The sequence below is a fragment of the Peromyscus californicus genome, unplaced genomic scaffold (genome assembly GCF_007827085.1).
Source record: "Peromyscus californicus insignis strain IS unplaced genomic scaffold, ASM782708v3 Scaffold_20__1_contigs__length_68692818, whole genome shotgun sequence".
NCBI lineage: Eukaryota > Metazoa > Chordata > Mammalia > Rodentia > Cricetidae > Peromyscus > Peromyscus californicus.
The window spans coordinates 6,084,360-6,156,448 of NW_026294503.1; the positions used below are offsets into that span (position 1 = coordinate 6,084,360).

Sequence of the window (72,089 nt, forward strand, 5' to 3'; positions counted from 1 at the left end):
ACCACTACTCGATGCAGGCCTACTGCCCCCAGGAAAGCCAAAACCAAAACCTGTGTGTGTGGTAGCAGGGGGTGGTGGTAGTGGTGGTGGTGGTGTGTGTGTGAATGTGTATGCCTACATGCTCCAGCTCTCCTGTGGAGACCAGAGGACATCTTGCCTCTCTGCTTCCACCATGTATGTCCTGGGTATGAAACTCCGGTCATCAGACTTGGTGGCACTGATCTTGTCCCTCCCTCCTCTGGTGTCTCCAGTCCCTGATTCATGGGAATCTCACTCCGGGATAATCGTGTGTCTGTAATGGCTTGTGTATTAGTTACTTTCTGTTGCTGTGAAGAAACACTGTGACCAAGGCAAGTTCAAGGAGTTTATTTGGGGGTCCACAGACACGGAGGCTGGAGCAGGAGCTGAGAGCTGGAAGCACAAAGCAGAGTGAACTGGAAGTGGTGTGAGCCCACCCCCAGTGACACACTTCCTCCAGCAAGGACACACCTTCTGAACCTCCCCAAACACTACCAACTGGGGCTACCTGTTCAAATGCCTCAGCCTTGGGGGTGGGGGCATCTCATCCAAACCTCCATTTCCCTCAGATTGCCTCAGTTTACACAGCCTTCAATAGTTCTTAGTTTCTTCACTTCCACAGTGCTCACACGGGTCCCAGCCACTCGCCTGTCCTTCAGCCTTACAAGCCAGGCTGGGAGAGGCTCTTTCATTTGTCTGTCCTTCCTGCTGGGTCAAATCGAGCAGTTCAGAGACAGTGTGTACCCCTGGTTGTCACAGACTCCTAAACTGGGTCTGTCGTCTAGTCCTGTCTGCACACTGACTCATGCATTTCCTTTCCTCCCTGTGAAAGGCTGACCTGAGTGTCATCTATTCGACCATGTTCTCTTCTCACTGTCCAGTTTCTTCCATGGGTTCCAAGATTTTGGATATCAGGAAGGACCACTTTTAGCACAGTTTTGATTTGTATCTCCGCACTGCCCCTCCATAGAAAACAGCAAACTGACCCCTCCATCTCCTCTTCCTGTGTTCCATTTTCCCTGCCAATGCAGAGGCTAGTGCTGAGAACAGCATCTGCATGGCTCCTCTTGCGTTCCTCCCATAGGCAAGGTCTTCAGCCTCAGCGGCATGTCTGATCTCCCACAGTAAAAGCCACAACACTGATGCCACACCTGCTTATAATCTGCTCCCATACGTATAACTGAGAGATATTGCAATATGTTCTCTAGTACACTAGCCACATGGGGGCATGTTGTGCTCATGTGGCAAGAGCATCACTCTGCAGCACACAGAGGATGGTGGTCACTCTGGACCCCTCCTCCTCCGCAGACAGCCCCATCCTTGGATTGCTGCGCTTCAGTTGCGTGCTTTATGGCTGGATCCCCAAAGCATCTTTGGTTCCATTATGTTCTTGTTTGGGTGCCAGCTGTTGCACGGTTTTTCCTGGGGACACATCACCAGCTATCTATTCACTCCAGGTACAGCACTCACAACAGATCAAAGAATCCTACCCAGCTAGCTTGGGACCCAGTGAGTTTCCTTGGGTTACACAGGCACACAGGTGAGTGGTTACTCATAGGAAATGGGTAATTTACAAGTAGCACCTCTTTCTAAGCCAGCCACTGCTAGCCACTACTATATTCTTGAGGAGGGGGGTGCCAAGTCCTGGCGTGGCTTGGGTCCTAGAACCCTAAGAGCAAGGAGGGAATGAAGAACTGACACATGGACACACAGGTAAGCTAGGATTGGTAGACTGGGTTCTCTGATGGAGAGGCCACAGGATTCTGGAAGCTCAGTGTCTTAGTTAGGGTTTCTATTGCTGTGAAGAGACACCATGACCATGGCAACTCTTATAAAGGAAAACATTTAATTGGGGCTGGCTTACAGTTTCAGAGCTTTAGTCCATTATCATCATAGCAGAACACGTGGCATGCAGGCAGACATGGTACTGGAGAAGGAGCTGAGAGTTCTACATTTTGGTTGTGAGCCTAGCCTTTAACGGCTGAGCCATCTCTCCAGCCCAAGTTCTACATTTTGATCCACAGGCAGCAGACTGTACCACACTGGGTGTAGCCTGTATATAAGAGATCGCAAAGCCCTCCCCCAACAAGGCCATACCTCTTAGTAGTGCTATTACTTATGGGCCAAACATTCAAACACATGAGTCTATGGGGGCTATTCTTATGCAAATCCCCACACTCAGCACGCTTATTACATGCAGCAGTTATTTTATACCAATAAACAAGGAGGCAGGTTTAGCTAATCTGGAGAACAGTTCTTAAGGATGTAAACATGGCAGGGAGTGGGATGGGAGGGTGGAGGCTACAGTGGCTAGCTTCTACACAAAGTCAACGTTTACACTTGGAGCAGAGGAAGATTTTGCCATGCCCCGAGCCTCACTTGGGGAAGGCTTTGCCATTCCCATGGGGCTGAGGCATTGGTCCTTGACATGGCAGAGCCATGCCAAACATTCTGCATCCCCTCAAGACTTCATGAACTCCCTACAGGGAAAGTCCCACACACCCCTTCCTATGCCCCATTCTTCCGTTTTCATGGGAGAACATTTATGTGCCTGGCCTTGTGAGGGCCCGTGCAGACAGGCACAGCTGCTCTGATTTCAAGAGGCCAAAAGCCATGCGGTATAAAAGATTTCTACAGCAAGCATGCCTCCCCCTACATGGGGCACTTCGGTGGCCAAAAGGCTGTAATTTCTCAAATAAAGCATGAGAAGCAAACAAGTCTGTGACGCCCCGGCCCATCTCCAGACTGGATCTTTCATCTAGCGTCTCTACTTGATTTCAGTGACTGTCACTTCACACATGCCGAAGGCCATACATCTCCCCTGCAAACCTGTCCTCTTATGTCACAGTGATTGAGGCCATCAGGCACCCATCCAGCTACACACACTAGAAACTCCGCCCTCTTTGACCTCCTCCACCTTTCACATTTACCCCTGAAGCAGTCCTTTCTCTCTCTACAATTCCCATAAGATCCCAACCGGAGAGCCTAGGCTCCCCACTGCCAATGCTGGCCCTGCTGTGGCCCATTCTGTCTTCTATGATGAAGCTGGACGTATCTCTGTGAAATATGTGGTTGAGTTACACAGAGGCTCAGTCTGCAGTATCACTAGGCAGCTCTGAAACATACCACATCCCCAAGCTAACAAAACAATAATGTAACCCCTTTTCTCTTAAAACTAGATGTCCATGAAGACTTTGGGATGGTTTGAGAGCTCCGTAGGCTCCTGTATTTAAATGCTTGCTTCCCTGTTAGTGGAATTGTTTGGGAAGGATTAGGTGTGACCTTGTTGAAGGTGTGTCACCGGGGGTGGGCTTTGAGGTTTGAAAAAGACCATACCTTTCCCAGTTAGCTTTCTCTTTCTGCCTCATGTTTGTGGATCAAGATGTGAGCTCTCAGCTACTGCTCCAATGCCATCCTGCCTGTCTGTTGCCATGCTCCCTGCTATGATGGAAATGGACTCTCACCCTCTGGAATGGTGAGTTCCAAATTAAATGCTTTTCTAAATTGCCTTGGTCATGGTGTTTTGTCCCAGCAACAGAACAGTATCTAAGACAGGCTTGAGAGCCCGAAATGCGTGCATAATGCTTGTGATCTCTACACACCATGGTGTGACTTTCTCTGGCTCTTGAATTCTCACCCTAGGGCTTTAGCACATACAGTACTCTCTCAGTGAACTCTCCTCTACCTTGCCACTTAGTCAACTCTGGTTATTCATTCACATCTCAGTGCAACTGCCAATTCCCTAGGAAAAGCTCCTGACTGGGTCAACAGGTCCAGCATCCCTCCCTCCCCCAAAGACAGTATCACATAGCTAAGGCTGGCCTTATCTGTGTAGTGGAGAATGCCCTTGAATGTCTGACCCTCCTGCCTCCACCTCTCAGGGTTCCAAGTGTGCATCACACCACATGATTTATGAGGCACTGGAGGTTGAGCACAAGGCCTTGCACATGCTGAGTACTCTTCCATGGAGCATACCTCTAGTCCCACTTTGACAGGTTCTCCATTGCCTAGGTTGGCCCTGAACCAGCAGATAGAGAAAAAGCAGGACCACCTCAGCCTCAAAATGGGTTGGGCACGTGGTTCAGTGGTAGAGTACTTGGCCCAGCATGCATGACTCCTATAATATTAAAAAGCTGCAGTCTGTGTCCTCAAGAACTCTAGAAAGATGGCCCAAGCCTCAGAGTTCAAGTCCAGCCTGGGCAACACGGAAAGAGCTTTCCCCTCTCTCTCTTGGTTTTTTGAGACAGGGTTTCTGTTTAGTCCTGACTGTCCTGGAACTCTGTGGAATAGGCTGGCCTCAAACTCAGATCTGCCTGTCTCTGCCTCCAGAGTGCTGGGATTAAAGGTGCGCACCACCATGCCCAGCTCCAGAGGCCTGTCTTAAAACAATGGCAGATCACCCTAAGGGGTGAAGTACAATGGGAAAGGTCACTTTAAAACAGAAGGCCAATGTGGACCACCAAAAGAGCAAGGCGCCTGGAAGGTGGACAGCAGGCGGCAATGCCCCACCTTGGTGAGCCTGTGTTTAGATGTGAGAAGCACAGACTAGCTTTGTCAGACCTATATGCCCTGTTGACTTGCCTGTTTCTACCAGTCAAGACTGTCCCCCACAGACACACAGAAACCGTCTCCCTGAATCAATCAGCCAGATCCTCCCTTTCCCCAACCAACCAATGCCAGTCACTCTTTGCTTTGCAAGCCCCTCAACCATAGACCTCACAAAAAAAACTTTAACCCCATGACTGACTGGAGAAAAAAGGGGTCCTGGGTTCCAACTTGGCCTTGTATGCCCATGTTCTTGGTAGGCTTGAAGGACCTGAAGATGAACGTGAGATTGTAATCCATCTTCCTCCTGGCTTCCTGACACTTCACAACAGAGCCATACAAAGGATGGGAGATAGCCAGGCAGTGGTGGCACCTGACTTTAACCTCAGCACTTGGGAGGCAGAGGCACTGTGACATGCTAAGAGAACTTTAGGAACTAGACTACACAGTCCAGGCATGGTACCAAAACATGGTCTGCGAGCGCCACCTAGTGGGATTATCGGCTGCTATAGCACAGGATCTTTGTGCCCCAAGGGCAGCCTGGACACACACATTTAGCAGGGCCTTAGAAATGATCTCTGCAGGTAAAACTCGCTTTTCCGTAACCCTATGTTACTAAGTAATTTGCTACTCGAATCCCCCTCCTTTTTGCTGAGTCTATGTATTTAAACTGGCTATAGCCCAGGCTGGTCTCCAGGGGCTGAGACCCTTACTTACTCAGTTTCACGCTTACATGACTTAAAAGCTTCAATTATACATTAGTTACTTCAGTTCAGTGTGATGAGCCCCTTCCTTCCACACAGGTTAACTCACCACCCACCACACAGCAATAATTTAACCCTTCCCTGCTTCCTTTTTATGGTAAGCTGCTACAACTGAGTATTTCTGTATTTAGAAAACCTCGTGTGTACATGCCTGTGGAGCCAGACATTTGCTCTCACCAAACCTGGACCCTGCTGTTTTAGCTGGGTTGGCCAGGCAAGCAGTCTATATCCCCAGCCTAGATACTTGAGCTGGCCTTCTGTGGCCCACATGGTGTTGTCCTGAGCCCCACAGGCAGGCCACACCACATGTACAGACACATATTAAAGCATCAATTTTAGAAACTGCAGCAACTGCAGCAGCCTGACTGTAAAGGCAGCACACACTGCCCAGCTGGCACTGCCCTGCCATCTAGCAAGCCCGTCTGTGGAGTGGGAAGTGTGCTTTCATCCAGGGGCACTCCACTGACAGTGACAAGCCTTCCGCCCAACCAACCCTCCTACCCTGCGCCCAACCAACCCTCCTACCCTGCGGGGCTTCATCAATGCTGCCAGATGGTCCATTATTCTTCGGGCAGGCACAATAGAAGGATGGCTGACAATCAGCAGACTTCACAATGATGACACATTGTTCACCAATTAATTTGCCAGGGCAGATTTTTTTTTTCAGTTGACAAATTATACTTAAGCCTTTCTAATACTTTAAAACCCACTCAGACACAGACACAAGGGTTACGAGATATTTGAGAAACACCTCCTAACATGAAAGGTACCAATTACTTTAAAAGCAGACAACTATGGAAGATATATCAGATTACCCAGGGTGATAGGGACTGCAAAGAAATACTCAAATCTGCCATTCTTAGTTCCAAGAGTTCAAGGTCAGCCTGTGCAACTAACTTACTAAGACCCAAGGTGTTTTTTGTTTGGTTGTTTTTATCCTTTAAAAAAACAAAAACCAAAAAGCTTGAAATTTAGAGCTGAGAAAATATGCCGGAAGCTGGGAAAGAATACCACCCCTTGTGTTGGCTGAACATCCTGCCCCTAAAGGGACATCAACTGTATGCATCTACTGCTTTCTTTGTGGCGAGGGAATTAGTGCAAAGCACTTTATACTCCAGCAGTCACATCACACATAGGCATTGTCTTCTTGTAAAAAGGTAGTTTGGTTATACCGCAGGCAGGATGACTTCTAGCCTAGTTTTTTCAGTAATTTCTTCAAGGAAAACTAGTTCAATCAGAGGAAAACAGCCATAGTTAAAGCTACTTAAGCTTAGACTTTTAAAACAAACAAAACCACATCGGCCTCCAGCAAATTCAATTTCCCCGTGGTATGGCAGCACACACTTCTGTCATCCCGTCACTCAGGAGGCGAAGACAGAACTGTGAAGTTTGAAGCTGCCCTTGTGCTACATAGTGCTTTTTAGGCCAGGCTGGGCTACAATGTCAAACAAATAACAACAAAACCCCAAATCTAACCAATAGCTTTTAATTCCTGGACAGGTTCATCCTCACTCTGAAAGCTGCATTGCACAAACTCATGCAATACTCTCTAACTGGCTGTCAGGCAATTCACAGCTAAATGACTATTTTTAGATAACACTGCAAGTTAATGTTAATTCATCGAATTTAAATACAAGGCAGCAATGTACAGTAGGCCGAGGCAGAGAGGAAGAGTATATGATGACTTCTGTCATTTGCAACCATTTGGCAGACAAAGCAACTATAATCCCCAGTGACCTGGTACCTTAGCAACCACTAGATCCATTAGTTCCTACGTATAGTACTATCAGTTTAGCAAGGTTTGCTGGAATAGCAAGTGCCAGAAGCAGGCAGGATGAAACCAGTTTACCTCTTTTAATGACCAGCCTACAAACTACTCTATTACCTAAACAATACTGTTTAAACCTAATGTATCCTCCTGGGGAAACACACTAAGAATGAATTTCCTATCAGGTTACCCAGTTACAAGAAACTGAAGTGTTGATTTTCATTTCAGCAGGTCAAGACAGTATAGTAATTACCGTTTTTTTTGTTTTTTTTTTTTTTTTTAGAATCTATACTGATTAATTTATACTGAATAGTGAGTGATACACTTCACCCAAGTTTAAAAAGGTGGTCCCATGAATATCCACTCATCAAAACCTTCATTGTGCTAGGCAATTCCCAGATCACTTTACTTTTAATAGATTCTGAAAGAACGTGGGCAATATACACACAATCAATTCATAAAATTTCACGTCTATTTCATGATAGAAGCCATCAAAGTAAAGCATGAGGAATAAAAACATTTTATCTGTGTATTCAGAATCACACACAAGTTACCTTTACAGTTCAATTTACTATATATAGAAATCATTTGGGTTTTATAATTTCAATTAAGTTTTGAACTGAGATTACAATATCATATAAAAAGATTTTACATTAATTATTCTTAAGCATTCCAAATTGAAATACATAGGTTACCTTTAGATTTATAGCAAACAGTCTTCAAATACAATACACTCTACGCTTACCTATCATTCACAGGTGAGATTTGCGACTCTGGACTGTTTTACACACAACCACTCTCCTATGCAGATGGCAGAATTGACAGGCTACAAAGCCCAAGCCCGTACAGTCACACCAAGGACTCAAGTTGTATCATCCTTTTAAAGTTTTGGCATTTCTGGACCACAACAACGCATAATACAAAGGAGGTAAGGAACACTTCCTCCTCCTTGTTAGTTCAAAGTTACATGGTAGCTTGGAATTTTGACTAAAACCCCTTATTACACCTTGGAAAAAAGTCCAAGGGCAACTAGATGACAATGGACTGGGGTTCTTAGTTCTTTTTCTAATTAATATAACCCATGATATTCAAGTGGGCAATAGTCAAATCAAAAATATTAAGCACCTACTGGTTTGAGATTGAAATTAGAGATTCATGATCAATTGCTTTCCACCTTGAAATCAAGGTGGAAACCCAGCTATTGAAGTGCATCCCAAACAATCCTATGTAGCACAGGTAGAATGTTCTGTCCATTGGCACCAAAGTGAAGTCACATTTCCTCTTGGGGACAGAACTTCCACTTGTGAACATAGAGTGAGGAAAAGTGACCCCTGTGAGTTGTCTCATTCCTACTGTGATTCTGAGACCTAGGATTAACACACTAGCAGTGAACAAAGCAAATTCCTGGCCAGAGTGTCAGGTTAGTGACGCTGACTCCCTCCCCACCACCAAGCTTTAGCTGCGAAAGAACTACTAAGCTGAACAAAAGGGAAATAACAGGAAACTAAAGGACCAGGTTCGAGGCAGTAAGGAAACCCCTCTGATTGGATGCCATTACAAGTGAGCAACTGAAGAAAGTGTGCTTCACCTCCCAAAGGCCTCTGCATGTCAACGTCTGTGCGAAGGGGCCTCGGGACTCTGGAAATAGACATAGCCCTTCTTTAAGGTCGGGGTTCTGCAGTCCTCTGCAGCCTCATTCCCCTCCCCACCAAGTTTTCAGTGTTTAATAAAATCTTCTCTATCGGCCAAAAGATTTGTGACTCAAAGGTTTACTAAAGTACTCTATGCATCCTATCTATACAGAAACACCTACCATTATTACAATTGCTTTATGCAGGATTAACATTTTTGGTGTTTTGTTTTGTTTTTTTGTTTTTGTTTTTTCGAGACAGGGTTTCTCTGTGTAGCTTTGCGCCTTTTCCTGGAACTCACTTGGTAGCCCAGGCTGGCCTCGAACTCACAGAGATCCGCCTGGCTCTGCCTCCCGAGTGCTGGGATTAAAGGCGTGCGCCACCACCGCCCGGCAACATTTTTGGTGTTAAAATTGTTAAACATCATGCTTACTGCACATCAACTCTCCATAATAAATCTCAACTTCACAATGATTTACCAAACACCTTTACTTAAATTACTAATTAAATAACTAAAAGTGTATTGAGCCAAACCGAACTTAAATGGGCTATAAAGAAAACTAACCCTCAGACCATACACACAACTACTTCAAAACTCCCTTTGCTAGCTAGCCCCTTTCCCAAAGTTTTAGCCTGAAAAAACAGTGAAATCTACACAAAGTTTTATTGCAATCATACAAGGGTTACATTAGGTCAAATACAACAAATACTATGATGCAATTTTACATTTATTAAACTACAGTTCAAAGCACAAATTTACACATTCTAAATACACTAAACGTATCTAATGAAGTCACACTGGTCTTCCACTCACATGTGATATATCTGGGTGAAAGCCATCAACTTTACAGGACTTTTAACAGGAACCCTTATTATAAAAACTGTGTACTTGTATGTAAACGATTGGATGGGGAACCCAATCAATGGGCTTCCATCTCCACCAAGTCATCCATTGTGTTGCATATTTTATTTTAAACGCTTAAGGGGTGGGTCAAACTGGTTTGTTTAAATCTGATACATTATCTAAATCCCCCATTATCCCGATGAATTATAGATGAAAGCTGATTTTGTCTGGTCCCCAAATAGCTATTACTATGAATTTGTTTCCAAGATAATTAACAGAGTAAAAGATTGATTGAATTTTTTTCCCCACACTGGAATGTAGACCAGACAAGCTTAACCTGCGACTTCAGATCTAAAGAAGCGTTAATGCCTGTTTAAGCTTCAGTGGAAAAGCTGTCTTCTTGGCTCAGCTGAATGCAAGAGGGTGCAAAGAAGAAGTTTTTCATCATTACGTCTGAAGTAATTCCAGCATCTTGCATCTCATACCTGTATTTAAGAAGAAAAAGGCAGAAGTTGGGATTTAAATATTACAAAACCACACAACGGAAACAGGTAACAACTAGTCTTCCACAGTCCCCCCCTAAAAGGTTATCTGTTTCTGGGACAGGGAGATGGCTGGTAAAGTGCTTGCCATGTAAACCTGATAATTAAGTTTAATCTCTGAAACCCCTGTTAGAAGGGGGGTCTGGGTGTCTGGAGGAGTAAGGTTAAGAGAACATTGGTTAAGAGTCCACACAGCTCTTGTGGACACTGGGGTCTGACTTCCTACACTTGTGCTCTTTCTTTCTTTCTTTCTCTCTTCCTTCCTCTCCTCCCTCTCTCCCTCTCTCCCTCCTCTCTCTCCTCTCTCTCTCTCTTTCTGAGACAAGGTCTCTTATACTGAGCCTAAAACTCAACAATTGGCTTAGAGTGGCCGTCCAGCCAGCTCCACAATCTACGCATTTCTGCCTCTTTCTTCTTACCCCTCCATTTCCCAACTCAGTTCTTCGAGCCCATGTGGCAGTCATCTCCTTAGCCCCAAGATTCATCTACCTTTAATGCAAAGGCTGAATACACATTAAGAAGGAACTATCAATGGGCATAATGGCACATGCCTTTAATTCCAGATGATCTTTAAACCTGACAGAGGCAGCTGTACCTCTGAATTCAAGGCCAGCCTTGTGTGAATAAATACTGAGTTCTAGGACAGCCAGGATTATGTAAGAGACCCTGTCTCAAACAAAACAAAAACAAGAAAAAGGAAACTATCACTTTTATCTGTAACAGTGTGAAATTTACATGAAATGTTCTTTTCAAATGATTCTTCTTTGTATTACTTCAAGTTTTGCATCTGTTTGTTACATAAGGTATTAGCAAATCCAAAACGTCACTTCCAATACCCTATCTGCTTTTTTTTTTTTTTTTTGGTTTTTCGAGACAGGGTTTCTCTGTGTAGCCTTGTGCCTTTCCTGGAACTCACTCTGTAGACCAGGCTGGCCTCGAACTCACAGAGATCCGCCTGGCTCTGCCTCCCGAGTGCTGGGATTAAAGGCGGGCGCCACCACCACCCGGCCCTATCTGCTTTTAAATAAAATAAAATCACCTTACCAATCACTGAATGACATCATGTAATAAATAGCTGGCCTCTGAAAATCATTAAAAGCAGATGGTTCATGGAAAGAATCTGCTCCCATGTTATCAAAGATAAGCCAATCTCCCACATTCAGCTCAGGAAGAAGGCAGCTTTCTACAATTTGATCAAGCTCATCACAGGATGGACCCCAAAGGCTGCTTGTAAACAGAGGCTCATCTTCCTTGTATTTCTGTAGAAAAAGAAAATTTATCAAATTCTTTCAGGTACTGAATCTGCAGGTGAATAAAAAGCAATTTCAGTTTCTCAGATCTCATACATCTATGGGAGATTAAGGGTCAGGTATACGTCTCAATTGTTACTATGAACTTCACAATAAGGAAATAAACTGAAGAGAACAGAATGTGAATCCTACAAAAACACTCCAAACATGGTAAACAGGCGAGGTTTAAGGAGGCGGGATTCCTGGTGACTGAATCTAGGATAGGCAAATGGCCTGAGCTGGACTGATGCACTGCATTAAAAACTTGTTTAAAAAAATTACAATTTATTCCTTCGTGTATGGTGTCTGTGTGCGCGTGCGTGCTTGTGCGTGTGCACTCAGGAGTGAGTGTAAGGCTGAAGGACAGAGGACAAACTGCACCCATCAGGCCACGGGCCCCATGGCCTAGCGCCTTTACCCACTAAGCCATCTCAGCTGCTCATTTTTGTTTTTTTGCACTATCAAAGACGTTTTGGAAAAACAAATGAACAAACTTGCCTTGTGAACCTCTGGAATGGTATTTAAGTCCTCAGAAAGTTTACTCGCAAAAGAACCATAAACACCATCATTCACGTAATACACGAAGGCTGGCTCACCACTCCCGTTTTTGTCTACTGAAATCAAACAGTGAAGAGGGACATGAGAACGACAACGACACATGAGCACACCTCACTCACCACACAGCACCCTACTCACTAACCCGAGTGCACGAGGCCCACCGTCGTGCACACCTCACTCACCACACAGCACCCTACTCACTAACCCGAGTGCACGAGGCCCACCGTCGTGCACACCTCACTCACCACACAGCACCCTACTCACTAACCCGAGTGCACGAGGCCCACCGTCGTGCACACCTCACTCACCACACAGCATCCTACTCACTAAGCCCGAGTGCACGAGGCCCACCGTCGTGGTCCGTGTCAGCAATCCCAGCATCCCCCACAGAGAATACTTAGCTACACAGACTTCCTGGTCAGCCTGAGCTTCCAGAGAGTAAGTTCTGGTTTCCAAATAAATTAAAAAAAGTCAAACCCAGAGGGCTGGCGAGATGGTGCAGCAGCTGAGAGCATATGCTGCTGCTTGGTTTTCCAGAGGACCCCAAGTTCAACTTCTATTACCCTTGAAAAGCCACCACAACTGGCTATCACTCCAGCTCCAGGGGATCCCACACCTCTGGCATCTTAGGCACCTATGCTCACTTTAGCAAACACACACACAAACCACACATGCACACACAGGCGGGTAAAAATCTTAACAAAAACCATTCAAAACAAAAACTAGTCAAGTACCCATCCATCAAGTCCAAATCTGACACCACCAATATTAGAACAGACCATGAGAATACTCCAAAACCCTGGCGTGAACCCAACCAAACCAAACAAACCTACCCTTCAAAAATGTCAGGAAAAAATACAAAAGAGCCAGGCAGTGGTGGCGCACGCCTTTAATCCCAGCACTCAGGAGACAGAGGCAGGCGAATCTCTGAGTTCAGACCAGCCTGGTCTACAAAGTTGAGTTCCAGGATAGGCTCCAAAAGCTACACAAAGAAACCCTATCTCAAACAAACAAACAAACAAACAAAACAAACCCTGAAATCTAACAAAGACAAAAGAAAAAACAGTAAAGAATAGCAGTCAGGAAGTCAATTTTTCCCTAGTGGAAAAAACAAAATAAAACAGGTCTTATGAATGTAAACTGTATTTCTACAATGACTCAGGGCAGTTCTGTTGGTTTGACATGAGGGCGGGTTTAAAGAACACTCAGATTCCCCATCGGAGACATGATGGTGGCAACAGGCGTTTAGGGTAAGAATCACACGGTCAAAGTTGCATCTGAAACATGAGATAAAAACTTTGTAACTTACCTCCAGAGGAAAATTTATTATTTTCAACAACTTTCTTAGCAATAATATTAACTGCAAGTGTAAACGCAGAAGATACATAGTAGCTTCCAGGTTCTGAAATTATCTGAATGCCAGATCCTTCAGGGAAGTAAATATCCAACAGAGGACTGATAACATGATTAACCTGTGGGTTTTAAATTACAGATTGAAGTTTCAATACTGGATCATGGAAGTCTAGGTTGACTAGCTATTAACTAAAGTTACCAAAGACAACCAAACAATTCCAATTACAGAACAACAAACCCAGCTACTTAGCAGGTGTCTTCGATTAGGCAAGCTTTTACATCAGCTTTTGTAGTAATAATCACAATAGCAATAATTTAAAAAAGCCACATCAATTCTAATTCTGTGTCTGACTGGTGGTAAAGGAGTAAAATTTCAATTCACAGCTTCTAGACACTGCAGAATGAAGGCAGGAGTGATGTGCATCTTGCTATTACAGCCATGAAGTTGGGAGTTCACGTGACATCTAATATATAAAACACAACTCAAACAATACTTCTTGTGGGCTATGGGGGTAGCTCAGTGGTAGAACACTTGTGTAGCTTGTGTGAGACTGAATTTGATGCTTAGCATATCAATAAATCAGTAAGCAAAGGGAGTGCCTACTCTGTGATATGATAGGGCCCTTATTATTTGAAATGTTAAAGTAATTTAAGTTAGGTCTAATTTCCTGTTTGTTTTCTTATAAATTATAAGACAAGTGTTACAACAGGATTTAGTTTGTGTTAGCATAAAAATTCTGGTCTATGTACCTACCAATTATGTAGCAAAGAAAGACTATCATCCCAATTTGGCCACCCCTGAAAAAACTTACCTCTTCCAACTGAATTTCAGTTCCTGTGAAGCCTCCACCGATGTCTAACATGTTCATTGTAAAGCCAAATTCTCCCTAAGGAAAAAAAAAAACAACTTCATGCTTCAAAATTGTAATACATACAAATATAAAATTAATCCCAGCATACAAATATAAAATTAGTAAACAAAAAACCCTTCTTCCTAGGTAGGTAAATATTTCTGAACTTCAGTGATACCAATAATTACTTCTGTTTCCTTAACTTTTCAAAACTTTGTTTTGTTTTTCAGACGAGCTAACCCTAACCCTAACTTTATGTAGACTGGCCTCAAACTGATCCTCTTGCTCCGGCCTCCTGAGTACAGGTTACTAGCAGATTTCTGCTACCAAACTCAGCTTCATTGGTTCTTACTAACAGGAACAGAGTAAATGTTACATACATTTTTTTTTGCCTCCTCATCCTTGTTTGTTTTCTCTCTTAAGACATTCATTAAATTTCTACTTCAATCTCTTGTCCACTTAAAATACAACATTATTGTGTGTCACCCTCAAGCTTCCTAGTAATAAAATCAGGAAGCCAAGTGTGGTGGTACATGCATTTAATCCGAGAGGCACAGGCAGGCAGATATGAGGCCAGTCTGGTCAACAGAGCAAGTTGGTCCACAGAGGACAGCCAGGATTACACAGAGAAACCCTGTCTCAATAATAATAATAATAACAACAACAACAATAATAAAAAGTATGAAGGACTGGAGAAATGGATCAATGGTTAAGAGAGAGCATCTGCTATTCTTATGGAGGACCTGGGTTCAGTTCCCAGCTTAAAGCATCCTTAGCATTAGTTCCAGGGGCTCCAACAACACCACATTCTCATCTCCATGGGCACCACGCATAAGCATGGTGCATGTATATATATACACACACACACACACACACACACAAGCAAAACACATACATAAAGCCTAAAAATTTTTAAAAGTTGTGTGTGTTGTACTAACTTTAAACAGTAATTCATACTAGTTGAAAATGATTCTGAAATAACACCCTAGTTTAAAGTAAAAGAATTAGAGAACTTACAGCCATGTCAAACACACACCGAGCATCAGATAGAGCATGCACATATACTTGATATTCTTTGCAAGCACTTGAAACATGAAATCTGAAAGAAATAAAATAGTAATAATTTAAAGCAGCGTGGCTTTGTGGCACTTTCTGTAGTTCCTTTCAATTATCTATCACTCAGTATAATGACACTATTGAGTGCATTTCTTAATTTTATCAAATATTTGATGCAAGGCTATAGAATCTACCCAATATAATGATGCAATTTTTGGACAATACTGTAAGTCTATAAGCAAAAGTCAGGTGTCCGTGACTGTGCTGGCTAGTTTTGTTTTTGTTTGCTTTAACTTGACACAAACTAGTTACCTAGGAATGGGGAAACTCAAGTGAGGAATCGCCTCCATCAGATTGGCAATGTGTGTACGTTGTCTGTGGGGCACAGGGGCACATTCTAAGCCCACTATGAATAATGCCACTTATATGGATAGTATAAGAAGACAAGCAGAGTGAGCCAGGAAGCATTCCTCTGTGGTCTCTGCTTCAGTTCCTGCATCTAGGCTCCCGTCTTAAGTTCCTACCTTGGCTTTCCCTGATTGACCAGTAAGGCAAATAAACCTTTCCTCCCCAGCTGCTTATCATAGCACAGAAAGCTAACACAGAACAATCATACTTTGCTATGGAATAATCCTGTTGTGTACTTTGGTGATGTATTGTGTTCTCAATATATTGTGTATGCTAATAAAGTTTAATCTGAGGATCAGAGGAAAAAGCCAGCCACCATAATAAACAGAGCTTAGGCAATGGTAGCACACGCCATTAATCCTATCACTCGGGAGGCAGAGATCCAAGTGGATCTCTGTGAGTTCAAGGCCACATTGAGAACAGACCTAGGTGTGGTGGTACATACCTTTAATCCCAGCACTAATCATAAAGGACAGACAAATAGGAAGTGACAGAGCTGGGCAGGAAGAGGAAGTGATGCAGCTGGATGGAGAGAGGAAATGAGATGGCAGAGCAGAAAGGCACATAGGCGTGGGTATACAGGAAGTAGGTCTCTTTGGAGACTGAGGTGTTGGTGAGGTGAGGTTGTCTGTGGCTTGTCCTATTCCTCTGATCTCTCAGTTTTTCACCCCAATGTCTGGCTCTGGGTTTTTATTAATAAGATCGTTTATCAATTCACCTTACAGTGTACTGTAAAGATGTGTTGCTCTCATTAGTCTAATAAAGAACTAACTGGCCAAGAGCTAGGCAGGAAGAGGTTAGGTGGAAGAAGAACCAGACTAAGAGAACACTGGGATGAAGAAGGGGCAGATCACCAGGAGGTGCAGAGATAGATAAGAAATATGGGTTAATTTAAGATATCAGAGTTAGGTAGTAACAAGCCTAAGCGATTGGCTGAGCATTTATAATTAGTAAGTCTCTGTGTAGTTATTTGGGAGCCATGGATATGTATATGGAAAGTAACAAGCACCAATCGAATGACATTAAACTCCTTCATTTGAATACTGAATCACCTGACTTAGTTTTAGACTAGCTGGGCTAGAGAGTGAGACTCTGTCCTAAACAAACTACCTACCTGAATCTTGGTCTCCTCATATTAAACAAAAAACAACAACAAAAAGATGAAGCCCATAGTTTTGTTTTTTAGAGACAAGGTCTTTTGTAGATGCTGGGATTGTAGGCACCACCATACCTGGCTTCAAAGTCTGACTTATTGCAGTGCCAATGAAGGATTGAGAGAAAAAAAAAAATCATTAGAAATAGAAACAAAATGAAACCTACAACTTATAGGCTGAATGCCATTTTAACAAGTATTAGAATTGGGAGCAAATTCCTCCCATTTAAATTAAAAGGTGATTTAGCTGGTGGTACATTCATCAACAGTTCCAGCATTTGGGAAATTAAAGCAGAATCTCAGGCTCAGTCCAAACAGAGCTACATTGTAAGACTGCTTCAAAACACTGAAAGAAAATCAGTAAGAGAAGATGGTGTAGAGATGGGATGTGGTGCAGTAATGAAGCAAAGGCTTGAGTCCAACGCCTCACATAGCAAAACCCAAGCCAACAGGTTTCATCACCCTGTGCTAGCATGTCGCTTTACTAGGAGGAAGGAGATAGATAACCTCACTGAACAGTATAGAAAAGACATGTTTAGCCGGGCAGTGTGGTGCACACCTTTAATCCCAGCACTCATGGGGCAGAGGCAGGCAGAGCTTGCCGAGTTTGAGGACAGCCCAGTCTACATAGCTGCATTAGCTAGCTAGCTCCAAGACGACATAGAAAGATTCTGTCTAAAAAAGCAAAAAAAAAAACAAAAAAACCCAGACATCTTTATTCTTTTCTGTACTAAAAAAAATATTATAAATACTCACTTCACCCCAATTATTTGGACATCAAGTTCCTTGGCACATTCCAAAAGATGCCTACAGTTCTTCAGTGTAGTGCCGAACTTCATGTTACCATCTTCACCTCCAATATTATCCTCTGTTGCAATATGTAGTAAGACCCTAAGAGAAGGGGAAGATGATTGGGGCAGAGTTGGTTTACATCATCATCAGCATATGTGAAGCCTGAAGATTGTAGGAAGTATGTTGATTATGTTGCCAGTGTTCGCAAATCCAGCGATGGATGAATCAAGTGAACCTAATGAAAAACAATCCTGTATAGAGAAAAAACTAGCAATTAGGGCCTAAGGCATGACGCTTGCACGGATGGGATTTTGGAAAATGCAGCAAAGTTAAAACTCTGTTGTAGCAGCAAGATTGTCAGTTGGGCTCTGTAATAAAAGATGACATTACTTCCAAATGAAGTCCATCAGTCCATGAATCCACCAAAAAGACTAAATTGAACAGCAATGCCATCAATGCCTTTCAATAAAAATAGTAGGGTTTTTTTTTTAATTACTAAAATTCCCAGATTGTTCTAGCTAGGTAATCTTTACCAAATCTCTCAAATCCTAAGTTTCTAATGGGAAAAACTAACGTTTTGGTCATTGCATGCATATCAACACCATCCCTGACTCATGTCTAGTGATTTTTTTTTTTTTTTTTTTTGGTTTTTCGAGACAGGGTTTCTCTGTGTAGCTTTGCGCCTTTCCTGGAACTCACTTGGTAGTCCAGGCTGGCCTCGAACTCACAGAGATCCGCCTGGCTCTGCCTCCCGAGTGCTGGGATTAAAGGCATGCGCCACCACCGCCCGGCTGATTTCTTTTTAAACTACTAACAACTAAGATAAGATGATTTATACTGACTAAACAGTATCAGGAGTTAAGTAATGATCAGCTGCTAAAAAGCTACAAATGCATAAATGCTGTTTAAAACTCCTTATAGTTAGACTCAATTATCAAATAATGCCCACTAAGCCAAAGCTTGTCTTCTGGAGATCACAGGGCATATCTTTTTTCAGAAAATAACTGTTTCTCTATAACTTTTCTCCAAAGGTTTTCAAGGTAATAAATGCCTGAACACCACTAAAGTCACCAAGTTAGACCAGTGGTTCTCAGCCTTCTTCATGTTATAGTGACCCCCAACTATAAAATTAATTTCATTGCTTCTTCATAACTGTAACTTTACTACTGTTATGAACCATACGCAAATATCTGTGTCTTCCAATAGTCTTAGGTGACATCTGTGAAAGGGCTGTGTGACACCCTCCAAAGGGGTTGAGACTCGAAGATTGAGAATCTAAGCTTTTAGGAGCACACATGCTATGACCTTAATTTGATGATCATACCAAATTTTCTTCCATGAGCTAATAAGACAAATCTCAGAACGCTTTATGTATCTCGTCCATAAAAAGGATCAAAAGTAGGCAGAAAAGAAAATGCTGTTAGCATTTTTCATAAATTCTAATAAGGTTATTCTACAATACAGATCACTGGCTCTGCCATTAAAGCTCCCCCCTTCTCTAGGGGGACAAACTCTAATACTAATTAGCAACAGTATTTTCAAGTTGGGTATATACTTACTTGGCATTTGGGTGATTCCTTGCAATTTTCTTTAATTCAATTTCATTGTCACATGTCATGATATTTACTCCAACTTTCGCTGCATACTTTATCTGAGACACCTGCTTACAAGGACTTGTGTAAATGATGTTTTCTGGAGATACACCCAATTCTTGGACTAGGGCCATTTCATTCTGTAACAGATTTAACACTGTCATTTAACAGTAAAGTTTTAATTGCTTTTGAGTACCTTATCCTCTTTCCCTGCAAATGCTGAGGACTGAAATCAGAACCACTTACATTCTAGACAGTTCCATATATTAGTTATTTTTGGTTAAACCAATATAATGTCACAGAATTCTCATTTTGGTAATGCTTCCCTACCCTGTGTTTAAAAAAAACAAACAGGATCAGTGAGATAGCTCAGCACGTCACCCAAGTTTGATTACCCAAGTTCAATCCCCTGAACCCACATGGTAGAACAAAAGAACAAATCCCCCATGAGTTGTCCTGGCTCCACAGGTGCACCATGGGACTTGCAAACTCCCACATGCAAATTTAAATTTAAAAACAAAATTATTTAAAGTGTGCGTGTGCTCATGGAGAGTAGAAGTGTCCACAGAAGACAGATACACTGGATCCCCTGGAAAAAGGTAGTTGTGGGCTGCTGGGTATAGGTATTAGGAATCAAATTCAGGTCTCTTCTGCAAAAGCAGTATGTACTATTAACCGTCATCCCCAGTCCCACAAAAAGCTTTTTAACAAGAGCAATCTCATAGTTTACGAACATTTACTGTAGTCAGAACAGGACTGGGGATGTAGTTCAGTTGCTACAAAGTGTTTGCTTAATTAACATGTTTGAAGTCCTGAATCTGATCCACAGAACCATATAAATTGGGTGTGGTGGCCCATACCTGTCCCTAGCATCTGGGAGGTAGAGGCAAGAGGAGCAGAAATTCAAAGCCATCTTCAGCTACATAGGGAATTTTAAGATGAGCTTGAACTACAGATCCTGTTTCAAAAGAAAAGTACCAAGAGAGAAAAGAGAAGAAGACAAGCTAAGAACGAAGACATTTTGTTTTGAGACAGGGTTCCACACACCCCAGGTTGGCTCAGACTCACTGTGCCACTCAGATTAGCCTTGAAAATGCATCTCTCTAAACAATGCTGGGATTAAAGGACTCAAACATCACAGCCAGCTATAAAGAACACTGCTACTCTTGCAGAAAACCTAGGTTTGATTCCCAGCATTCACTATTTACATGGAAGCTTACACCTTCCACAGCTCTAGTTCTAGGGGGATCTAACACCCACTCTGGTCTCTGTGGATACCAGGCAAGCAATGTGACACATACATACATACAGGTTAAAAAAAAAAAAAAAAAATCACATAAAATAAAAAAAATAAATCTTTCTTAAAAATTTCTTGATTAAGAACGAAGTTTCTCCAAAGTCATCACAGTGTAACATCCCTTTCATCAATACACCTGAAAAATAACTATTGTCTAATGTCCATGGTGGATTTGGTGGTTTGAAAGAAAATGGCCCCCAAAGGGAGTAGATTGGGAGGTGTGGCCTTGTTGAAGGAAGTGTGTCGCTGTATAGGCAAGCTTTGAGGTCTCATATATGCTCGAGCCATGCCCAGTCAGACAATCTGCTTCCTGTTGCCTTCTGATCAAGATATAGCCAGCACCATGTCTGCCTGCATGATGTCATGTCATGTGCCGTCATGGTGATAATGGACGGAACCTCTGAAGCTATAAGTTGCCACCACAACTAAATGTTTTCCTTATAAGAGTTGCCGTGGTCATGGTGTCTCTTCACAGCAATAGAAACCCTAAGACACTGGATTACATTTAAATAGTTATTTAAAAACCCACACAAACTTTTTGCATTTGTTCTACTGGTGAGTGTAGCGAGGAGTTAGTATTTTAAATCCTGCTGTTAGTAGAAGAGAAATACTTACTTTGCTGGAACAAGCAAACCCAGTTCCGAGAGCCGCCAGGATCTCGAGCACAGCTGGGGTGGAGTTGCACTTCACTGTGTAAAAGGGCTTTATCTGAGCCACCAGACTCTGCCACTGGCTGTGCTTCTTCACGATCTTCCCAAGGTCCCCCACAAAGAAAGCATTTTTTCCTGTCTGTTAATGATAATGAAAAAGAAAAAGGGTTTAAAAAAGAAAACCATTGAAAAGATACATGGGAAAGATACATGCGCTTAATTAAGTAGTCATGGGTGGAATTTCCACTAAATACTCCATGACTATAACGGTCAAATAGAATGGATGGAAGTTGTATTTCTATCTGACCTGAGAAAAGCAAGTAACTAACGTCATCAGGATTGAACTAAGAGTTTTCTAACAATATGGTGTCAACAGCTTTTGTTTTCAGGAGTTTCTAGCATCATCCAGTGCTACTTCCTCTCAAGAACCTGATGACAAGGTAGAGAAAAAAGTGAATTTTGGTAGGAGACTTGGTCATATTTGTGAGGGCACTTTTTTTGGTCTCTTGGTTTTTCAAGACAGGGTTTCTCTATGTTAACAGCCCTGGCTGTCCTGGAACTCACTCTGTGGCCCAGGCTGTCCTTGAACTAACTCAGAGATCCGCCAGGCTCTGCCTCCTGAGTGCAGGGATTAAAGGCGTGCACCACCACCACCCCGCCCAGCCAGTACTTTTACTGAAAACTAGAGTAACGTTAGAACTCTTCAAACTTGGAGAACACAAGAAATCAATCTTTCACAAAGAAACAAAAACTTTGCCATACTATTCACATAAATAAATGGAAACAATCACACAACAAAATGAAAACAAATGACTTAAAGTATTAATACAGAGGGTTCTGGGGCAGTTTCCTTGGAGAGTAGACAGTAAACGAGAACAAGTGATCAAATATGAAAATAAAGCTGCAAACGTTAACTGGACCAAGTCATTTTATTAGATCAATGCCTGAGAAACATAACCAACAACCTGCTTTCAAGTTTGGAAAGATGTCTGCACACTTACCAGGGTATGTTCATAAACATAGTTATCAATAACATTTCCAAGGTTTGTTCCTTCATCCAACAGGCCAACGGAGTAGTTTGCATCGTCAATAAATCCTTTCATCTCAGCCGTATTCCACAAAGCCGAAAGTCATAAACCAGGAAAAACAAGAGACGGGCCACCAAGCCTATGTCTGGGTCCTTAGAATATGCAACAAACTGTCAAAATAGAAGTTAGATCAAAGTCTGCATTTATTTCAATACGTAAAACATGATGCATTGAGTCATTAAACACTTCCAGAAACACTGGACTTTTAACACTGTTTCACAAGTAAATTCAATGAAGTTAGGGAGATGGTTTAGTCAGTAATGTTCCCTCTATGTAAGCACTAGGACCTGAATTCCTATCTCCAGCACCCACATTGAACTGTCAGGTGTGATTAGATGCAAGTAATCCTAAATCTGGGGAGCCAGTCAATCTAGCTAATGGATGAGCTTGGTAAGAAAGCTTATCTCAGAGTAAAATGGAGCCAGGTGGAGGTGACACACACCTTTAATCCCAGCACTAGGGAGACAGAGGTAGGTAGTTCTCTGTGAGTTTGAGGACAGCCTTGTCTACAGAGTGAGTTCCAGGACAGGCTCTAAAGCTACAAACAGAGAGAGAGAAAAAGAGAGAGAGGAGAGAGAGAGAGAGAGAGAGAGAGAGAGAGAGAGAATGGGCAGTGCCTAAGATACCCAGTGTTGATATCTGATCTACATAGTCACACATGTCTACACGCACAAAAAGGCCAGGTATACAGGCATATAATCCCAGCACTTGTGAGGTGGAGACAGGAGGGATCAAGAGTTCAAGGATAGCCTTGGCCACTTAAATAAATCCCTATCTCCCACATTACCACATAATTAGATGCAGATAAAAAATTAAAAGTTCGCCGGGCGGTGGTGGCGCACGCCTTTAATCCCAGCACTCGGGAGGCAGTGCCAGGCGGATCTCTGTGAGTTCGAGGCCAGCCTGGTCTCCAAAGCGAGTTCCAGGAAAGGCGCAAAGCTACACAGAGAAACCCTGTCTCGAAAAACCAAAAAAAAAAAAAAAAAAAAAATTAAAAAAATTAAAAAATTAAAAGTTCAATATAACTTATTAAAAAGGCAATCCCATACATGTCCTATGACTTAACACTGTAAACTAAGTATAGATACTTGTAGCCATACTGAGTTCCAATACAGCCAAAGCTGACCCTGTCTCAAATAAACAAACAAAAAAATAAGTACAGATGCTTATATTCTTTTTTTTTGGGGGGGAGGGGTTCAAGACAGGGTTTCTCTGTGTAGCTTTGCGCCTTTCCTGGGACTCACTTGGTAGCCCAGGCCAGATACTTATATTCTAATAAAATTCTAGACAGTTGGGCTTGGTAGCTCATGCTAGTAATCCCAGCACTGGGGCACTTGGAAAGCCAAGGCAAGAAAGATTACCGTGTTTTAGGCTATCCAAAACTGTACAAAATGAGACTCTGCTTCACACAAACTTGTAAAACACACACACACACACACACACACTCTCTCTCTCTCTCTCTCTCACTCACAGGGTAGGTAAAATGGTACTCTTACAGCAATGTAGGTCACTTACAAGGTTGTGACTTGGTGAAATGATTTGAATAGGCACCAACCCCGCTGGCTTCGAGTGATGTCATTTAGTAACTTCTCAAACAGTAGTTGTAACATGCCCCAGCATTTGAGAGGTGACAGCAGCAGGATCCTAAGTTCAAGTTCTTCCTCAACCACATAAGGAGTGAAGCCAGCCTAGGAGACCCTTGTCTAAATAAAACAGACAACACACACAACTGTGTGTGTATGCACATGCATGCATGCACAAGTAAGTGCTCTCTAAAACTGAACTGTCCAAAATGCAAAACTAAGTCATAGATGGCTGTGTGGTGGTACACCCCTATACTATCAGCTCTTGGGAACCCGAGGCAGGGAGCATTCCTGCTAGTCTGAGGCCAGGTATGAGCTAGCTAGCCCGAGATACATAGCAAGATGCTTTTTATTTTCATAAAACAAAACAGGCAATTGATATAGGCCAGGTACTGTAAATGAACTTTGTTTTATTTATAGTCTAGCTGGCCCCAATTTTCAAAGGGTCTTCAGGACAAATCCTCTTCTGACTCAATCAATCAAATAAACCTTCACTCTTCCTCTGGGTTCAGGAAAATACTTCTCTGGGGTTGCATACCCTGACATAATAGCTGGAACTTCCTTGCTGAATTTCACGGTCCTTGGGTTACCTCAGGAAACGACAGCATCAACATGGTAGACTACTAATGGACACAGAGCAGCTGCCTCACCGAAACTGCCTTGCTTCCTTCCCACTGCTCCAGCTCCCTGCCTACCTTCTCATAGTGGCACTCCCATCCACATAGCCCTTTGCACAGAGAAGGAATCTAAGTGCCTGCTGTCTAGACTCTCCACTCCACTTTGCTGATGTAAGGGCGATGGCCTGCTTCCTGCTGGCACTGACAACCATATCCAGATAAGAATTCAACAGGAAGTGGTCTGAAGACCACTGTCCAAGGCATCACTAACCACAATTAACTAATGACAGTGTTTAAGAAATCTGCCTACCCAAGAATACGGAGAACTCAGCTAATGACCTATGCAACAACCCTTGCCAACTCCTAAGAGACTGGCCTAGCTATGACAGATCGGCAGCGGAAGGTTCATGGGTTTGAAGTCTCTATGGCTCTGAATGAAGCTGAAGTGAAGATTTTCATGCAATGGATAGAATTTCCTTTGTCTTTTGTTACAAATTTAAAAGCATCATGCCTTGCATAATATAACCATTTGGTGAGCATTTGGGATCCGTTTTAGTCCTTCATACAACAGACATTAAAACCCGAGACAAAACAACACAGACATGGACAGCCTTTCTCAGGTGCTCGGTTCCTTCTGCCACTCCCCGACCCCATCGCCCTGTTTTAGATATCACCTTGGGTGACAGCCTGAACATAGACTCCATTCAACGGCTCTTAAGCAGTGTCCGCTTTTTTGACTACATCAAAACCAACACAATATCAATAAGCTGTAGAATTAGTGAAATTTCATGAAACACAATAACATCCAGTTTAAACCTGGAAGGCACTAGCATTCATTTCCAAGACAACTACATTTGGTTCAATAAATAAGTCTCTTGCTATGATAGAGACTAAAAACTAAGGATGGCTTTCTTTTATTAAGAGTTTAGTTTAAATGTATAGGACGCAGTGGAGAGAAATCACTGCCTAGACATTCTCCAAGTGACGCTACACTAGAGCCGAAATAAACCTCCCTTGAGACTGGACAGTTCAGGCTAAGGATGAACATTGTTTGAAGCAGTATAACTCCAGCTAGAACATCAATTTTAGGGATATGATCAACCAGGCACTACGAGCAATAGAATGAAAGTTACTCCATCAAAAAGATGAATGTTAAGGTAAACATTAGAAAGAGTAAGGGCAAGGAACTTCCAATTAAATTTTCACCACCTGATTGTCAAACAGTCAGCTTTATTTAATAGCCTCTCCCAAACACACACATGTTCAGGCGAGGGCTGTCTGCCTAAGACTGTTAGAAAGATGGTGTGTTTGCACACACCCTTAATCCTGGCACTCAGGAGGCAGAGGCAACCTGATCTTGTGAGTTCAAGGGCAGCATAATCTACCCAGGGAGACCCTGTCTCTATAAAGTAAAAAAAAAATTCTGATTACCATATACCCAAAACCACAAAAACAAATGTAAATGTGGTACTGATGTTATTTGATTTCCTTACACTGAGAACCACAATAAAATAACTAAGATCAATACTATAAAGAAGCTTTCATGTATTTATCTTCATTTCTGAGATTCCCACAAACTACGAGTCCAGAGAGTCCAGACCAGAGTCTCAGGGACATGTGGACAATGAACTCCATATTAGAAGAGTTCTAGCGGGGGTGGGGTGGGGTGTGTGTGCACACCTTTAATCCCAGCACTTGGGAGGCAGGGGCAGGCAGATCTCTGGGTTCAAGGTCTACAGAGCAAGTTCTACGACAGCCAAGGTTATACAGAGAAACCATGTCTCCAAAAACAAAAATGAAAAATAAATAAAAAGTTCTGATTTTTTGTTTTTGCAGTCTGGGCTCAAACTCTGCCTTCCATATCCCTAGCCATATTGGAAGGTCTTAAACTAAGTGCATGGCAACACAACCAAGTCTCTGTGTAATTATGAAGTCCACCTCCCAGAGCTTGCAGTGTAGCTCAGTTTCTAAAGTCCAGCCTAGTAAGCACCAAACTTTGGTTTGATTCCCCAGCACAACACAAAGCAGGTATGCTGACTCGCCTATAAGCCTAGCACTGGTGGGGCCAAGGCTGGGGGACCAGAAGCTTAAGCTCTTCCTCAGTTTACGTGAGTTCAAGACCAGACTTGGCTGCATGAAACCAGTCACAACAAAAAACTAACAAAAGCAAATCTATCTTCTCCAATCTTAAAAGACTGTTAGAAGGCCGACTCTGCAGCCTTATCACACAAGTAAGTGACAAACTCAGCTACCAATTACTATTAAATTACATGCTAGGTCCAGAAAAACTGGAAGAATATGCCACAGGAGACCAACTTTCTAAAATACTCTTGAATCAACAAACTCAAAATGTCCTTGAGCTGGGGGGAGGGGGTAGGTGGGTATAGGACCAGCTCAGTTGGTACAGTGCTTGCCTAGCATGCCTGAGGCTCAGATTCAATCCCTGGACCAGCATAAACAGGGCATGGCAGCACACACCCACAGTCCAGTACTAAGCAGAGGCAGGATTGGGAGTTTCCAGTAATTGCTGGCTACATAGTAAGTTGGAGGATAGTCTGAGCAGCACAAGACAGCATCCCAAAGTCATCTGGCAGCTCAGTATTTTAAACAATTGAAAAGGGATTAAGTAGAGTCTTGGTGCCCTGAACTCTCATCTTTTCTACCTCCACTACACCATATTTCACTGAAGGAGCCAGAAAATGCAGTATAAACACTCAGGAATGCTTTCAACTTTGAGTTTTAAAAAACATCTGCTTACTTGTGTGTGTGTACACCTTGCAGGAGTCAGTTCTCTTTCTACCATATGGGTTCTGGGAATTTAACTCAGGTTGTAAGGCTTGGCTGCAGCAAGCAACTTCAGTTGCTAAGCAATTTTCTTCATTTTAACAAAAGTAACTTTTTAACTCCACTCTCATAAAAGACAATTTTTTTTTGCTTTAACACAAAGTACTTGGGAGGCAGAGGCAGGAAGATCTATAAGTTCAAGGCCAGCCTGAGCTATGTGGAGACCCTGTCTCAAAAACAAAACAAACAAACAAACAAACAAAAAAAACCAAACCAACTAACTAAACAAGAATGAAGAAATAAATGTTCATGTGGTGATGGGAAGCAGGAATAGTTCATACCACATGTCAGAAAGTCCAAGTTAATCCGCCCCAAGAAGCTGTTTTCCAAACCTTTCCATTCTCTTCAGTAAGAATACAGACTTGCTTGCTGGGTGTGCTGGTGCAGGCCCGTAATCCCAGCACTGGGGAAAATCTGGACAGGACTGTTCTATTATTGTTAAATCAAGTGAGCAGAGGGTACATACAGTGAAACCCATAAGTCCAGAACAATTAATAAAAAGCATTCTCTAGTCACTACCATGTTGAAAGCTACTCTTAGCAACTAAAAACCTTTATTAATGTATGACTGAAGAAAGCTCATTTAGTGTTGCTGAAATCACAACACCACTTTTGTAAATAATTTCCTTTCGGACTCAGGGTGGAAAAAAAACTGTACCATTTCTCATTTACACCTGTATGTTGGTGTTTTGAGAATACACTCTCCATGAAGAAGCTGCCAAAAGAAACAACGGCTGTGAAGGGCCACACTCCGTTCCCTGGAGTCTGACATGAGGTGGAGTCCTCATGTCCTTCCAAAAGTAATGGTGGTGGCAGCCGGGCACTTGCCTTGTTACACACCTGCTACAAAGGCTTCTATGGTTGATTGTACTTCAGAAGAAACTGATACATCTTTCATATAATCACAAGATAATTCTGGCAGCAACAGCCCACTTGACACCAGGCTGGATGAATATGAGTCTTGGGTTTCTGAAGTGAAGACCTCCCTGGAAGTAGAACAGGGAGAGCTGAAAGGTTGAGAGCATTGTTTCACAGACACCTAATCAGGAAGCTCAACCTTAATAAAGGCCAACCGCTTTTCAACAGGACTTTTATTCACTAAACAAATGAGAACAATGTATTTTGAACTGTAGACTACTACAGTTACTGTAAAGATGCCTAACTACAAGCATTTCTACTTTATTTCATGTAAGCATTGGCTGGCTCAGCACCCAGCTTTAAAAATACACAAGAGTATCTAAGGTCCTCTCTGCATTCCACCTCCTCTAACAGAAAACGTTACTTACCACACAAGGTAACTTCGGAAGTAACTGACTAGAAACCACTAGAAGAGGCTTCTGAAGGATGACTGGTGCTAGGGGGTGAAAAGCACCAGGAAGCTATACACTGCAGAGACAGGACAGCAGAGATGCTCCAATGGGTGGTAAAAAATCGTAGTACTTTTGCAATTAATCAACCAAAAACAACCTGCATGGGGCACTCATGATATCCAGAACAGGGTTTTCCCAACACACAGTAACTGGAAAACTAATAATCGCAATAAAATAATTTTTCTAGGGATCAATCAGCTCACTATGCCTAGACCAAAAAAAAAAAAAAAAAAAAAAAAAAAATCAATGAAGAGTTATATTAAAAGAGAACAAGAATGAGCAGAAGACAAGGAAGAAGTGAACAAGGAAATAAACCCAGCTTACTTTAAAGAATCTTTGTTAAAAGATTTATATTTTTTGCCAGGACTGGCAGTGCACATTTGTACTTGGAGGGCAGAGGCAAGATCTCTTCAAGGACAGCCTGGTCTACATAATAACTCTATCTCAAAAAAAATAAAATAAAATAAAAAATTAAAATTATGTGTCCATGTTTGTATCTGTATGCACATGAGCATATGCCTATGGAAACCAGAACCACCCACTGGATCCCCTGGAGAAAGATACGTAGACTGATGTAAAAACCATCTGACATGGTTGCTGGAAATCCAATTCAGATTCCTTGCAAAAGCATTTAGTGCTGTAACCACTGAACACTACCCCTTAGTTGCCCTCGCCTCCGCGCCCACCCCCCCCACGCCCGACTCATTTTAAGCTATGTATATGAACATAGGAGTCTGGGAAGGCTAGAGGGCATTGGGATGCCTCAGAGCTGGAGTTACAGGTGGTTGTAAGCTACCAGTCACAGGTGCATCTTGGAAACTGTAATTGGGTCTCTGCAAGAACAATATATGCTCTAAACTGCTGAGCCATCCCCCAAGCCTCAAATATTAAAATACCTTAATGACAAAATAAAGGATTTTTATAGTCATGTTATACTTATGCATGCAGAACTGCTGTTTGGATATATGCTACTTTATAGTCTGGTACAAGTAGTAAACTAGATTAAATGTTCAAGACATATCCTATATATATAAATATATAATGTCTATATATATAAGTATATAATGTCAGTACATAATGGGAAAACAAGTAAAAGACTTCAGCTGTTTGCCACTCAAGATTTTATATATACACACACACACACACACACACACACACACACACACACACACACACACATAAAATGGATATGTCTAATTCAGAGCTCTTCAGGGGTTGATGGGACAAAAGTGTTCATTCAGAAGATTATCTCAGGACTATGTTGAACATAGCAGGAAATATCAATCTACTTTTATTCACACCAAATTTAACATGTTAATAATTATGTTGAGCTTAGACTATGAGCTAAGAAAATATAGACAGCCAGACATAGTGGCATACATCTTTACTCCCAGTACTGAGAGGCAGGAGCAGGTGGCTCTCTGTGAGTTTGAGGCCAGCCTGTCTACATAGGACAGCCAGGGCTACATACAGACACTGTCTCAAAAACAAAAACAAATGAAAAGCAAAGTTAAAGAAAGTACACATTTTAACTCTACTCATCATTGTGTGTGCATATGCCAGGGCAGGCACGTAGAGGTCCGAGGATGTCTCTGTAGAGTCAGGTTGTTTCCTCCATCTTCTATGACTTCCAGGGACTGATCTCAGGCCATCAGGCTTGCATTCTCAGTGGCAAGTACCCAAAACCATACTTATTTTTTAATAATTCTTTACAAACTGGGTGAGATCTTTGCAATAATCATTATATCTTGCTCAGCGAGAAGTAAATTAAAAATTTAACTTACAACATATAGCTAATACTAGTTTCAGTCTACACACATGAACATAGTCTTATGATGCAGTATTCTAAAAACGTTGACCTAAAAATCCCAACTCAAATATACAACCTAAAACCAGTACAAGCCAGGAAAACCTGAAGGATTTGTTACAGCTTATGTTAACAGCTGATAGATATGGTGTGTGTGTGTGTGTATTAATAGGTGTAGCCTTGGTTGTCCTGGATCTTGTTAATATAGACCAGGCTGGCCTCTAACTCAGAAATCCACCTGCCCCTGCCTCCTTGGTATTAGGATAAAGGTGTGCCGCATGCCTAATAGCTCAAACAAACAAACAACAAAGAACCCCCACAAAAACACAAAACACCAGGTTTCATTTATTTTCTGACAGTCTCATATATGTAAACAATTTATGTTGATCATATCCATCCAAGTCCCCCCCTAGGTACTCCCCCAAATACCCTCCCTTCTCATGTTCCTTCCCCATTTTTTTTAAAACCACTGAGTCCAATTAGTGCTTCCTGTTGGCATATTGACTGATCTTATTCAGGTCTTATGTGGGTAACCATAGCTGCAGTGAGTCTGAGTGTGATATCATGTTAACAGCCATTTTTAAGTCTCTAATTAATGCTACTCCATTTATAGCAATTATCCCAGAGCAGTTCTAGGACAGCAGGCAATACAGAATGAGACCCTGTTTCAAAAACTGGAAAGTAATAAATACAACTCCACAGCATGTCCTGAATATACTTAAAATTACTCATGCCACAAAGTAACAATATTATCAGAGAAAAGCATAGATAAAATTCTGCTTCTGGCTGGATATGGTGGCGCATGCCTGCAGGTGGATCTCTTAAGAGTTTGGGGTCAGTTTGGTCTATATAGCAAGTTCCGGGCTAGTCAGGATTACATTAGAAAAACTGTCTCAAAAAACAAAGCAAACAAAGAAATCTGCTTCAATGAGCATGTTAACAAATTGCTTAACATTAGCATAGATGATCCTGGAATATTATTCCTATTAAGGTTAACTAAAAGATGGTCATCCTAAAACAGCCAACCAATTTACCTAGTATTTACATTTTCAAACCTTTCTCCTAACATAATGCCTCATTTTTCATTATCAGTTATTAATCTCTCAAAATATTATTTTTTTGGTAGAGGTAAGCAGGGGGAAACCCCAAACCCAAACCCCTAAAACAAGATCAGCTCAGTAAAAAAGTATGGTGCAGTACATACATTAATTCTTCCATCCCAACTATTCTCCTCGGTAATAAATTTGAGAACCAATCAATTCCCCCTGAAACTGGAGTTCTGTTAGATTAAGTGTATGCCTGTAATTCTAGCACTTAGGCTAGAATCTGGATTCAAAATCAGCCTTAACCACCCTAAAAAAATTTTTTTTTCTTTTCTGTGGGCTAGGAGAGACTAACATATTGTGTGAGAATTTCTAGCTTTCAGATACTTAATGGAATGAACTAGTTTAAAATTAATGGTTGACTCAAAATCTTATCCTGAAGCCAGGTGTGGTGATTGATCTATGTCTGTAATTCCAAAACTTGGAGTCTGAAGCAGGATTCAGCGATTTCTAGGCAAGCCTTGGCTACAATAGTGATACCTTCCCCCTCACACAAAAAAGGCCAGGGAGAAAAGAAAACTCATCCCGATGCCCAATCCTAGAGCCTATTATACCTGCACAAAAATCCTAATGGAGTACTGAACACAGCTTAAATACAGTTCATATAGTCCCATAGTTTGCAATGTTATGAAATAGTTCCATGAAGGCCAATATTTGAAGTTCTCCCAATAGTATGTTGCTTCCCAGAAGATGACTCCTAGGATCCCAGTGAACCATCACACACAAAGATACTGTATTTTTGAGGTACTATATTTATTATTCTAGTGAAACAATGTATCTTTCTGAATCTACTAACTTGTCAAATTTCAGAGCAGTCACATAGTATATTTAGATATTATGTAACACCCTACAAGAGATTGAGTCAGCTCTCTGTAAACATAGTATTTCTACAGTAAAATTCAAGAGCATTAACACTAAATAGACACAATAAAAATAGCTTCAAGTCAGCACAAATTCAAACTTTTCTCCCAAATTAGTTAGGGCTGGCCACTTGCAGTAAGCCTGACATCTAAGTTCACTTCCCAGGACCTGCAGGGTAGAAGGTAAGAAATCAACTCCTATAGGCTGTCTCCTGTCTGTGGCACATGTCCAGGAGCGCGCACGCGCACGCGCACACGCACACGCACACACACACACACACACACACACACACACAGCTCAATAAACAAATATCATCTGCACATAATACATAAACAAAGCCCAATACTTAATTACTGAATCAAGAAATTTGAGTTAGGTTTATCTTTTACTATGTTCTCTTCCTTTAAAGATAAATTGTCAGGCATGGTAGTAGTATACATCTTTAATCTCAATATTTGGGAGGCCGAGGCAGACTCTGTGACTCTTAGGCCAGCCTGGTCTACACAGTCTCTGGGCAGCTAGAGCTACAAAGAAACCCAGAGACCCTGTCCTCAAAAAAGAAACAGGTTTGTTTGTTTTTTTTTTTTTTTTTTTACATTTCTACCTTACAGCTACTCTTCTCTGAGAAGTACATACCCATACCTGGGCATGTCTCTCCTCTTTCCCAAAGCACCTGCATTTCTATTCACCCCCTTTTTTTTTTGGTTTTTTGAAAAGGGTTTCTCTGTGTAGCTTTGCGCCTTTCCTGGAACTCACTTGGTAGCCCAGGCTGGCCTTGAACTCAGAGATCTGCCTGCCTCTGCCTCCCGAGTGCTGGGATTAAAGGCGTGGGGGCCACTACCACCCGGCTATTCATCCTACTCTAAAATGTTAAAAAACTTAACAGGCTGGCACTGATTCCTCAGGAAACGGTACTTGCCATGTAAGCCTGGAAACCTGATTGAGTTCAATACCTGGGATTCACATGGTGGAAAGAGAAAAATGAGGTCAGTTGTCCACTGATCAAAATGAATTTTAAAAGTCCATCTGTTAATGATTATAATGCCAACCAGACCCACTTCAAAAGACATATATTTACTATTGTTGAGATAAGCTCTTGCTGTATGTCCTACAAAGGCCTTGAACTTCCAAACATTCTGCCCCAGTCTCTTGGTGCCAAAAAATGCTTAAAAATAAGCAATTTATCCAGGTGTGGTGGCACACACCTTTAACCTGAACACTTGGGAGGCAGAGGTAAGTGGATTTCTGTGAGTTCAAGGCCAGCCTGGTCTACAGGATAGCCAGGGCTGTTACAGAGAAACCTTGTCTCAAAAAAGCCAACTTGGGAGAACATTTTGATAAATCAAAAACAGAACAGCAGCCTGGGCTACCAAGTGAGTTCCAGGAAAGGCGCAAAGCTACACAGAGAAACCCTGTCTCAAAAAACCAAAAAAAAAAAAAAAAAAAAAAAAAACCAAACAAACAAAAAACAGAACAGATTAAAATTAATAGAAATTAGATATGTGGCTTGGAAATAATTTGGTAGCAAGCATGCTATTAAGTGGCAAATAAACCACCTAGTTAAACAATACAGACTGTTGATTCAGGTTGTTGAATTCTCACAATTACAATCACCCATACCAAGATAAGGAATACACAAATAAAAGAGAAATTAATGTGCCTACTTAGGACCAAAAGAACTAGTCTAAGCAAGGTTTGGTGGCACAGGCCTGTAATCCCAGTAGTTGGGAGGTGGAGGCAAGTGAGCCTAAAATTATTTATGAACGAGACACAGTCTTATGTAGCCCAGACAAGCCACAAGAGTTCCTGATCCATTTTCTACCTCCCAAATGTTCAGACTATAGTTGTGTTCTAGAGCTATGCCTGGCTCTAGAACAACCATTTTTATTCAATAAAATCTATGTTATAACCAAAATAAAGAAACACTACTTTGACATTTCAGTTTTCCCAAAATTCTCTTTTTTCAAAGGGATACTTTATTGACTACACTGCAAGGAGTAACAACGCTGGGCAGTAGCTTGAAAACTGCCCTCCTCAGATTTTCCTACACTGGTTCTGCCCATGTGGAACCCACTTAAGTTTCAAAACCCACATTTCAATTCCATGACATCTAGAAAAGGAATTCTTAATGTTTGCAATGTATTTATTATTTGTATGTGTAGGTCGGTCACTGTGTACACACAGAGGCCAGAGGTAAATGTCAAGTGTCGTTCCTCAGGATTGTCCACATTTTCAAATAGGATCGACCTCTCACTGAACCTGGAGCTTAGCAATTAGGCTAACCTGGCTGGTCAGTGAACCCCAGGATTCTTAACTCCACTGTCCCAGCACTGGATTACAGGTGCAGACCAGCTGGGCATGTTGGTATGCCCTCAATCATAGCAGTTAGGAAGCAGAGGTTGGTGAATATCTGTGAGTACAAATCCAGCCTGGTCCATATAGTGAGTTCTAGGTAGGTAGGTAGGTAGGTAGGTAGGTAAATGGACCTCTCAAATTTAAACCAGTTTACTGAGGAATTACATTTTGTACACTGGCCCAAGTCTTAAAATAATCCACGCGTAGAATATCAAGTAGCCAAAAAAATGTCCTTGGCTGTTTGGAATGAGGTATACTGCAAGTCTTAGGTATCATCTTTCCAAAAAGCTCCCCAAAACCATCAGTTTTCTAAAAACTTAGTATATGAAACCATCTTAATAAAGAAAAACAAAAAAAACAAACATACAAACAAAAAACCCTTGACTGGCAGAATGATTGTTATTAGGAAACCGTGAACTGAAATTGCTTTCATACTCACACTCTAAGATACAGCTTTACCAAGGGCAATGGCAGCAGATTTTTTGCTTTACCAAGGGGCCTGACAAGATGGCTCCCAGGTAACAGCACTTGCTCCCAAGCCTGAGTATCTGTATCTGAGCCCTGGATTCAATTAAGTTTTGACTCTTCTGATTCAGCCAATACTCATACCTACTAAGTAAATGATTGAATATGGTAAACTATATCCTAAATTCAAAATCCACTCTCCAAATGATATTAAAACCCAGGCTAGTACAATTAAATTGTTTTTAATTTTTACTTATGTGAGTGTGTATCTAGGCATATGTGCATCTCTGTGTATGAGCATGCGCATGGTATGCAGGTGTTAGGAGGAAAATGGGACAAACGACAGAGCCTCTGAAGCTAGTTACAGGCAGTTGTGAACAACCTAACATGGGTCCTGAGAACCTAACTGGGGTCCTCCGCAAGAGCAGCAAGTGCTCTTAACCACTTCAGACCCCAGTGCAATTTCCTAATATACTAAATATAGTACTGTCATTATTCATGCAAGTCAAAGTTATAAGTGATCCTATCATGGTAAACAATGCACACAAACAACCTTACCAGTCACACCTGTAACTAATCTCTAACTTAAGTTTTTAAGGGTCCGAAGAGGTAGACATAATTCCAAAATCTGAAAAACACTGAAGCACCATTTCCATCTTATTAAGATATCCTCCGATGTGAAGCTACTTACATGGACAAGTTAGGAGATGGAACCCCCCTATCATCAGCTAGGTTCCCAAGGTGGCTCAGCGTTGAAGTCGAACTGCTCTCTATACAGCACTTCTCCTAGGCCTTCTGGGTAGTTGTATACTCGGTCAGAAAGTTCGCCCTAAAGAAATACAAGGAGAAAGTTCTGTTTTAAAAATGAGGTTGTGCTTCAAACAGGTTAATGTAAATGACTAAATAAAGTTTATTTAATAAGTGTTCTATTAAAGTGACAGTCCAGCTGTGCAGGGTACCATATACTTGCAATCCCAAAACTCAGGGGGCTAAGCAGGATGATTACTGTGAGTTCAAGGCCAGCCTACGGTACATAGCAAGGTCCTGTCCTAAATAAACAAAATGACAAAAATGACTTTAAATGCATAATGTTCTAGTGCAGTCTTGGAACTGTCTGAAATACCTTTTAGGTTAAGTTCAAATTATCCTTTGCTACAAATTCCTACTACAACACTAAAAAGATTTATCAGTTAATTAAGCTGCTATACACCTGTGATTCCAGCACCTGTGGAGGCAAAGGACCAGGAACCAAGAGTTCAAGGTCATCCTGTCAAGAACAAGAGCCTGAACCAGCTTGGAAGACATGTCTCAAAGAGAAAAGTAATTTGATAAGCCCTAGGCAAGTCTGTAAAGTTTTTCTCCTCATATCCAACCCCTCTAGATCTATTTTATTATCACCAGAAGCAAATGAATGTGAAGCTTGGCATACTAGCTTTAGAAATGTCACCACCCAGTAATAGTTTGGCAATTACTCTAAAAATTTAGAGATGCTATATACACCTACACTTCATTTGTGCTTCAATGGTTACTACAGTCTGATTATATTTTCTAAGGAAGAGGTAGCAAGAAGGGAGCCAGAAATACTAGAAACTATATATAAGGTCAAGAGTTTTAGACTCTCAGAAGTACTCCATGTATCTTACTTAAACAGGGATCTAGGCAACTTTGAGCAAAATAAAAATGTTCTGCCCAGTGAGTAAAACTGACCACTCTTAAAAACACTCATGGTTGCTGAGGGAAAGAACTCATGTCTGATTTATAACAATGAGTGGCCCAGAGCTCTAATCCCCAGCACGTGATGGAAAGATCAGGAGTTGAGTTGAGGGCCAGCTTCATCTATATAAGGAGTTAAAAGCTAGTCTGGGCTACATGAGATGCTATCTCAATACAACTTGTAAAAATGATTATGACCTTTAGAATCCAAATAATATACTAACCTATAAATTTTTTGTTGCAGTGCTGTGTATTGAACCCATGGCCATCATGGATGCAGGCACTTGACCAACGAGCTATATATTCCCAGGTTTTAATCTATAAATGTTCTAATTCTTCAAACACCTAATCTTAAAAAAACTAAATCATGCTGGGAATCAGGTCATTCTTAACTATCCTAAGGAGTAGAACAATTATCCTGAACGAGACATTATTCATTTTTCCTATTTTATTCACAGCTATTTTGAGGCCGTTGCAACCCAAGATAAATGCTGTGAAACATTGAGGACATTAAACTATAGACATTCACGAATGTTCTTCAGTGATATCTACACTTTCTCATTTAACAGAACTACTACTAGGGAATAAAGGCTCCCTAATTCCAAAGACATTTTAATAGATACTAAAAGTGGTACACAGGATAAGATGGACATTTACATACAGGATAAATACAAAACGTTTATTATCTGGAAAAAAGAAAGCATAAAGGAAGGGTAAGTAAAATGTAGATCAAAGACAGTGTTAAAAAACAAATTACTAGCCAGGCAGTGGTGGCTCATGTCTTTAATTCCAGCACTGGAAAGAACGGTACAGGCAGGCTGAGGTCCACCTAACCCTAACCCCGAGTTCTAGGAAAGCCAGGGCTATACAGAGAAACTGTCTTCAAACAAAGGAGGAGAGGAGGAGGAAAGAAAACACACCACTCTCGTTTATAATGATTTGTGTAAATTAGGGAGGTAGGAATGGGCTGAAAGGCCATGTAGACTTAGGCTGGACCTGGAACTCTTGTGGGGCCAAAGATGAACACTGAAATCCTGATCCTCCTGCCTCCTTTCCCAAGTGCTGGGATTACAAAGGGACGTTAGGATTACAGGTGTCACCTATTCACCTGTTTATAGGGTGATGGGAAATCAACCCAGGGCTTGTGATTCGAGGCAAGCACCTGACCGACTAAGCTACAAATCCAGCTCCACTTTGTTTTTGTTTTTTTAGACAAGGTTTCTCTGTGTAGCCCTGGCTGTCCTGGAACTCACTTTGTAGACCAGGCTGGCCTCAAACTCAAGAGATCCACCTGCCTCTGCTGGGATCAAAGGTGTGCACCACCACTGCACCACCTTGTCCTTTTTGACGTTCCAAATCGTTTTTCTCTTGACATCATCTTTACAAAGTTACTGCTATCTTTGCAACCTTTCCAAAAAAGATTTTATTTATGTATTTATTTGTTTTTTTCGAGACAGGGTTTCTCTGTGTAGTTTTAGTGCCTTTCCTGGATCTCTCTGTAGACCAGGCTGGTCTTGAACTCACAGAGATCAGCCTGGCTCTCTGCCTCCGAAGTGCTGGGATTAAAGGCAGGTGCCACCACCTCCCGGCAAAAGGTTTTATTTTTAATCAGGCATATTTTCACACAATGACTACTCAGGAACAACCTACTGATTAATATACAAAAATATGCTAAGTAAAAGCCCTGTACACAAAAGAATGTTTATCTATTGATTCCATTTAAGTTCTTTGATTTAAAAAAAAAAGGGGGGGGGGGGACTAGGTAGGCCTCTACAGGAACTGACATGAACTATCATGGGAACTTTGTGGGTGTTAGCAATATTCTACATTTTGATAGCTTTAGATTATAGAGCTGTTTCTCCCCTCTCCAGACACAGGATTTTGCTATTATGTGGCCAAGGCTGGCTTCAAAAACTTCCTGGAATTAAGATATACAACCTGGTGCATCACTTCTTTGTTAAAACTTATCAAACAGAAGCCAGACTTGTCTTAAACCTGTAATCCTAGCACTAGTCTGAGGTGGGAGGTAAATTAGCGATTTGTCAGTCTGGGCTACAAAGTGAGGCTTTAAAAAGCAGAGTATGGGACTGTATTTAATATGTGGAAATACTAAAAGTGTAGCTCTTACGGTGCTGAGGTCTGTAATACACATTAGTAAAACGGCTGGAAGCTAAGGCAACCATAGCACCATGTTAGTCGGGGGATCTAAGATGGACTTGTCACTCTGATTTCTTTGATAAGAATCACATTAAAACCCTGGGAGAGAAACAAATTGATTATCTGATTTATCTTTATTATCTACAATTTTATTTAAACATTCTTTCCTACTTAAGATGAACGCCTCAGGCCTTATTGGCAAGCACAAGCTTGGTCTCGTATCTATTTCTGCCAGGCTAGTTCATATAGTGCACATGCTCCTTTCCTGATCACTCGGTAAGGGGAAAGAGTTACTCAGGTCTCACTCAGACTGAGCATTTAATAACGGTAAAACACGGCAGAACACTGAACAACAACCTAACATACCCATCACAAAATTGAGTTCAGTCTGTTCAAACACCGCGAGCAGGTAAACCGTGTCCCCGACCGACGCATTCAAGATGTATGATACTTTCGTCCTCACTAACTGCTGGCAGCGAACACAGTACTTGATAAGCCGCATCCACCTACCCTTCGCCCTCTTTCTGGCCCGCGATCACGGCGAGGACCAGAAAACGAAGCCATGGTGACTAATCTCCAGGCTTCAGGGTGACTGGGGTAAATGAAAGCGACTTGGCCCAATCAGGAGCGCCGCAGGGGCGGGGCAGCAGCGCCGAGGTTTCCAGAAGGGGCCAAAGGCCTACCCGCTTGCTACTTGACACCCGGGCTTCCCCGCCGCCGGGCCCCGGAGTGAGTGAGGTCAACTTTCCTCCACCAGAGGGGGACCGCGCTCTCCGCACTCCCCCTCCGCCCGCAAGAATCCAGCCTCCTCCCAGCTGTCACCAGATGCCGGCTCGAGGCCCGCCCCGCTCCATTCATAACCCGGCGCCCCGGCCGCCGCAGCCCGCCGCGCCGCCCGGCCACTCGGCATCACAGCCCCCCGCGGGCACTGAGACCCGGAGGGGGCGGCGGGGCCCGAGCCCCTCGGGGCTGCCGCCGGGCCCCCTCCCCGGAAACAGCAATGCACCACGGGAGCGGGGTGGGGGCCGCACGCCGCCGGCAGCGGGACGGCGACCCCCGCCAGCCTGCCTGCTTGCCTGCCTGCCCCCGAGCGCGGCCCCACGCGCACACGCCCCCTCGCCCAACCGCGGCTGCCGGCGGCCGCCCAGGGTCGCGAGGTGCCCGCCGCCGCCGCCGCCGCCGGGGCCACCGGCAGCCGCCACACACGCCGCCGGCCGCCATGTTCGAGGCCGCCGGCTGCGGGGCACTGCGGGGACATCGAGGGCGGCGTGGCCCAGCCCAGGCGCCCGACCCTCCCGCGCCCCCTCACGCCCCGTACTCACGTGAGATAACGGCCCAAAGAGTCGGGTAAAGCGTCTTCTCTTTTTCGGCGGAATTTTTAAAGAGGGATGTGGTTACCTTGAGCAGAAATACCCAAGGCGGCCTGGGCCATAGGCTGCGGGGACGACGTGGGGGAAACGCGCGGCACCGACACCAGCTGAGCAGCAGTGGCGGCGGCAGCCGAACCGGAGAAATGGAGCGGCGCGAGAGAGGAGAGAGAGAGAGGCGGGGAAGGCGCGAACCGAGTGGGGAGAGGATTCAGCCTCGTCACACCGCAGAGCAGCAGAGCGAGAAAGGAGGAGAGGAGCCGAGCAGGAGGCGACGACCAGGGAGAGGAACGGAAACACCGCGGCCGAGAGTTGAGCCAGAGAGTGTGGGAAGGCGGCCCCAGCGCCGCCAGTATTTATACCGAGGGGGCGGGGCCTGCCGACGTCACAGACGGCCGGGCCGCCGCGCGAGAGGGGTGGGGCCAGCTGCGGCCGGGGAATGTGGGAGGGGCGGAAGGGGAAGGCTAGCCTTGCGCAGCGCCCGGAGCGAAGGGCGGGGACCGCTGGGCCTGGCAGGTGCTGGCCGGCCGGTCGCTTCCCGCCCTAGCGCGGCCCGGCCCGCCGCTCCCCAGCCGGCTGGTTGACGCGTAAGGCGGGGCCGAGGGCGCGCTGCCCGCCCGATCGCCGAGCGCGCCCCCGCCCTTGCGGCGCCTGCGCTCCACGCTGGCGGAGCGAGCGATCCGCTTTGTGAGCCCCGCGGCTCGTGCGTGCTGACCGCAGCCTCCGGGGCCGCCCCTGGGTCCTCGGCTGGGCGACACCTGTAGTTCAGGGGAGGTCCGGGAGCGCCACCACTGCGCTTTCTCCCTGCAGCTCACTAGGTTGTGTGGCCACTGTGGACTGTGCCCGGGGACTGGATTCCGAGGGAGAGGTTCCCGCCTCTCCGCGGGATGCGGAGCTCCTTTATGGAAACGAGTTTCCCCGTGGCTATCAAGGACCAGTCCGGTGTGGTTACAGAGGCTGTGATCGCGCCAGAATGTTTCTCAGGGTTCGCGTGTTGCAATATGGTGCAGTAGAATTTTTTTTTTTAAGTGTGACTTTTCTTTGTCTTCATTTTCAAAAAGGGTTGATGCAGTCCCATCCCTGTTAAAACGGGGCCAGTGTGAAGACATTGCCGAAGTTCCACGACTTTAAGGCCCATCTCTTTAACACCCTGTATTTCCCTTTTGAAGTCATATATATATACATATATATTTAATTTTTTTATTTACTTTTATTTTATGTGCATTGGTGTTTTGCGTGCAGGTCAGATCTTTACAGACAGTTGTTAGCCACCATGTGGGTCTTTACAGACAGTTAGTTGTTAGCCACCATGTGGGTGCTGGGATTTGAACCCGGGTCCTTTGGGAGAGCAGTCAGTGTCCTTAACCACTGAGCCATCTTTCCAGCCCCCCATTTTGATTTTTTTATTCTTTTGTTTCTCAAGAGAGGGTTTCTCTGTGCAGCCCTAGCTGTCCTGGAACTCGCTCTGTAGACCAGGCTGGCCTCGAACTCACAGAGATCCGCCTGGCTCTGCCTCCTGAGTGCTGGGATTAAAGGCGTGTGCCACCACCGCCCGGCACAACTTTTCTATTCTTTAATAACTTTTATTACCAAATCAAGATGACCTATGTAGCTTTTAAGTTTTTGGTTTTGGATTGTTTGTTTGTTTGGTTTTGGTTTTTTCCCCTCTCTCACGTTTAAAAGCCATTTCCTGGGGGGAGGGATTTAGCTCAGTAGGAGAGCGTTTGCCTAGCAAGCACAAGGCCCTGGGTTAGGTCCTCACCTTGTGGGGTAGGAGGATGAAATAAAAGCCATTTTTCTAGTTGGGCGCGGTAAAGGCAGAAGATGGTGGATCTCTGAGTTCAAGTCCAGCCTGGCCTAAAGAGCAAGTTTCAGGACAGCCTGAACTACACAGAGAAACCCTGTCTTGAAAAAGCAAAACAAACAGAGGCCATTTTAGCACTAGCTGTCACTCAGACCTCCCCTGCTAAAGCTTTGCAACTCCACACTCAGCAGAAATGAATGGGAGCGGATGGGCAGACTGGGCTGTACAATGTAGCTTAAGCTCCAATTTAACTAGCCTCCTTCCTCAGCTCTAGGGCTGAGATTACAGGCCTGTGCCGTGCTTGTGATGCCCCTCCAAGGTTAAGATCTTTTAAAGTCAGACAGACTCCGAACACCGCCTCCCCACATTATTTCACTCCATTTAACTTGTAAGCGGCACAGTGATTAAAAATCATCAAAATGGAAAGGAAGAAAGCTCTTGCAGATTTGGTAAAGCCAGAGTGTTTCAGAAGTAGAGAGCACTGGGTGGAAGTTGGGAGCTGTGGGCTCAACTCCTGATTTTGTTCTTCCCTGTTTTTCTTGACATATCTTAGCTTTCTTTTTCCTCCTCTTTCCTCCCCTCCCCTTTTCCTTTTTTGAGACAGGCTCTGTTAATATGTAGTCTATGCTGGCCTTGAAGTCATGTCAATCCTGACCTAACCTCTGGAGTGCTAGGATTCCAGGTCATGAGCCACCATGCCCAGCCTCCTGCACTTTTAGTAAATTCTGATCAGAACCCAGCAACTTCCCAAGCAGGTTTCTCCCCCTGAACACACCATTTGATATTTTCTTAGAATCGAGCAGGAGAAATGGAACATGTATAAAACAACCAAATTGTTGGCAGATAACAAGGTAAGTGTTGCAAGGAACTAAGTAGAAGGAAGAAATAACTTCAGCTAACTGAGGGTTCCCTAGGAAACAGTTCCGAGTGAATCCTAGGGCTTGTGTTCCAGGGAAACGGGATTCTGAGAGCCAGTGTTCTGGCAAAGGAAAAGGGTGGAAGGAGGCACAGAAATGGGTAGGTTGGGAAACTGAGAGAGGCCTTTCCGGCTCCACTTTAGAGGCATGGTTGGTTGCAAAGGAGAATGAAAAGTTCCATTAAGGTGAAATCAGGAAGGGGTTAGAACTTGGCCTTCATTCTAGAAGCCTTTTAAATAGGGACATAAGCCATATGGTGTAGCACGAATCTTAAGCACGAATTTTATTAATAAAATCAAACCTGGAGCCAGGTATTGGGGTGAACGCTGGAAGATCAGAGAAGCAGAACAAGCCACAGCTTCCTCAACTTGCCAATTCCTCAGCTGGTCCTGTTTCCTCAGACTGGATGGATGCCTCTCGGTTGAACTGTGCTGCTCCAAAGCCTAAAAGCTTAACCACATAGTTCCTGGTCCTCACGCCTTACATACCTTTCTGCTTGCTGCCATCACTTCCTGGGATTCACGAGTCACCATGCCTGACTGTTTCCAGTGTGACTTTAAACTCACAGAGCTCTGAATGGATCTCTGTCTCCCAAGTGATAGGAAAGGCGTGTGTGCCACCATTTTCTGGCCTCTATATCTAGTGGCTGTTCTGTTCTGTTCTCTGACCCCAGATAAGTTTATTAGGGTGCACAATATTTTGGGGAACACAATATCACCACAGGGTGGTGGTGGCGGCGGCGCTTGCCTTTAATCCCAGCACTTGGGAGGCAGAGGCAGGCAGATCTCTGTGAGTTCGAGGCCAGCCTGGGCTACAGAGTGAGTTCCAGGAAAGGCGCAAAACTACACAGAGAAACCCTGTCTCGAAAAAACCAAAACCAAAAAAAAGGAGGGGACATAATATAGAATATTATACTCATAGTGTCGTATCATACACGTGACTGCATACCATGATATGCTACTGTTTTTATTTGATTCGTGGTCTCACTCATAGCCCAGACCTCCCAGTCCTCCTGCCTTTGTTTCTCTACTGCTGGGGTTATAGGAGCATGTCACCATATCCAAGTAAAAAGATGTTTTAAAAGATTACTCAGTGGATTACAAAGAGGTAGATAGACTGGCAGAAACAAGCAAAATCTTACTAAGAAATTCAGCATGTTGGTTCATACCTGTAATCCCAGCACTGGGGAGGCAGGGGCAGGAGGCAAGTTCCAGGCCAGCCAGCTCTACACAGTAAGACCCTGTCTCAAAACAACAGTGATACCAACCATCCCCCAAATCAGCCAAATCAGATATAGTGGTACACGCCTGTAAGCCTAGCACAAGGGGCGGTAAAACACAGAAAGATTGCCATAAATTTTTTTTTTTTTTTTTTTTTTTTTTTGGTTTTTCGAGACAGGGTTTCTCTGTGTAGCTTTGCGCCTTTCCTGGAACTCGCTTTGGAGACCAGGCTGGCCTCGAACTCACAGAGATCCGCCTGGCTCTGCCTCCCGAGTGCTGGGATTAAAGGCGTGCGCCACCACCGCCCGGCGATTGCCATAAATTTAAGACCAGTTCTAGTCCAGCCTGGATGATGGGTGATCCTGCCTCAAAGGAAGACCCACATTCAGGTAGTCCTTGGACATGGGAGATGTAGAGCCTTTTGGATGTGAGTTTGGAGTCTTTATTATAGACACAATTGAAGTGTTGTAGTATTAGGAGATGGAAGATAAGCGTAATACCTAGAGAAGTGCCTGGGAGAGGGGCATGGGCAGAAAAGGCCAAGAGGACTGGCTGAAGAAGTAAAGAAGTAGAATAGTGTAATATCAGGCCATTTAAGAGCAGGGTGTTGAGGCCAGGAGTTTCTCTGTCCCACCCGGCCTCAGTGTCCAGACGAATCTCTCCCACCCGAGGCCTCACAGACGCTTATAAAATAATCACTCAGAGGCTTAATATTGATTACAAACGGTATGGCCTATGGCTCAGGCTCATTATTAGCTAGCTCATAACTTAATTCAACATTAATCTATGTTTTGCCATGTGGCTTCATGGCGTTACCTGTTCTCTCACATCTTGCTTCTCCTGGTGGTGGCTCACAGTTTCTGCCTGACTCCATCCTTCTTCATCTCCGTCTTCAGTTTGAATGTACCGCCTAACCTTATTCTGCTTCCTCGCCATTGGCCAAACAGTTTTCTTTATCAGCCAATGGGAGCAACATATATTCACAGCATACAGAAAGACATCCCACAGCAGGGTGTTCATTTTAATATGGAATGAGTTGTCATATCCCTGAAACAGGATGAAAAGGGGCTTCTAAGTGTTAGCAAATGGAATAATGTTGATAAACTCCAACCTCATATTGTTTGGATGTTTATCACATAGGCATTGGGAAAGACAATTTTGAGAGTTATTCCCATTTCAGAAAACACTACAAGGTGGGAAGAAAATAGACTGAGTTTTGACAGGGAGAGCATTTGAGAACCAAATGCAGTCGTTGGTGGAGGAAAGGGTCTGAGAAGTTATTTGAGACTTTGCATTGCACAATTTCAGTGGCGTAGGAGGGTAGGGGGTTGCAGAGGTTCAAGTGATGAACAGCTGAAGTCTGGAATGTTGACCTCTCCTGGTGGAAGGGCACTGGACTAGGGCCTAATCCAACATTTGCACCAGGAAGGATTCAGAAACATTAACTGAAACTATGTAGCCATGTGATGAGTACTTGTGTATTCAAATTGAAAGAATAATGTTACCTTTGAATGGACACATGGAAACTTGAAAATTGCACTACATTGGAATAGACAACATAGTAGAGAACTAATGGAGTGATAACTGTCTAATGAGAACAGCATATTTAATTATGTTTGAGGTTTGGGATTTGGATTATTTTGCCAAGTCAGGTTACTCATACAGAAATCCACAGATAGTGCCAGTGAAAATACTATTAAATAGACAGCCCCAAGGTTAAAATCATAATTACATTCACACTGAGATCATTCTGATTCATTGATTCAAACCTACTTGCTTTTGTGCCAACAGATAGAAAAGATTAAATCAATTTATAGATAAAGGTAAGTCACTCAAAAATCGGTAATAGGTAAGCCTAAAATCACTGTTCTCTAACAGAAATCTCATGTAGTCACATAAGTAAATGTGACCAATAGTAATTGAGAGAGGGGAAAAATCAGTTAACGAGGGCTGTGATTGAATGCTTAAGCCCTGATGTAACAGTATTAGGAGGTGGGACTTAATGAGAGGTGATTAGAGCATAAGGATAGAGTGGCTGGATGAATGCCATTATGAAGGCAACAAGTTCCTTCTAAGGGGACAAGTTCAGTCCCCCCACCTTCCTCTCGTTCTCCAGACCTCCTTGTTCTATGAGGAGACCTCACAGCAAGAGTGTCGTTATTAGATCCAGCCCCTTCGTCTTGGGCTTCCCAACCTCTAGAACTATGTGTCAATAAATTTCTATTCATTATGAATTATCCAGTCTGTGATATTTTGTTATAGCAACATAAAACAGGACAGTGTCAGAAGTTAAGGCTAGCCTGGACTATATAGCAAGACCCTTTTGAAGGGAGGGGGGTTGTTAATGCAAATTTTTATTACTAAAGAAATTACTAGTGTGTTCCCTATTCTATAAAAACCTGAAATGTATACATTTTGAGTAAAATATTGGCATTTTGAAGCATCATGAGGGCAGTGTGTGCAGCTCAGAGGTAAAACATCGCTTAGTATGTACAAGCCCCAGGTTGGAGCCTTAGTACTGCCAAAAAAGCATCCAAACAAAAAAACAAAAATGGAAAATCTCTGGTAATATTGCATGTGTAATCAGTACCTGGGAGATAGCAACAGGAGAATCAGGAGTTCAAGGTCATCCTCTGCTTCATAGTGAGATAGAGAGCAGTGTGGGCAACCTGAGACTTTAGAGATGTGTGTGTGTGTGTGTGTGTGTGTGTGTGTGTGTGTGTGTGTGCACATGCATGCATATGTGCACATGTGTTACAGGTAACAGAACTGACTCCCACAAGTTGTCTTTTGGTCTCCATATATGCACTATAGTATACACACATGCATGTACACACACATATACCACAAATATCGATAGTAATTTATAGTAAAAATGTAAAAGTAAATATTGTTAAAAATTACTTTGCCAGTTATAAATAAAGTTCAGGTTATATACTGTTCCTTCTGAAATGAATATGTAAAAAGAGTATCCCCTTTTTTTTGGTTTTTTGAGACAAGGTTTCTCTGTGTAGCCCTGGCTGTCCTAGAACTCACTCTGTAGACCAGGCTGACCTGAACTCAGAGATCCACCTGCCTCTGCTTCCCAAGTGCTAGGATTAAAAGCATATACCATCAGTATCCCTTTATTTTATAAATGTAATTCCTTTTCTTGGGTTGGTTTTCACCTTGGATAAGGATTACTTTTATTATGTATTTATTTATACAAAATGTAGGGCCAGATCACTAGGGTCATATGGCGTTGTGACGTAGCGGTTCCCTGCATACCAGCACCAGCCATCAGCCAGATTCACATACACCTACAGACAGCATGCGTGGCCAACAAAGGGGACCAGAGCCTGGTTTCAGCTCCAAGTGTGGGAAATGACAACTGTCCTGTTTTATTTCAGTGGCTGTGTGTGTCACTGGATGTAGGTCAGCATTTTAACTTTCCTGAGTGACCTGGATGGTTTCTGTGATAAGCGAGTCATAAGTAATACTCTGACGTCTTTTGTTACTTCAAGAAACAACAGATTACTCACTGTTAATTTAAGAGGACTGATTTAGAAATCGACGTCAGAGGCCAAATTGATAATCCAGTTTTACAAATTAAATGCAATTTACATGACCCATAAGTCTCGTGCTACGTCTCCCTGTGTTCTTCGGAAGTTAGCAAACCCTTGGAAAATTAATTTCATTTGCATTCTGTTGCCAGGCATTGTCTGATAGCAGTACATTGTTTGTGGGGTAGTACAATACATAGTCAGATAGGTTTGTAGCTCTCTTATCTCAAAACAGTTGCCTGGCAGATAGCCTAGCATTTGTGGTGGGGGCTTAGAAAATACAGGCTCTGAAGTCAACTTCTCTGCTTGAATTGTGGTTTGCTCTATATTCTTTTATAAGTAGCTTAGCTTCAGTGAACTAATTCTGCTGCCTAAATGATTGTTAATAACGGTATCAAGGCCATGGACATAGCTGAGCTGGTAAAGGCACCTGCTGCCAAGGCTGTGAACCTATGTTCAATCTCAGGCACCCACACAGTAGGAGAGAATCAACTCCACCAACTTCTCCTCTGTTATTCACACAAACAAAACAAAATAAACAACAACAAACAAAACAAAATCAACAACAATACCCCCAAAACTCTGATGGGCTGAAGGTGTATCTCAGTTGGTAGAATGTTTACCTGGGATGTAAGGGGCCCTGGTTTCAGTTCCCAGCACCCCATGGTGGCTCACAACTGTAACTCGGTTCCTGGGCATCCAACACACTCTTCTAGCATGCTCAGGCACCAGGCACACAGATGGTGAACAGGCATGCGTTCAGGTCACCCATATACATAAAACAAATTAAAAACAACAACAAAAGAAGAAAATGGGGAGGGAGAGAAAAGGGAATGAAAGAAAGGGGTTGACTGGTTCTCAGCCTTTTGGTAAGATCAAATGTAGAAAGAAAGAGGGCTGCAGAGGTGGCTTGGAGGTTAAAAGCACCTGCTGCTCTTCCAGAGGATCTGAGTTCAACTCCCAACACCCACACGGCAGCTCACAACCATGTGTAATTCCAGTTCTCAGGGATCCATGAGCCTGGTGTACAGAGCAAGTTCCAGCACAGCTGGAGCTACACAGGGAAACCTTGTCTCAGAAATCAAAAACAGGAGAAATGAAAGAGTGATTAGATTAGAAGGAAATGGAAAATAGCATTGGGTACAGCGGTACAGCCTGTACTCTATCACTAGAGAGGCAGAGGTGGAGGCTGGGAGCACGAGGCCAGCCTAGGCAAAGTGGTAAGAGGTCCACATCTAAAGTGTGTGTGTGTGTGTGTGTGTGTGTGTGTGTGTGTGTGTGTAACAAGACACTATCTGAGGTGGTAGACACGATGCTTAAGTGATTCGTGTTAGTAACTCTTCTAAGCTTGTCATGTAGCTCATCACTCCTTTCACAAAGGAGAAAACAGCAACAGAAGCCTGCTCAAGACCATGTAGCCGAACAGAGAAGATTGGGTTCATGTTCATAAAATGTCTGATATGGCCTGTGATCCCCGCACTTGAGAGGCTGAGGATGGAGGATCCTGAGTTGGTACAGCTTGGACTTCATGGTAAACTTCAGGCAGGCAGGCCTGAGCTACAAAGTAAAACACTTCTCCCCCAAAGACAACTAATTTACAGAGCCCAGGTTAAAGCAAACATTTCAGCTCTATTGACTCTCTGGATCACTTTGGCCATAGAGTGTCAAGCTCCAGCAGGTAAATGAGAAATTATAATGACAGTCAGGGTGAGGTCAGTGAGATCTCTCAGCCAGCCAGACAATTCAGTACCTCCTGAGTTTCTACCAGATTGGGTCTGGGCCTTCTTGTGGGCCTTTAAATATCTTGTCTGATGTAACAGTTATTGCCTGACCTTTGTGAACAAGGTATTTTCTTTAGGGCAAGAACCTCATTTTTTATATTTTTTTATTCTTTGAGAATTTAATACGTGTATATAATGGAATATAATTGTATCAACCTCCATTTCTTCCCTCTAGTCCACCTCATATTTGATTTTCTTTTTCAATTGTACAGAACACTCAGTACAGAGTCATGTGCATGACCTCTAATGACTTTCTAACAGAGTTACTGGCAATGACATAGAATGTCTCATGCAGCAGAAGGCTGTCTTGTAAGTAATTTTACTGGGAGGGAATGTTTGTATTGAGAACAGGTTGGACCAGGAGGGACCCCTTGGACACTATCCTTCCTTAATCATGATGTATTTATTTCATATTTCAAAAAAGAATCTAGCAATATTTTAAATGTATACTAACTGTGGTGGTTTGAAAGAAAATGGCCTCCAAAGGGAATGGCAATATTAGGAGGTGTGGCTTTGTTGGAGGAAGTGTGTCACTGTGGGGGTAGGCTTTGAGGTCTCTTTTGCTCAAGCTTCCCTCAGTGTGACAGTCAGTTGACTTTCTGCTGCCTTCTGGTCAAGATGTAGCCAGCACTACATCTGCCTGCATGCTGCCATGTTCTCTGTCATGATGATAATGGACTAAACCTCTGAAACTGTAAGCAAGTCACCTCAATTAAATGTTTTCTTTAGAAGAGCTGCTATGGTCATGGTATCTCTTCACAGCAATAAAAACCCTAAGACACTAACATGTAAAGAACTTGTATTTTTTTCCTTATCTGTATTAAAGTCAGGATACTTTTAACCAGCGATTGACCATTTGATCACCTCCTCCTCTTTAGGGGAAATCACTACTTAGTTGGGGGAGGGAAGGCTTTGCTGAACAATATGTGAACACATAGTTCACATGCTCCCAGCACTTGGGATCCTGAGGCAGAAGCTGTGCACTTGAGGACAGCTAGAGCGACATAATGAGTTCCAGGTGAGCCTGGGTTACCGCGTGGGACCATATCTCACGGAACAAGAAGGCCTAGCAGATGAAGGTGCTTGCAGGACTAACCCGATGAGCCACCTAAGGAGCCAGATGTGCAAATGTGCATCTGTAATCCCAGCACTCCTGCGGCAGAACGGCTTGTGATTCCTATTCCTGATTATATTTTGTAACTGAATAAATAGTGAAGTTAATTCTGACTCCTCAGGGATAAATTCTGCAGTCTCAATATGTAATACCACTCTTTCAGCATACTGAGAGTCAGTTACTATGTAGAGAGGTTCTGAAAAATCCATTAATACCATCAGAATAGCATACAATTCTGATTTTTGAACTGAATTATAAGGACTTTGAACCACTTTACTTAAATTTTCTGATTTATAACCTGTCTTTCCTTGTTTGTTTGCATCTGTATAAAATGTATGAACTACAGATATGTCTCAATTTCCCTTTCAAAATCAAGTCAGAGATTTTTTTCCACACAAGTTTTAAATTTTTTATTTGGTAAAAATATACATTCTAATATAATATCTTCCCTCTGCATTAATATTCCTGTAGGAGAATGCCTAGAGGGTAAAATAACCAAAATGCAGCCGGGCGGTGGTGGCGCACGCCTTTAATCCCAGCACTCGGGAGGCAGAGCCAGGCGGATCTCTGTGAGTTCGAGGCCAGCCTGGGCTACCACGTGAGTTCCAGGACAGGCACAAAGCTACACAGAGAAACCCTGTCTCGAAAAACCAAAAAAAAAAAAAAAAAAAAAAATAACCAAAATGCAATCCAGCTTTGGATCAATACGATCTCCGTGCCCTTCATGTACTTTCTTTTCTACCAAGGCCAATTCTTTCTCAGCTTCAGGTGATAATTCTCTTGGACTATTTAAGTCCTTGTCACCTTCTAAGGTTTTGAACAAATTATTCAGTTCATCATTTTTTACCCCAACAATAGTTCATAGATGAGAAATGTCTCCAAATAATCTTTGAAAGTCATTGAGAGTCTGAAATCAATCTCTTCTAATTTGCACCTTTTGGGGTCTAATTTTTTGTAGACCTATTTTATATCCTAAATAATTAATAGAATCTCCTCTTTGTATCTCTTCAGGAGCAATTTATAATCCCCAGCAAGGCAAAATTTTCTTTATTTCTTCAAACATTCTAAAGTATCTGCATTTGAGTCAGCTAGTAAAATATCATCCATATAATGATAAATTATAGATTTAGGAAATTTTTTACATACCACTTCCAATGGCTGTTGTAAAAAATATTGGCACAGAGTTGGGCTATTCAACATTCCCTGTGGGAGGACCCTCCATTGAAATCTTTTAACCAGTTGAGAATTATTATAAGTAGGCACTGTGAAAGCAAATCTTTCTCTGTCTTTTTCTTATAAGGGTATTGAAAAGAAACAGTCTTTTAAATCAATAACTATGAGAGACCATCCTTTAGGTAGCTGAGTAGGCAAAGGAATTCCAGATTGTAGAGAGCCCATTGGCTGAATTACTTTGTTAATTGCTCTAAGGTCTGTTACCATTCTCCATTTACCAGATTTCTTTTTAAAAACAAATACAGGAGAATTCCAAGGACTGGTTGATTCTTCAATATGCTGAGCATTTAACTGCAGAGAAACCTCGGGTTCCAGGACAGCATTTACCAGCTCTCACCAGTCCTGTGGTATAATCTCATTATAAGTTGACCAGGATGAATTCCAGGTCAGCATGGATATATATGGACCCTATTTAAAAACAAAAATAAAGGGGTGAAGAGATGGCTTAGCAGTTAAGCACACATGTTTATTTTTGCAGAAGACCCTGGTTTGACTCACAAGAGTCCAAAACTCCAGTTCCAGAGGCCTCTTCTGACCTTGGTGGCATGCAGATGGTGCATATACATAAAATAAAAATAATAAAATAAATATTAAAAAATAAGGAAAAAAATAATAAGTTGACCAGGAGTTTAACATTTCCTTTACAAATGGGGAATTTCATGCCATAAGATACTATTGCCTCCTTAAACGTTTGTAAATCTAACTTTTCAATGGGAGTCCAAATATTTTGTGCATTCACTTGACCAGGCAACTGCTGTATGGTTACTGGATAAAATTAGGCTGATTGTGTGAAAACAGGCTTTCTTTCTGTAATCTTATAATACAATCCTGAAACAATTTCACCATTAATTTCTTCTGTCTGAATCAGAATTTCTCTATAATTCATTTTAACAGGTTTTTCTAAAGCTTTTATCCTGGCACTTAAATAGACTATCTTTTCAAATAGTAAAATAAGGATAAGGAAAGTAATAATGTGCATAATCCCATCAACATTAATGTTCTCATGTAGTTGTTCCATTTTCAGACTGCCTAAAATTTTATCAAACAAAGTCCAATTTTCTTCTATTGTACACATAATACCCATTTTTTTTTAATGTGGAAAAGAAATTTTTTCTCTTTTAAATAGTTTTTTTTTTCCTTTAAAATATCTGATATCTTAATTGATTTACCAAGTCTGCATCGAACAGTAGAAATCCGAGGGAATTTCAAAACAGTTACCTAGCATCCGAGGTGGGAACCCAAAGAGAGGGAGGGAGAGAGAGAGAGAGAGAGAGAGAGAGAGAGAGAGAGAGAGAGAGAGAGAGAGAGAGAGAAAGAAAGAAAGAAAGAAAGAAAGAAAGAAAGAAAGAAAGAAAGAAAGAAAGAAAGAAAGAAAGAAAGAGGTGTTCTGGCCAAAAACTGAAATCCACCCACAAGTTCTCGCTTGAGCCTAGTCAAGCCTGGGCTCCGGCTTCCTTAAGCTCTGACCACATGAGTTGGCATTTCGGCTGCAAGCAGCTCTATCTGCAGCTGCGTGTAGCTGCTGCAGTTACAGTCGAGTGCAGTTGGACCGGAAGCTCCGGCAGGCCTGAGTTGTTCGCAGGACCGGCTTTTTTTTTTTTTTTTTTAAACCTGAGCCGCTTGAGTTGTCAATCAGGCTGCAAGTAGCTCCAGCTGTGGGTAACTGCTTGTAGCTACGGTCGTCAGGCCTGGGGCCTAGGCCGAGCTGGCCCAAGCTGGGAACCCGGGGAGCCAGTGGGCCGCCAAGTCAAGCCAAGCCGAGCGGTTTTTAATGAATTCTTGCCACATGGGCACCAAATGTAGATGTAATGGTCTTATTAAATAAGAAACACAGAGCCAAATGCAGAGTTAAAAGCCCAAGAGGTCAGAGCAGTAGCTGAGAGCTGAGACTTAAAACTGCCTTCTTACCCTTCACTGCCATCCATCCCCTCAGAAAGAGACCTACTTCCTGTGTATCTGTCATTTTACTGACTTTCTGTTCTGCCTTCTCATTGGTTGTAACCCATCCACATGACCTCCTCGTCACTGCCTGTCTATACAGACCTCCAGGTCTTCTATGGTTGGTATTGAGATTAAAGGCGTGTGTCTCCATGCTGGTAGTGTCTTTGAACACAGAGATCTGCCTGTCATGTGATCAGGATTAAGGGCACGTGCTACCATGGCCAGACTTCTGCTATGGCTTGCTATTAGCTCTGACCCCCAGGTAACTTTATTTATTAACATAAAAATAAAATCACATTTCAGCACAAATAAAATATCACCATAGAGGAAGATCGGATAAGCCCTTTACTGTGTATCCTTCAGGACCTAAGGCCAGAACCACGTGGACAAAACTGCCAATGTCAGCTGCCAGCTTGGTCTAGATCCTTGGCCCTTAGAATGACATTTGCAGAAGTGACAATATCTTTTTTTTTTTTTTTTTTTTTTTTTTTGGTTTTGTTTTTTGAGACAGGGTTTCTCTGTGTAGCTTTGCGCCTTTCCTGGAACTCACTTTGTAGACCAGGCTGGCCTCGAACTCACAGAGATCCACCTGGCTCTGCCTCCTGAGTGCTGGGATTAAAGGCGTGCGCCACCACTGCCCGGCTGAAGTGACAATATCTTAGGTCTTTTCACAAGTTGGAAGCTTAGCTAGATGTGGTCTTGCCTTGAGGGCACCCTTCCCTTCATTCCAGCATGCTCAACCTCTGGGTTGACACCTCTTTGGCAAACCTCTATCTCCAAAAATATTTACATGAAAATTCATAACAGTAGCAAAATTACAGTTATAAAGTAGCAAGGAAAATAATTTTAAGGTTGGGGTCACCACAACTTGAGGAACTGTATTAAAGGGTCACAGCATTAGGAAGGTTGAGAACTGCTGCTTTATTCCATTAATGAACTAGCTAATCCTTGATCTACTTATCCCTTTCAGCACAAGCTTTGGCTGCAACATTAAAGATCCTGGTGCTTTTTTTTCTCCTCAAACTCTACAGTTTGTGTTTCTTTCCACACCACTTGCTCTTTTTCATTGTAGACCTTACGAATTACAGCACAGCAGAGTCGGCGTTTGGCTGTTTTGAAATACCTTTGGCCAAAGAAATTAATCCATGACTTTTTAATTTGGCCTCAGCAAGTTCTTAGGACACAGGCAGAAAGCAGCTACATTCTTTGCCAAGATACCACAAGAAAAGTCTCTAACTCAGTTCCCTTAATATGGTTTATCCTCTCCCCTCCCCACCCCCCAATAATAGGTTTCTCCACTGATGCAGTAAGCCGGATCAAGTTGAATTGAAAAGTATAACAATGCCGGGCTGCGGTGGCCTTTACTCCCAGCACTTGGAAGGCAGAGGCAGGTGGATCTCTCTGAGTTTGAGGCCAGCTTGGTCTACAGAGCGAGATCCAGGACAGCCAGGGCTACACAGAGAAACACTGCCTGGGAAAACCAAAAAAAAAAAAAAAAAAAAAAGATAAAAGTTATAACAACAGGTTTTTTTTGATCAAAGCAACTCCCAGGTGGGTTCTCCAACCCCAGACTAAAGCAGGGAGATGATATAAATTGTAGGTGAGGAAGTGATAACATGTCCGCCACAAGCTGGGTCTGTGCCCAAGTATGGTCAAAAGCTGACCACTTTAGGCTGGACTTGGGCAGCTGGCAACTTCAGAGGAGGAAGCTTCCTGTCGCTGCCAAGAATGTGGAACTGGGCTTTTTGGTGCCTTCCTTTGTTTGGAGACTGAGTGGGCGGGGTTTAGAGAGACAGGAGTGGGGCTTTTCAGACCATGCAGGAGCAAGCTGGAGGTTCCAACCAAACACCCGCCGCTAATGTTCTCTCTCTTTGAAACCTCAGAGCAAGGCCTCCACAGTCTGCATTGCTCCCAGCTCTACTGTCTTCCAAATTCCTACTGGGATGGACCATTAAGCTTTACTTACAACATTCAACCAATTTTCCCGTCCAAAGTTTGAAAATCTTCTACATTCTCAGGAAAGAGAAGAAAAGAAACATGGTCAGGTTCTCTACAGCAACAGCCCACTGCCTGGTAACTTCTGTTGCTTTTATATTGCTGTGATAAAACACCACGACAAGGCAATGTGTAGAAGGAAGGTTTTTGGGGGGAGTATTGTCTCAGGGAGATAGGTGTTCATGGTCACTACCAGACCACATCCGGGAAGTGTGGCCAGCAAGCACCTGGCATGGTAGCAGATACACTTTACATTGGATTGGATTGTTTTATATTGTATACAAATTATATATATTGAAATTGATATTGTTAGAAAATGCTATATGTATATCTCTAATTGTACTTATACCATTCATTTAACAATGCAATTTTCTGATCCTTGAATGTTATTATTACCAACTATTAGGATATAAAGAAATGAAAGCTAGTAGTTAGACATTACAATAGAACTTGTAGTCATATTAGATATGTTTTAAAAATTGAGCAGATATATTTTAGACAGGTCATCTTCAAACCCTTCAGAGATCTACAGAATATGGCATTTAAAATGTTTTAATAGCCGGGCGGTGGTGGCGCACGCCTTTAATCCCAGCACTTGGGAGGCAGAGCCAGGCGGATCTCTGTGAGTTCGAGGCCAGCCTGGGCTACCAAGTGAGTTCCAGGAAAGGCGCAAAGCTACACAGAGAAACCCTGTCTCGAAAAACCAAAAAAAAAAAAAAAAAAAAAATGTTTTAATAACTTAGAAAATTTTTCTTTTTTGTTATGATTATGAGGCATGTCGGCTCCTGGCAGTACCAATCTACTTCAGAGAAAATATGGGCATTGAAGAAACTGTGTATGGAGTTAACTTTCATTTGTGGCAAAAGTTAGCCACTGGACAACAAAGTATCCTCGAATCAACTGCTGACAAAATGGACAGACAGGACATGAAACAAAAAACTACTGATTCTTGCCAAAACAAGTGTGGTTATGGCTTTATCAAAAGGCATCTTCTGAGGCCAGGACAATATGGCACCATCCCTGAAATGGCCTTCGCAATTCAGAAAAGGTACAGTGCCCTTTTCTTCGAAGGCAGCTGAACAGGCAGTGGGCCGATGGCTTCTGATGTGCAATGGAACAGCAGCTGAAACAGTTATTCTTGAAGAGTAACTAAGCTCACGCCTCACAATAGTAAACTGGCATTTGACAGAGGGATGTGGAGAAGAACGGGATGCTAAGATGAAGCCATATATACACAGCCAAGAAGAATGGACAGCTGAATTAAAAAAATCAACAACAATTTCCAGAATTTAAAATCCTGAATCATGACATGACACTAGTGGAATTCAGGTGTTTCTGGTACATGGACTGCTCTCACCCAATGTGAGGTTGAACTGTTGACCTTGTGTACATCCTACTTCACAAATGAGTCTGTCAGCTATGCTAAGCCTATAGGCTGAAGATGATGCCCCAACACTGTGGAGAAACCTCAGGTGACTGTCCAGGCAGCTGGCTGTTTCTGTCAACTCACAAATTTTTTGGAAGTTGCTTGCATGCACTTTCTGTTTTTATTTTTGTTAGCTAATATTATTTCCTTCTTGGGTCTCTGAGGGAGTTGAAGATTAGGTAGTTATAGTTGAAGGTTAGTTAGTTATAGTTGAAGATTAATTAGGATAGAAAGTGAATTAGATACATTTTGGACTTAACAAAATAGGATAGATAATGAAATTATTTTCTCTGAATTTGTCAAATACAAATGGACTAGACATTCTTTAGACATTTATTACTTGTATATATTGTATATTGTCATTGTACTTTTGTATATAGTTTTTCTTTTGTTAGTTATAACCTTTTTTTTCCTTTTTATTAAAATAGAAAAGGGGAAATGTGGTGGTATTTTACTTGTACTGAAATGTGATTTTAATTGTATGTTAATAAATAAAGTTGTCTGGGGGTCAGAGCTATTAGAGTCATAGCAAGTGCATGGCGGCGGTGGCGCACGCCTTTAAGGACCTGGAGGGCGGTACATTCAGGCAGTGACGAGGCAGTCACATGTTTGGGTTTACAACCAATGAGAAGGCAGAACAGGAAGACTTTAAAGACAGACACACAGGAAGTAGGTCTTTTTCGGAGAGCTCTCTTGGCTGGAGAGGATCCCTGAATCAGGAAGGGTGAGGCTCTTAGCTCTGACCTCTTGGCTTTCTTCTCTGAATTGGCTCTGTGTTTCTTATTTTATAAGACCGTTGGTTACATCTACATACAGGGAGAGGTCACATCTCAAACCAAAATCAGGAAGAGTGAGTGAACTGGAAAGGGCAAGTTTTCAAGCCCTCAAAGCCTGCTCTTGGTGACATACTTCCTCCACCACGGCCATACCTCCTAATCTCCTCAAACAGCCACCAACTAGGGACCAATATTCAAATGCCCAGACTATAGAGGGACATCTCAGTCAAGCCACCACAGAGACCTTGCCTCAAAAACAAGGTGGAAGGCCGGGCGGTGGTGGCGCACGCCTTTAATCCCAGCACTCGGGAGGCAGAGGCAGGTGGATCTCTGTGAGTTCGAGGCCAGCCTGGACTACCAAGTGAGTTCCAGGAAAGGCGCAAAGCTACACAGAGAAACCCTGTCTCGAAGAAAAAAAAAAAAAACAAAAAACAAGGTGGAGAAAATCCATCCCCAAAGTTGTCCACTCATTTCCATACACAAGCCGTGACACAAGTATGCCCACACTTGCATACACACTGCTGCTGCTACTACTAAGAATAACAACGGCAAACAGAAAAATAAAGTATTTGGGTATAATTTGAAAAGAATGAATTTTTTAAAAATAAATTTTAGTTGTAAAGTAGGAATAAACTGTTCAAAGTTTAGGAGTTGGTGGCTGGGAGCATAGCTTGAAAACTGAGGTCCATACTTTAGATCAGCAAGGCTTGGATTCAATCCCCAGTAAACCCCCCCCCCCCCTGCCACACACACACACACATGCACAAAAACTGTCCAAAACAAAACAGTGGGGTGTTTATTTTTGTCCCTAATTACTAAGAGTGTTTGCTATTCAAAGAAAGTAAATGAATAGAAAACGAGGGGCATTCTAGTAGTATAAAATCTAGAGTGCTTAAGAAGAACAGCCTGGGTCATTGTTCTTTGTACACAAAAACAATGGGCCTTAACAGTAAAGTGGGTCCTAGATCAAATTTCCAGCTGCCAGCGGCCACTCAGAGTGGGAGCCAATTTAATGCAGGCGGGTCTGCTTCCCAGGCACTGTAGCCCACGGATAGGAAGATTACTGGTAGGGAGGGTCACAGGGCCACCGAGCATCCAAAACATGGTTGGTATAAGCATTGTGAAATAATGAGATCAGTTTCAACTGTTAAAGAACCATGGTCGAAAAGCAAATTCAATGTTCTTCCTAGGAACTGTCATTACTTGTGGCCTCCTCCTGGCAACTTGGCCCTGCCCTCTGGTTGCTCAGATCTCAGGGAGCCAGATTGGATAGAGCAAGGGCTTGGGTGATCTAAAAGCTTCAGAAAGTAAACCAGATTGCAGAGCTGACTGTGGGGCATGCTCTACAGTGATGGCTATCTCACAGGGAGAGAAGCTGTTCTAGAAAACCTATGTCGTGTTCTGACAGTGTTGACATGGGCAGAACTTGCCTGCTGGCAGTTCTTCCATTCTCTTTATCCTAAGCATGAAGATTACTAAATGTATAGGTGAAGAAAGTAGGAAGATACTAGAATTTATGGGAAACTCACAAAATTAGTGAAATCAACAGTAAAAAAATACAAACTTGGTGTAGGGGTGAGGGAACTAGAGAAATGGCCTACAGGACCTGAGTTGAGTTCCCGTGACCCATGGCTCACACTACCAGTAACCCCAGCTCCAAAGGCATCTGATGCCTCTGGTGGCTCAGTGGGCAAGGCACTCACATGCACATACCCACACAGACATACACAAATATATGCAATTAAAAATAAATCTTAGCAGGGGGTGGGTGGGGGGTGGGGTGGGAGGGTTACCACCCTTTAATCCTTGTCCTTGTGAGGCAGATGCAGGTAGATCACTGAATTGGAGGTCAGCCTGGCCTACAGAAGAAGTTCTGAGACAGGCAAAATTACACAGAGAAATCCTGTCTCAAAAAACTAAAATAATAATAATAATAATAATAATAATGATGTTAATAAATCCTAAAAACAATGTAAGCTCTGCTGGGGAGACTGTTCAGTGGGTTATTAGCTATGCTGCCTGAGTACAAGGAACTAAGTTTGAATCTTCATCATCTACTTAAAAAGCCAGAGAAGCTGGAAATGGTGGTGTACACCTTTAATCTTAGCAGCAGGGAGGCAGAGGCAGTGGCGAAAATCTACAGAGCAAGTTCCACGCCAGCCAGGGCTACATAGTGAGACCCTGTCTGGAACACACAAAAAACAAGAGGAGAAAAAAGAAGCCATGCATGATTGTGCATGTAAGTGTCTGTAATTATAGTGCTCAGTGCTGTGTGGGACAGAGAACAGAGGACCGATGGGCTTATTAACCACAGTCTAGCCCCAGGTTCGGAGAAATAAAGCAGAAAGTCATAGACAGTACCAAATTCTTCTGGCCTCTGTAGTGCATGCATGAGCATACACATCCACCCATATAAACATATACACACACCCATGTGCATTTATATACAACACACACACACACACACACACACACACACACACACACACACACACCATAATTCCCGAGTTTGGGAGGTGTCAGCAGGAGGATCAGAATGCCAAACTCAGTTGTCTATGAGTTCAGGGCTAGCCTTGGCCACATGAGGCAGGTGGGGGTGGGGGGTGAGAGGGTGGGAGGAGGGAGGGAGGAAGGGAGAGAGAGGAAGAAGAGAAAAAAATGACTACTGTTGTAAAATGTTAGATATTGTGAAGGCAGCTTTTAAAATGGTCCCAAGGGACCCTCCATTTTAGTGTGCATCCTATTGTGTGATCTTCCTTTTAATCTGCTTTTGCTCAGTGTCTGAGTGGGTCCTTTAACACAGAAGACAAAGGACAACTTTGTCAGTTCTCTCCTTCTACGGTATGGGTTTGGGCGTTCAAGCTTAGGTCATCCGGCTTGGCAGGAAGAATGTTTACCTCTGAGCCTTTCAACTGGCTCCTACCTCCCCCTACCCCCACCCTGCAGGGCGCACCTTCCTTCCTTCCTTCCTTCCTTCCTTCCTTCCTTCCTTCCTTCCTTCCTTCCTTCCTTCCTTCCTTCCCTCCATTATTTCTTTGAGACAGGATCTCACCTTGGCTGGTCTGGAACTCACCTGTACCAGGCTCGCCTTGAACGCACAGAGATCTGCCTGCCTCTGCCTCCAGAGTGCTGCTGAGATAAGGGCCTGTGGGCCACTCCAGGCTGTTTTGGTGTTTTGAGACAGGGTCTTACTAAGTAACCCAAGACTGCAGACCTCCTTGACTCAGATCTAAATGCTGGGGTTAGAGGTGTGAACCGAAACAACTAATTTCAAACTTTTTCTTTTGTTTTGAGTCTGAATCTAACCTTGGAGCTCTAGCTGGCTTGGAACTCACTATGCAGACCAGGCTAGCCTTGAAGTCAGAGACTGACCTTGTTAGTATTCTGACCCACCCCTTGGGGACCCGCCCAGAGTCCTGACATCATCTTACATAAAGTTCCCTTTTAAGAAAAAACTACTCCCCCTTCTCTCTCTCCCTCCCTCCCTCCCTCCGCTCCTCACCAGAGGTAGCATGCAAACACGTGCCACCTCCCTTTATAATGAAACTTGCCACATGGACATCGCGTCTGCCGTGTAACTTTTCATCACGCCACACCGCCTTCCACGCAGTCAGTCCACATGGCGTGTCTCGCCCTCCGCGGGGCATCTTGGTCCAAACCTGCCAAGGCCTTTCGCACACCATTTCACAACATTAACACTGGTGCTGCGTGACTCAGATAGGCCCTCCTGGCAACCCCTTGCCTGCCAGGATCCTGTACCCAGTCTATCCACAACAGGCTCCAGCTCACCCTATTGCTCACCATCCCATCCACCAGCAGCAATCGCTTAAGTTTCAATTGGGTTGTTACACCCGCTCCGGAGCTGCTCACAGTTCCGTCTGGCTTCTGTGATATGATCTCTGACCTTTTCCTACGGATGGTGACATCCCTCTTTGAGGGCTTGTCCTACCTTTAGGCCTGGGGACACCCACGGCTACAGGCTATAGTGCCTCCTTTCCCCCTCTCATCCAATTGGAACCGCGCTGTATTTTTTGAGACATCTATGGCTAAGATGAGCGATCAGGGCCTGCCCCTCCCAAGCCCTCACTCCAACGTGGTCTTCTACTCTTTCACTTTCCTCTTCCCTCAAACCTCTTCCGCTAATTCTGCAGCGTGTGGCATGTCGGCTTGGTGGCATGCCTTGGCAGGACAGCCCGAAAGGTACCCACTTACTTGCCTCCACCCGCAGCAGATCTGCTCCCTCCCGCCTGTAACAAGTCTGCTTTCTTACTAACCCGGGGCTTTGCCTTCCATTCAATACTGCCACTCAGGTCTCTGGTGGAGCTAAACCACCTCTGACCATCCTGTGGATGAGAGACTGGCCTCAGTATTTCTTGGGCCAGACAATCGGGGAACAGAGAAAAAATTCTCCACTTTCTTCTTTCTCCTTTCCTTATGACTTAGATTTACTTACTTAGAAAAAAAAAAGAAAGAAAGAAAACCTACTTAATATGAAAACCAAAGGGGGAAAAATATCCATGAAGGCTACTCTGTATTATTATTCATTTGCCAAAAGTTTGCTCTGAATTTCTGGAATAAAATTCCTAAAGCAATGGGAAAAAAAAAAAAAAAAAAAGGAACTGGGACTCTCTTTCTCCAGTAACTGATAGAAGTAGATGCAGAGATCCACAGCCAAGCACCAGGCCAAGCTCCAGGAGTCCAGTCTCCTGGAGAGAAGAGAGAGAAGAGGGATTCTATGAGCAAGGGACATCGAGATCGTGATGGGGAAACCTACAGAGACAACCAAATCAAACTAGTGGGAATTCATGTAATTTAAATCAATTGCTGTGGAGCCTGCATGGGACTGGACTAGGTCCTCTGTATAGCGAGACAGCTGAGTATCTTGATCTGCTTAAGGATCCCCTGTCAGTAGGATCAGAATCCATCCCTGTTGTATGAGTTGGCTTTTCGGAGCCTACTACCTATGGTGGGACACCTCGCACAGCCTTGAGGCAGGGGGAGGGGCTTGGGCCTGCCTCCACTAAATGTACCAGGCTCTGCTGACTCCCCATGGGAGGCCTTACCTTCTTGTAGGAGGGAATGGATGTGGGTTGAGGGGGGAGGCTGGAGGGGAGGGGAGGGAGGAGGGAATGGGGGAATCTTTGATTGGTATGTAAAATGAATAAAAAAATTTTTATTCAAAACAAAACACACACACACACACACACACACACACACACACACACACACACACACACGTTTTGAACAGCAACCACATGGCTCTCCTCCATCTTGGCTGGTGACCTCATCATGATGCAGATAGCCACATGGCTGGCAGCCATCTTTTACTAAGGTTTACTAAGATTAAAAATACATTTAGTCTTGATGACCTCTCTGTTCATTTTAACTCCTTCTATAGTAAAAAAGCAACAAGCCTCAAATATTTGGGATTGATATGGATTTTTTTGTATGATGATAGAGATGTAAAGCTATATTTGATTCAACACTGGTTTATACTACACTCTAGATGACAATATAAATTTAAATTTATATAGATTTATTCAGACTAATAAAAGCTAACTTAGAGACATTTACCTATTCTTCTAGAAAATTTAAATAAAAGACGTCATATGTTTGATAAATGGGGTATCTAATAAATAAGATACATATTCTATGATGGATCGAGGAGGTCTCTTTCTTAGAGAGTCCTTTTCTCAGAGTTGGGCCACACCCCGACTCACAAGCTCCTTTTCTCCTGTTCCAATTCGGCCCTAGGATCTTTTTCCTGTCACTCTTCTTTGCCTTCTCAGGAGACAGTGAGTCCTTGCCTTACTAAAGCTGCTAACATATTGGAGACTTAGGGAATACTAGTTGATAGTCAGTCATTCATGCCTAATGGACAGACAGTCCTCAAATGCTCAGAGATCTGCAGAATATGGCATTTAAAATGTTGATCAAAAAACTTATGATATCAGACAGAGACTCCCAGATTCTAGCAGTGACCCAAGGTCTCCAAAGATTACAAGGGTCCATGATGTTTCCATCTGGATTATGGCAACGTTGATCTCTGAGCAAGATGCCCTAATGTGACACCTGTTGCCAGGACCCAGCCCAGACTGTGGACAAACAGCAGGACATCGGAGAATTGATTGCACCCCTTTTGCTAAACAAAGTAAAGTCAGTCTTCCCTATGACCCTCTTCCATGGGAAAAACTCTCACTTTATGGGTCTGGCAGATGAAGATTGATACTGTTCTGATACTTCTGCCTCCAATGCTATGGAGACCTGAGTATGGCTAACTGGGTTTGGACTGGTCCCTGTCATTTTTAGTAGATTCCAAGGCTGCTTGGTCTGCACTCAGATATGATTTTTCCTTCTCAGATCTCAGATTCCATTGGATGACCAAGCTTTGCTTCAGCTGCCTTCTCAGTTCTCTATGTAAAACTCACAGGCCTCCCTCTCCTAGGGCTACTACTAGGTCTAGACACAATTTACCTTGTTACCAGATCAGATAAACTCACAGAACAGATTTCAATGTAACTTTTTACTATTGACTGCTCTCAGTATCTACTGGAGAATTAGATAAAAGAAACAGTTTTAAGGTTTGTTTATATGAAGATAGGAAAGCTGTCTCACTTCTGTTCACTTACATACCCTTCTCAGATCTGATGATGTTTAGGGAAGCCTCCCTCTCCTTCACTCACTCAACCACTTCCATTCAGTAAATTTCCTCTGGTTACAGATTTAAAGATGTTTCATTGGGCTGAAGCCAGGAAATTTTCATACCTTTTAACCCTTTTGCTTTGACACCAAGATGTAAATCTGTTTCAGCTGTCTTTCAGACACCAGCAGGTTCCTGGGAAAAGTTCTGCTACTGTGTCAAGAAATCTGGCCTGATGAAAACTGTCTCCAGAGCCCATTTTGACCCCACCTAATTTCAAGCATATTTTGCAGTTTCATTCCTCCTTCCTGGGCCAAGGCCAATCGACAAGGGGTCCTACAGATACACTAACCCTGCACTAGCTCTGAAGATGCCAACCACCAACCGAGGATACTAACCAGGTGAATACTGACTGGTTAACTTCACCCACATACCCACTCATAAAAACCCTGTTATCTCCTAATCCATTGACACTTTTACAGGATAGAGGCATTTCCACCTGCAGAGGAACAGCAGATGCGATGGCTCCTGTCCTCCTGATCCGGTGTGTCATTCCCCCAAGCTCCTGGAGCATCACTGCTGCAACCTGCCTCCTCAGCTCCCTCGAGGAACAGATGCCTGAACTCTCTGCACTTGAGATCTCCATGATGACAGCTAACTGAATGCTTCTTCACTCACACCTCCCGCCATGTGTGACTCCTGACTTCCCCCTCCCCACTTCGCCCCTTGTCAGCAGGAAGCAGTCTCGAGAATTCAGGCCCTTCACCCCCCCCCCCACTTGCTATCCATAACTCACCTTTTTATAACAATCAAAATGGAGGAGTGTTAGTATTTTGACCCTTCCCTTGGGGACGGGCCCAGCATCCTGATGTCATCTTATGTAAAGTCCCTTTAAGAAAAAACTCCTCCCCTTTGTTACCCCCTCACCCCCCTGCTTGCCAGGAGCAGCATCCACCTCTCTCTCTCTCTCTCTCTCTCTCTCTCTCTCTCTCTCTCTCTCTCTCTCTCTCCCTTTAATAATAAAACTTGCAAAGTGGATGTCCTGTCTGCCATATGAGTAACTTTCCACCATGCCACGCTGCCATCTGTCACAACCACATGGCATGTCTCACCCACCGCAGAGCACCTTGTCCAAACCTGCCAAGGCCTCTCTCTCGAGAGAGAGAGGCATTTCAGAGCATTAACAGACCTCTCTCTGCCTCCCATGTGCTGGTATTAAAGGCATCTACCACCACTTGTTTCAAAACTTTGTCTCTCTCTCTTTTTCCCATCTCTCATGTATGGACAAGTATGGTGCACTGTTATCTTAAAATTACCTTTTCTCTCCACCATGTCAGAAGAAAGTTCCATTTTCCCTGCCCCAACTCACTTTTCACGGGTGTGTCTCACTAACTTTCCTTGAGTGCTGTTTTCACCTGTCCTTCACTGGTAAGAAGCCATAATAAGCCCCTGGTTTTTTCAAATCATGTCTTGACTCCTCTGCTGGCTCAGGAGGCACCCCAGACCCCAGCCCCACCCCTGGGAGCCATCTTCCTAAATCCCAACACAAATATTTTGCTTGAGGCTGTCTCGTCTGCTCACAGGCCAGTGGGTCATCCACGATGGTGTCTGCATCTGCAAATCTACAGTTGCTTTATGGTCGACCTAAATCCTACAGCCATGGTGTTCTAGCTCAAATCCAGCATCTCAGCTGGATCCCAGGAGGTCTGTCTCTCTGATGCTCAACCTGATGTCGCAGGTCTCTGTGGGTCCTAAAGGGCCATGCGTCTCCGACAAGCTCCCCATTCTCATTCTACAGAAGCTGGAGCAACAGCACCTCCACTTAGCCTCCTTCTTTTCTCTTCAGTGACGACAGTGTTTGGTCTCACCTCACACCTTTCTGCTGTTCCTGCTGGAATTCATGGCGAGGAAACCATCCCACACTTCCAGCCCTGTCCTGCTCCTTGCCTTAACTGAAAGCTGGCCACTGCCTCTGCTGCTGCCTTGGAGGAGACCAGGAAAAATTCATTGCTTTAGCGCTTCTCCTGTGCTTTGGAAGTGGGAGCCAGGGGTCCCGCTCCATCATGCTATTGCCACATTGTCGCTCTGAAAAATAAATAAGAGATTAAGCCCAGTGCTGGGCCTACCTGGCTTCCCACCCCAGTCTGTCCATGCCTGTATCATCTGGTATTTACTGTCATTCCCAGGAATATAGGAGAGAGGGCAGGGCACCTGGTTAATATTAATCCTCTTCTTCAGAATGACTCTCTAAGTTACAGTTTAAAAACACGATTCTTTGTTTCTTTTATCCTTAAGAGGCAGGTCGCTGAAAGTCCTCTGTAATTCCAAACGTCCCTACCCACCCCAGCAATGAGCACCATATAAAGTTGGTGTGTATGCTCCCTAAGAGACATCTTGTCTCCCTCGGGATTGGGTCTGTGTGGGTTACCTTGGGGTACCTTACCATCTTCACACTGTATTTGCTCAGCTCAAGGGACTTCAGCTACCCTAAGCTATGCTGCACTAAGGTTTGGAGCCCCACACTGTTCCCTCTGACTGCAACCTCCCTGAAGCAAGCTCTATCAAAATCCCCGTGGTTCTGCTTTGCAGAAACGTACTAAAACTCGTATGCAATTTCAAGGGATCTAGACTAACCAAAGCAACAAAGATGTAAGCTAGATATGGTGGTGCACACCTATAATCCCAGAGCTCAGGAGGTGGAAGCAGAAGCATCAGGAGTTCAAGGCCAGCCTCAGTTATACAGAGAGCTCTAGGTCAGCTTGGGCCATAGCATCAGGAGTTCAAGGCCAGCCTCAGTTACACAGAGGCTCTAGGCCAGCTTGGGCCATGTGAACCCCTGTCTTTAGAACAAAACTGGAAGACTTAAACTTTATTTCCATCTTAGTTAGGGTTTCTATGGCTGTGAAGAGACAACATGACCACAGCAACTCTTTTTTTTTTTTTTTAATTTTTATGTGCATTGGTGTTTTGCCTGCATGTATGTCTGTGTGAGGGTGTCAGATCTTGGAGTTACAGATAGCTGAGAACTTCCATATGGGTGCTGGGAATTGAACCAGGGTCCTCTGGAGGAGTAGCTAGCTGCTCTTAACTACTGAGTCATCTCTCCAGCCCCGACCACAGCAACTCTTATAAAGAAAATGTTTAATTGGGGTAGCTTGCTTACATTTGAGAGGTTCAGTCCATTATCATCATGATGGGAAGCATGGCGGTGTGCAGGGAGACATGGTGCTGGAGAAGAAGCTGAGGGTTCTTACATCTTGACCAGCAGGCAACAGGAAATGATCTGTCAAAATGGGCATGGCTTGAGCATACATGAAACCTCAAAGCCTGTCTCCACAGTGGCATGCTTCCTCCAATAAGGCCACACCTCCTAATAGTGCCACTCCCTTTGGGGGCCATTTTCTTTCAAACCACCACAGCTTTGTAGCCCACGCTGTCCTCAAACTTTATTTTTTGAAACCATGCATGTTCGGCAACTGAGCTACAAGCCCATCCCTTGCCTCAAAGTCTCAATCCTCCTGCTTCAGCCTCCGAAATGCTAGAATTGAGAACCTGTACCACTATGTCCAATTTATACTTCCTATTTTGAAAACTTACTATAAATCAACTTCAGTCAAAACAGGTAGACACATTAAACCAACGGAATAGGGTAGCAGGCCCAGAAAGAAATCTTCTCAAATACTGTGCAGTTGTCAAGAGGACGTCAAGACCGTCCAGCGGGCAAGGGAACAAATGGCACTGGAAAAGCTGGATCCAAACCTGCAAAATAACGAAGCCGGGGGCGGGGACCATCCTCGGTCAATGCCCAGCACAATACAGGCTGGACATGGTAGTACGTACTTGAAACCTTAGAACTCAGGAGGGAGGGACATGAAGAAGCTCGGAAGTTCCGGGTCATCCTTGGCTACTTACTGAGTTCACGCCTGCATGGGACCTATCTCAAACAAACACCCTATCTGTGTGTGTCAGCAGAGCATGTGTGTGCATGCACAAGACATTTAGTTCAATCAAAACAAAACAAAAGAAAAAAGTGCTGTCAACAGAATAAAAGGGCAATTATAGAACCAGAGAAAACAACCATCAATAACAAATAAAGGATCAATATCTAGAATATATATTATACATTATATATATGTATATATGTATATATAGTCATGCTCATGTTTGTGTTGCATTAGGTAACTGAATGAAGTAGGTGTTGTTGTGCTGGGAATTGAATCCAGGGCCTGCGAATACTGGGCTAATGTTCTACCACTGAGCTCTACCACCCCAGCCCCACAAATGGTTGGTTTTTTTACTTTTTAAAAAAGTTGGAATTTATTTGGGTTTGTTTCCTTCCTTCCTGGACTGCAATTCACCGTTAGAGCACACTGGCTGTGAATCTAGAATCTGTCTAGTCCCAGGACCTGCCTGTTTCCATCTCCCTTACTCTGGAATTGTAGGTATGGATTCCCATGCCTGGATTTTTCTTTTATAAGATTTATTTTTAATTATGTATATGAGTACTTGTACATGAGTGCAGGTTTCTGAAGAAGCCAGAGGCATAGGCTGGGATTCCAACCCTCTGTGAGCTGTCTGACGTGGGTCCTGGGAGAGCAGCAAGTGCTCTTAACCACTGAGCCATCTCTCTTGCCCACACCTGGATTTTTCAAAAGGCTTCTGGGGATAGAACTCGGCCCTTCATGTTTGCATGGCAGCAACTTTACCATCTGAGCTATCTCCGGGACCCCACCATTGGAGTTTTAACAATGCAAAGTTTTAACGTGCTGCCTTAGTCCCTCCAAGAGCTATCAATGCTAGGTTAGGACCCTCGGCTCCAGTTCCCAGGGCACAGCTTGAGTGGCCCGATTTGCTTGCGCACGTTTTTTCCTGCCAGAAGCTCTTGCCAGGCCTGGCCAGAGGTGGGGTGGGATGGGGTCTTTACTGCTCTTCAGAGCCCCCCTGCTCTAGTCCTGCAGAGCACTGCTGAGTCACAACTGCACCCATCTGCTGCTGCCACCAGACCATGTGGCTTCTTTCTCAACTCCCTCAGACAGAGAAGAGTATGTTATGCAAACTAAGAGTAAGCTGGAGAACACCACCCCCTCCTCCCACCAAGAAGCACATTAGGGGCTCTTTATGTAACTCAGAGGCTAACCAACACCAGGTGCCTGTGGAGGAGAGCCCCAGGAAAAGCCAGGTGGGAAGCCAGTTTGCTGCTGATGGGGCTCCCCGCAGTTCGCATGTTCAGTGAGTCTCAGGAGAAGCACTGAGGGTGTGCGGCTCGGCTGGGAACAGATGTTCTTAAGTAATGTCACTGTAGCAATCATAGCTGCCATACACTGATAGATAATAGTAACATTGGGCCTGTCTGCTGTCTTTATGTACACTACGTGTAAAGCCATTCCCAAAGCACAGCTCAAATGCTCAGCACACCACAGGCGATTATAGTGGTATTTATTATCTTATGTTTCTTTCCTTAGCTGTTTCTGTTTTATTCATTCATTCATTTTTAAAAGAGAGTCGTTATTTAGATGAGGTTGGCCTTGAACCATCCATTTGCCTCAGCCTTCCTTAGTGCTGGGGTTACAGTCACGTGACAAGTGCCTTGTTGATTTATCCTCAGAACCATTCTCTGGCCTCTGCTACACCTCCGTCCCTCCCTTCCCCTCCCCTCCTCTTTCCTTTCTTCCGTTTTCTCTCCCCTGCTTTCTCCTTACCTCCTTTTCTTTCCTTCTGCTTCTTCCACCTCCTCATTCTCTCTCTCTTCTTTTCCTTCCTTCCCCTCTATTTATTTATTTGTTTGTTTACTTATTTTTCTTCCCGGCAGGGTAGAAATCTAGTCCATGCAGTCCAAACTGCCCTAAAATTTACTATGTAGCCAGGGCTGGTCTTGAACTCCTGATTCTTATGCCTCAATTCCCCCAAGTGTTGGGCTTACAGGCATATGCTGCCACACCTAGCATAAGCCTTTGCTGTAGTATTTCAAAAAACAAAACCAAACCAAACTCCACCTATTGAGGGGCTGGAGAGATAGTTCAGTGGTTAGGAACCTGGTTGCTCTTGCAGAGGTCCTGGATTCAGGTCCCAGCACCCACATATTGCTGCATAACTGTCTATAACTCCATTTCCAGGGAATTCATCACCCTCTAAGAGTACCAAGCATGCGTAGGGTGTGTGTGTGTGTGTGTGTGTGTGTGTGTGTGTGTGTACACATACACAATTCAATTTTTTACATGGATTCTGGGGATAGAAAAGGAGGACTGACTTAAGTTCAAGGCTTGTCTGAGCTATATGGTGAATTTTAGACCAGCTAAGGCTACATAGCAAGACACTGTCTCAAAACAAAACAAATATTTTACATGTTATCCTAAACATACATGTATCTTTAAAATAAAAAAAAATCATGAAATAATATCATTGCAGGGCCAGAGATGTATCTTAGTGGTAGGCATACTTATACATACACAGGCAAGACATTCATGTACTTAAAATAAAAAAATTATATATTTTATTGAGCACATACTGTATTGCCAGCACACTTAGGCCTCAGGGACACAGAATAGATAAGTGCTTTTTTTGTTTGTTTGTTTTTTGTTTTTGTTTTTCAAGATAGGGTTTCTCTGTGTAACAGTCCTGGCTGTCCTGGAATCCACTTTGTAGACCAGGCTGGCCTTGAACTTACTGAGATCCACCTGCCTCTGCCTCCCGAGTGCTGGGATTAAAGGTGTGTACCACCACTGCCCAGTGACATGTGCTTTTTTTATGTACATGTTTTCTAGTCTGCTCTAACTGCTATCTTGTTGAGTGATGGCGTGCTTCTTATGTTTTCCAAGGCTGACTGTATTTACCTGTTCAATGAGTACAGTAATTTGTGTGTTATGGAATTGCTAACAGGATTAAAAACCCATGCAGTGGGTCCAGCACACGCTTTACACAATGAGAAGCACTTAACTTTAGCATCACTTAATATGGACTTTGTACATGTCACGGTTTAAAAGCATCCCAGATACAGAGAGAGACTCCCTTCCCAAGGTCATGAAGCAGGCAGCAGTGGAGTCTGGAGTTCAAGCCCTGGCTCACCTGGAGCAATTATCAAAGCAGACTGTTACATTGGTCAATGTGTCGGCTCTCGAAGCCAGGTTTGATCCAAAGACTCGAATATTAATCTCCGTTCCAGATCTTGGTCAGATGAGGCGCTCCTCTGCCAAGAAAGATTTTTAAACTTTGAGGACTCAAACTCAAGGCTAAACTGCAACCTCTCCGAAGTCTTCAGATTCT

The 72,089-nt window shown here is 43.3% G+C and overlaps 1 protein-coding gene across 3 annotated transcripts; it reads right to left on the reverse strand.

Annotated features, from left to right (window-relative positions):
• Nucleotides 1-7,474: 7,474 nt before the first annotated feature.
• On the reverse strand, nucleotides 7,475-40,792 carry Azin1 (antizyme inhibitor 1). Of its 3 annotated transcripts, XM_052747647.1 has the most exons (13): nucleotides 40,396-40,790; nucleotides 35,895-36,032; nucleotides 23,715-23,902; nucleotides 22,113-22,309; nucleotides 21,077-21,250; nucleotides 19,132-19,304; nucleotides 17,537-17,671; nucleotides 15,181-15,262; nucleotides 14,125-14,199; nucleotides 13,269-13,431; nucleotides 11,900-12,015; nucleotides 11,157-11,371; nucleotides 7,475-10,055 (listed from the first exon to the last, which is right to left on the reverse strand). In XM_052747647.1, the coding sequence occupies exons 4-13, from the start codon at nucleotides 22,212-22,214 to the stop codon at nucleotides 9,944-9,946; spliced, it is 1,347 nt and encodes a 448-aa protein (XP_052603607.1). In that variant the 5' UTR covers nucleotides 22,215-22,309; nucleotides 23,715-23,902; nucleotides 35,895-36,032; nucleotides 40,396-40,790; the 3' UTR covers nucleotides 7,475-9,943. The 3 variants fall into 3 exon arrangements, with proteins under 3 accessions (XP_052603607.1, XP_052603608.1, XP_052603606.1); XM_052747648.1 differs by lacking the exon at nucleotides 23,715-23,902 and having other exon boundaries at nucleotides 11,900-12,012; nucleotides 40,396-40,792; XM_052747646.1 differs by lacking the exon at nucleotides 23,715-23,902.
• Nucleotides 40,793-72,089: the final 31,297 nt, after the last annotated feature.

Coding starts and splice junctions, on each gene's coding strand:
- Azin1 (XM_052747646.1), bottom strand. CDS start 22,214: ATGAAAGGATTTATTGACGATGCAAACTACTCCGTTGGCCTGTTGGAT. Junction 17,672..19,131: donor AGGAATCACCCAAATGCCAA/GTAAGTATATAC, acceptor CCCTTCTCTTAG/GGTCTTACTACATATTGCAA. Junction 12,016..13,268: donor TAATAAATTTTCCTCTGGAG/GTAAGTTACAAA, acceptor GTTTGATTTCAG/TAGACAAAAACGGGAGTGGT.